This window comes from Aquarana catesbeiana, linkage group LG10 (genome assembly GCF_042186555.1).
Source record: "Aquarana catesbeiana isolate 2022-GZ linkage group LG10, ASM4218655v1, whole genome shotgun sequence".
NCBI classification, from domain to species: Eukaryota; Metazoa; Chordata; class Amphibia; order Anura; family Ranidae; genus Aquarana; species Aquarana catesbeiana.
The window spans coordinates 32,482,735-32,546,380 of record NC_133333.1 but is presented as its reverse complement, the minus strand read 5'-3'; the positions used below and the strand labels follow the sequence as shown (position 1 = coordinate 32,546,380).

The window sequence follows — 63,646 nt, the reverse complement described above, 5'->3', positions numbered from 1 at the left end:
GCATTCTGGATGGATGGAAAGTGGTTAAAATTAACTAAAAGGGCCTTTTCCCGACAACCCTGGGCTGTGGTTGTCAGGGTCTGCGGGCAGGGGGCTTATCAGAATCTGGAAGCCCCCTTTAACAAGGGGCGCCCCAGATCCCTCCCCCTATGTTGATTGAATTTGGGGTACATAGTACCCCTACCCATTCACCAAAAAGTTGTCAAAAAGAAATAAAAGCACACACACAGTTTTTGACAATTCCTTTATTAAAAATTAAAAAAAAAACGATGCCCCCAAATTCCCCACCTCTTATCTATTTAAGAACTGTCAGATGCCAGAGCAGACAGATGGCGATTAGCCTTCATCGTGTACAGATCAGTTTTTCTTTTTTTCGGGCCTGACGCAGCGGCGTCTTGTTTGACGATGGATTACATCGGGGGGGCATCCTATTTTTATTTTTAAAAAAGGAGTTGTCAAAAACTGGGTGTGTTTTTTACATAGGAGGGGCCGGTATCTGGGAGCCCCCTTGTTAAAGGGGGCTTCCAGATTCCAATAAGCCTCCTTCCCGCAGACCACCACAACCACAGTCTAGGGTTGTGGGGAAGAGGCCCTTGTCCCCATCAACATGGGGACAAGGTGCTTTGGGGTGGGGGGGGCAGAGCCCCCCTTGCTCCAGATGACCCCCCCATGTTGAGGGCACATGGCCTGGTATGGTTCAGGAGGGGGGGCACTTGTTTGCCCCCCCTTTTCCTGACCTCTCAGTCTGAATGCTTGGATAAGGACCATGAAGTCCCATAGACTTCAATGGGGTTCACGGTTTGGGTCTGAACGTTTGCGATGTTTGAGAGATCCTGTGCAGGGGTGTTCGACCGATTTCTATTTGGAAGACATTTCTGGCATTCTGGATGAATGGAAAGTGGTTAAAATTAATTAAATGGGCCTCTTCCCGACAACCCTGGGCTGAGGTTGTGGGGGTTTGCAGGCATCGGGCTTATAGGAATCTGGAAAGCCCCCTCAACAAGGAGGCCCCCAGATCCCCCCCATGTGAACGAGTATAGGGTACATAGTGACCCCCTACCCATTCACCAAAAAGGTATCAAAAAGAAATAAAAGCACACACACAGTTTTCGACAATTCCTTTCTTAAAAATAAAAACAAACAATGTCCCCCCGATGTAGATCCATCATCAATCACAATGCCGATGCCACAGCCGGACCCGAAAAAATAAAAAATATTGCCGGCAATTTTAAAGTCTTTTTTTTTTTCTTTATAAGTGTCAGTTTTGCTTCCAGCAGGTTCTTTACATGGTACTGATGCACCACTTTACAGGCAACATATTTAAAGGAATTTTTAATTCTTATTGTTTCACTTTAACCGTTTGCCGACCGTGTCATGCAGATGTACTGCAGCACAATGGCTCTCCCGGGCGAAATCCCGTACGGGTACGTCCATTTTCGGCCACCAGAGGCAGGGACACAAATCCCTGTGCTGTCAGAGGAAAGGAGACATATCGTTTGTTCCTACTAAGTAGGAAAAACTATATGGCTCCTCTCCTAGTCACTCCCATCCCCACACATTTAGAACATGCTGAGGGAACAGACTTTCAACCCCTTAATCGCCCCCTAGTGTTAACCCCTTCCCTGCCAGTGACATTTACACAGTAATCAATGCATTTTTATAGCACTGATCGCTGTATAAATGCCAACGGTCCTAAAAAAGTGTCAAAATTCTCCGATCTGTCCGTCGCAATGTCGCAGTACCACTAAAAATTGCAGATCATGTCATTACTAGTAAAATAAATAAATAAATAATAAAAATGCAATAAAAATGCCATAAATCTTTCCCATAGTTTGCAGACGCTATAACTTTTGCACAAACCAATCAATATACGCTTATTGTGATTTTTTTTACCAAAAATATGTAGAAGAATATATATTGGCCTAAACTGATGAAGAAATTTGTTTTTTATAAAAAAACTTTTGGGGATATTTATTATAGCACAAAGTAAAAAAATTTGTTGTTTTTTTTTTTAAATTGTGGCTCTTTTTTTGTTTATAGCGCAAAAAATAAAAACCGCAGAGGTGATGAAATACCACCAAAAGAAAGCTCTATTTTTGGGAAAAAAAGGACATAAATTTAGTTTGGGTACAACATCGAACGACCGTGCAATTGTCAGTTAAAGAGATGCAGTGCCAAATTGTAAAATGTGCTCTGGTCAGGAAGGGGGTAAAATCTTCCAGGGCTGAAGCAGTTAAGCATTCCGAACATTCCAGTAGATTCTTAAAATCTAGATCAGATCCAAAGGGATTGGTATGTATTGGGGGGACTCCCACACCATTTTTTTTCACATTTTTCTATTGCAATGTTTTTTTTTTTCATTCAGCTGTCAGCGGGGAAGCCGTTGACAGTTGATGACTCATCCATTGTTTGGACGCAGTGGCTGACTTCCCGGCCCGCTCCTTAACAACCAGCTATTCACTATGCCCTGACCGAGCAAAGCTTTGCTCAATCAGGTCTTAGACTGCACTGTGCAGCATGTAATGCATTGTGGGCGCTCAGCAGGTGAACAGCAGATTCGGGTGTTCACTGAACAGGCGATGTTCGGCTGGCACGTTTGCTCTGCCCGAACCATTTGCCCAACACTACTTCCAAATTGATGGGTTTTTTTCACCCACTGTAATCAATTTAATTTCCATCCAATTTCCTTGTATTTGTTGAAAGTGAGACCCGAAGGAGAAAATGGACAAAGTGGCTGCATGACTAAGGGAGGAACAGGGTCAAAGAAGGGTCAGCTAGGTTTGGTTGGGGGGGGTGTAGTCCTTACCTGATTGGAGGAAGTAGGCCAGATGGGGCAGGGTACAGCTACAAGGGTCTGTGCACTGCAGATGGGTAGTTTTATCATTCCAAGAAGTTCAGGAGAAGAAGAAACTTCCCTCCCGCCCGCCCTTGTGTTAGGGGTAACTGTGGTGTACAGGTTTTTTGGGAATGTTTTTTAGTACCTTAGACTTTGATAAAAAAAAAAAAGCGGATACTTATGTTAGTTGTACATTTTGTCACAGCAGTTAGCGGGTCAGGGGGTCTTTGGGGGGTCAGTGAGTAATTACAGTGTTACAAAATTGTGGGGCCCATCTAAGGTATGGCTCTTCCACTTGGTTGGTTAGTGGAGGTTCTCCTAGGAGCTAGGTCCCCTGGAGGAGGAAAATGGAAGTATGTGTGATGTTGTAACGTCTTCGAGCCGGTTGGGGCACGGCTGAGGACATGGAGGATTCCAGTTAAAATTGTGCCTTAAGGACACCCAAAGACCCCCTGTTGTTCCGCATTGTTAGGATTACATTGTTGAATTGTACTTATTGTTATGTTTTAATGTTATTTATTCTTTGTTTAATAAATTGGCTGCCATGGCCATTTTAAACCCATGTCACGCAGTCTGTGTTTTTATCCTATAGTTTTAAGGGCCCAGTTTGACGAATCCTTTAGTCAAGCCTTCAGTCAGTGTTTGATTGCTTTTGTGATTTTGACAAAAATGAAATTGAAAGTCTGAGTTCTATCAAATTGCCATGTGGCCAGCTCAACCTCACGTTTGCTAAACTAACTGTAGAATGTATCTTGCCATATGTATAAGTGCTGCTTTGGCCAGAATGAGGGTAATTCCAAAAAGTTTGTCCCTGTCTTCTTATATGTATTTAATACTCCAACAATGAGATCTCTCTACCATATCTAATTTTTTTCCTTTTCACTTGGGAGTTTTGGATGGTACTTCTCACCTATGTGTGTTCCAACTCCTATTGTTACATTCCCTATAATATAAAAGATCCAGCATGGAAAATGAAAGACCCGCATTTAGGGCAAAGCAGGTGCGCAGACCCAGGGACTTATCCCAAAGATCTCACTAATAGAACAAACACGTGATTTAAAGTGATTCTAAATGTTTTTTTTTTTTTTTCATTAAATAACAAACATATCATACTTACATGCTCTGCGTAGTAGTTTTGCACAAAGCAGCCCCAATCCTCCTTTTCTTGGGTCCACCGCCTGAACTGCTGGCTCCTCCCCCTTGTCATTTCCCCCTATAGCAAGCTTGTACACCATAAGAAACACGCAGAGCATGGCTCAGCCTTGCCCCCTGCTCCCTTTTTACTAGCTATGATTGACAGCAGTGGAAGCCAATGGCTTCCGCTACTGTGTCTGAGCCAATAAGGAGAGAAAGAGCCGAGAGAGCCTCTGCTCTTGTGCACATCGCTGGAATAAGTTTGAGCTCAGGTAAGGCACAGGGTTTTTTAAATGAATAATTAGAATGCATTACGATAAAAAAAAACTCTTCTGCCTTTAGAACCAAGTTAACTCTCTAGGATCTTCCAAACATGGAAATATTGGCCATTTTGAGTTAAGATATTAAGGTTTTCGATTTTCTCATGATATATTGTATACAGCTGATTGTTATGTCACAGGCCATTGCTATGTTATGTCACTAGTCATTTCTTCTCCTTTCATGACTTTTTTTTTACTATGTCATGTACTTACAACTTGTTCTATAAAGTTTTTTTCTGATAAAGAAAAATTAAAATATTGGTTTTGGTGGACTGATATGAAAAAAATTACAGTACTAGAAATAATATAGTAACTTTTTGGTTTTATTTTGTTTAATGGAAAGTACAAAATACACACTGCACCCAAAACAAAACTCAAATGATTAAAAAAGTAATAATTTGTTTCTCAAAATGTTATACAATAAGGCACAACAACCAGTATAAGGCTTACTTCCAGTTTCCATCAAGGCAACCAGGGCAAGTAAAAGTATGGACAAGGCTATAGTCAAACCTTAAACATTGTAATACTTCTAATATAGCTGTGCCCCCGCAAATGTTTTGACCTAAACACCAACTACCTCCCCTTTATCTTACACCTTCATTTTCTTGAAGTTCCAGTACTAGCTATTCATAGACCTCCACATGTCTGTTCACGTTTACTTGAATATTACAGGGTTTCCACACTAAACTAAAGAGTCCCTGTCACCAGACTAGATGTGCCTTTACCATGATTTAAGAATGTTGCATACTTTTAAAAGCCTCCCTTGTGTAGACATCCAAAAGCCCTGAGTTTGTTGATGGGTGCCACCATCTTTGAGGGCCATCAGCAGCTCCAGCAGACTCAGAGTTATCACTCAATTGACACTTTATAGTATCCTACTTTGCGTCTTTCCAAAAGCTACAAAAAAGCTTGCCTGGAATCAAGAAAAATCAATAGGAGAACAGGGAGGACAGTGGTTATAAATGTACCCGATTAAAACGTTTTAAAGGAATTTTCTACATATAATACAATTTTTTGAGCTTAGCAAAGTACTACCTTCCCTAAATATTATTGTCAATACCTTAGGGCTCATTCACAAGGCAGCCGGGGGGCACCGCAACATTTAAACCACATGCAACTCAACCCATTTAAAGAGGGTCCTTTATCCTTGTCTTTGCCATCCCCCTTATTGCACCTTCTGGTGCCACCATCTTTGTATGTCTGACATATGTGCAGACGTGCGGAAGGGCTTTGCCCAGCCTTCAGGTCCCAGCAGAGCCTTTTGGCACATCTGCATCCGCAGGCAAATTACCGTGTATACGCAGGCACAGAGCTGTTTAAGACTCCAATACTCACAATTCTTTACCTACACCAGAAGCACATGTGCAGATCTATCTATCTGGAGCCTAAACCTTTTTCCACATCAGCGAATGTGCAGAATCGGTGAGGGTGAGGTGGTAAATGTCATTCACGCCTAAGCAAGAAAGGCAGAAGTGCTGCATTGCAATATCTAAAGGTAAGAGAGGCAGGGGAACTTCATTTTTTTTAGGGTTAAGGTCCCCTTTAAAGCCCAACTTTGGGGGGGGGGGAGTTTTCCCATGCATTGGGGCTGTGCCTGTACTGCATGGGTTAACTTCTCTTTTTTGTCTAGGGGAGAGGAGAAAGGAGATTCACTCACCTAATCCTCCAATCCTCCCATCACAAGACTGATCCCGCCCCCCTGCACTTTATTGGTTTTGAATTGTGGACTGTTTCTGATGTCATCAAGCCCAGAGCAGGCTCCATAGACCAGGAGCAGTCCACTACTGGACCATGAGGTGGGGGGGTGGGCACCATTTTCTGGCGGAACAAAGGATCACGCGGGTAGGAGCTTTCTCCTCACCCCTAGACAAATCACGCAGTTAACCCATGCAGTGCGGGCACGGCCTTACTGCATGGGAAAACAGATTTTTACCCAGAGTTGGGCTTTAGGTGTATGGGGTCAAGCCTCAACAGCCCTGCAACGTGTGCAATGTAGGCGGTTTCACTGCTGCGGTTAAGCCTTTTAGGGCCAAAGCAGGTGGTAAGGAGGCTACCGCACGTGAGAGTAGGTCCTTCACCATTTACTGAGTCAATAAGCTAAAACAAGCATTTCAGACTTTTCTGGATGCATCCCTGTTCCAAGTAAATTAAGTCAGGTTTTGGATGACAGCCCCCAAGCCTCCAACTTCAAAAAACAAATTAGCAACAGCAACTTCCATAATTCTGTCCTTAAAGGTTCACTTTAAGTCAGGCAGATGTGTCTGATTGGCTCAGTATGTAAAAAGAGATGGGTCGGATACATGCACAAGCATCATGTCCTATAATTCAAAATACTTGTACACAGGGAGTGACTACCACAAACCCCAGCCACCCATCTTTTTTACGTAATTGGAAATACTTGATTGCTCATCTAACCATTTTCTGACTGCTAAAAAACATGCTAATTGATGCATTGGTTTGCAGACAGTTGATTGGCTCCCCAAAAGTGTTCAAATGATTAGGTCACTTTTCCAATAAAAACTGCCTATGCAGATTAGTGGTGCCTGTAGATAAAAACAAACTTTGCAGCCTTGACTAGAGTTGACTAATGTCCTTGCTATAGACGTAGGCCTCTCGAAAATGAAAAATAAATTCTCAGAGATGGTAGTCCCCATCCCGGCTTGTTGCTAGGACATCTCTATGACACTCTCAGACATTACTGCTCGCCGCCACCATCACAAGAGTGAGCTCTTTCTCCAGTTCAAACCACCTCAAAATGCGCTTTCTCTCCCCCTTTGCTGTAGTTCTTAGGTCAGCAATTCTGCGGCAGAGATTAAAGTGGACCACACATGTGTGCTAGTTTGAGAGCTCGCACTTGTGATGGTGGGGGTGAGCAGTAACGGTTAGGAGTGTCTCAGCAACGTCCTATTAACAAGTCAGGATGGGGGGGCTGCCATCTCTGGAAGTTTTTTGGCCAGTCTTTGGGAGGAACTTAGATGGGCTACACCAATAGTAAGGGCATTATCCAACTTTAGTTAAAGCTGAAGGCTCCCCTTACCTATATAGGATGATTTTGATAATGGTGAACTAATACTTTAAGGAGTCCACTTCTATACAGGGGGTGTGTCCATTAAGTGATAACGGAATCATTTCTGAACAGGGGTTCTCACGATAAAGTCTTTCAACCCAGCTTTCGGAGGTATCATTGGATAGGGCAGTAGCGCTTTAGGTGGGAAATTTGCATAATTTAATAAAGCAAAATATATGAATGGTGTAATGCAATGTAAAACAAAAAGTGCGCCAAAGATTTCTTAGAACAACAGAGTCCAGAAAACAGCCACAGTAAGTATGAGGACACTGAGCTTTTGGGTGGAGCCGCTGTCAGTGCATTCCTTTTTTTGGATTTTTAATATGGCACCCGGAGTGACAAGCTCAGACGAACAAAACTCTTGATTTGCACAGCCACGCATAGACCAGTGCTCGTCCACACCACCTGCACATAAAAAAAAAAAATATTTAAGAAAAGGTCTTTTAAAAAAAAAAGATTCATAAGCTAAACAACTAACCTTTTGGTAACATTACATGCCTGCATGGGTGCCTTCCTTGCACATCACAATACCGGTGCCTTTTATTTTTAATAGGTAGTCACTGACTTAGCCTAGACTAAGGCAATGTCATTACTCTGCTACAGGCAGGATTAAGCATTTCCTCGGTTTCCCCTCCCCCCAGTGACCAGATTACAACATTGCAACTTTGTAGCAAAAAACTGAGAACTGCACAGGCATCAGGATTACCATTGTTGCATCACTGTAGAGCAGTGATATTAAAGTGGTTACATCTGAAATGAAAAATGAATAAAGCATATCCTTCTATAATGTGTACTTGCCTCAATCCAAATCACTTAGTGTGAGTTCTTTCTGTTGTCTGCCTGAGTCACTTCTGACACGTTATGCCGACCCCAAGGGGCCCAGGGGGATGGGGGGGGGGGTCTAGGATCCATGCCTTCCCCTAGTAAAAGCACCTCCTCCACAGTTAGAAAACACTGGCTAGGCACACAATTAACCCTTTGATTGCCCCTGATATTAACCTCTTCCCTGCCAGTGCCCTTAGTACAGTGAGAGTGCATAGTTTTAGCAATGATCACCGTATTCGTGGTACTGGTCCCAAAAAAAGTGTAAAAAGTGTCCGTTAGTGCCCAATTTGACCACCGCAATATCGCAGTCCCGCAATAAGTCTACCACCATTACAAGCAAAAAAAAATGAATCAATAAAAATTCCATAAAAATATTCCATAGTCCGTAGATGCTATAACTTTTGCACAAACCAATCAATATATGCTTATTGGGATTTTGTTTTACCAAAAATATGTAGCAGAATACTTATTGGCCTAAACTGTTGAAGAAATTCGATTTTTTTATATGGTTTATAGCAGAAAGTAAAAAAAAATGTTTTTTTTTTTCCAAATTGCCGTTTTTTTATTTATAGTACAAAAAATAAACAATGCAAAGGTGATCAAATACCACCAAAAGAAAGCTCTATTTGTGGTAAAAAAGGACATACATTTTATTTGGGTAGAGCGCCGCACGACCGCGCAATTGTCAGCTAAAGTAACGCAGTGCTGTATCGCAAAAAATGGTCTGGTCATGAAGGAGGGTAAACCTTCCGGAGCTGAAGTGGCTGAGTTTCAAAAACGTTGAGGGTTTAATACTACTTTGACATAAAGAACTATATCTGATGCCAGGTTCTCTTTAAAGGGACAATTTTACATTTATTTTACAGGTTAAATGATTTTTACTTAAAACTTAGTTTGATTAAACACATTGCTTGAAAATCGTACTGTGAAAAAATATGTATTTATTTGGACCATTACCCAGAGAATCAATCAAGATACGGCCACATTTAGTCTCAGTTCCAGAACACTTTATTTCCTCCTTTGACTGACACTGAAAAATTGAGTTGGAATAACACCGGGTGCAGGTTTTGTTATTTGCGATCTTATTAGTTGGAAACAAGTTATCTATAAAAGAAAAAAAAAAACAGAAATGTTCAGATTTTAAAAACGTTTTGTACATAAATTAAAAACAGTAACACTGTTATCCTCCCAAATGAATTCCCCAAAGCAATTCAATATATTAGAAAATATTATACTTACCACTCTGAAGTCTCTATTCGGCTTACCAAACATCCAGGATTGTCAGATGTCTTCGTCCACCACCACGTGCCGTTGTACTTCCACAAATCCCTATGCCATTGCTATGTCCTGATGTGACGTATGGGGCAGTAGGATGTAACCAAAGAGCGTGGTGGGGGACACAGACATCTGGCAATCACAGTAGTGTCGCATGCTAAAGAGTGATGGGATGGAGGAAAGGGAGGAGATATCGGCCACCAGAGAGGTGACTATATTATATCTTCAATCACCATGAATTGCTTTGGATAATTTTTGGAGGAGTTACACTCCTGCCACTTCACATATACTGTATATTCCCCAAAACAATTCAGTATATTAGACGATGTAATATACCATATTCTCTAAGGAGATGTGTCTCCTATCGTCTCTCTGTTCCAGCACTGCAGACTACATCAAACTCTTCAGCTTTTGACATGTCTGAGAATGTCAGATACTGTATCTGCATCCCCAGGTCCCTCACAATGTGCTGTGTTCCTCCTAAAGAGCCCTAAGTCACTGCTATGTCCTGTTGTCATGTGGGGACTGTATGATGAACTACAGTGAATTCCAGGGGATGTATTGAATGCTGAAGAACCTAAAGAAGGTTGCAGTGCTGGAATGGAAGAAAGATAGGAGACATGGGCCACCATGGGCCACCTAGGTGAGTATATTATAGCTTCTATTACCATGCACTGCTTTGGGGAATTATCAGAGGAGTTGAGTGTGGCTTTGAAACTATACCAAAATGTGTTTTTACCTCTTCATGTTATTGAAAGAGAACATGTACTGAAAAAAAAAAAAAAACACGTGGTGCCCAAAAAGTGGATTTATATTCTTTGTGGCTAAATTTAAATGAGACTTTTTATGCTTGGAGTTCAACTTTAAAGTGAGTGACCAAAACAGGAACTAGGTATGGTTATCTTCATCCCACCATGGACTCTACATGGAGATCTATTTTGGATGTATAGACTAGAACAGCCATTTTTCAACCAGGGTTCCTCAAGAGGTGTCTAGGGATTCCTTCAGCTTTGGCTAATTGCTTTTCTATCTAATGGTGCCTGTATAGTTCCAGATCCGACAGCACTTGCCAAAGCCAGCAGCATGACACACAAATGATATTTTTAATTGTTAGGAAGCCACCATTGTAAAGGGAGCATTATTTCCTGGCCACCAACATAACGGGCATTCTTCCCACTGACCCCAAAGTAAAGGGCCTTCTTTCCATTGACACCCAATGTAAAGACCATTCTTTCCACTGACCACCAATGTAAACGGCATTCTTTGTATTGACTGCAATGTAAAGGGCATTCTTCCCATTGACCCCAAAGTAAAGGGCATTCTTCCTACTGACCACCAACATAAAAGGCAGTCATCCCTCTGACCACCAGCATAAAGGGCATTTTTCCTATTGACCCCCAATGTAAAGGGAAATCTTCCTAATGACCACCATAGTGAAGGACATTCTTTCCACTGAACCACAATTAGTTAATTTCAGCAGGAATCCTTTGAGACATGAAAAGGATTTCAAGGGTTTCTCTGGGGTAAAAAGGTTGTAAAAGGCTGGTCTAGACCAGTGTTTCTCAACTCAAGTCCTCAAGGCGCCCCAACAGGTCATGTTTTCAGGCTTACAATTATTTTGCACAGGTGATTTGATCAGTTTTACTGCCTTAGTAATTACGAGAGCCATTTCATCTGAGGAAAATCCTTAAAACATGACCTGTTGGGGGGCCTTGAGGACTGGAGTTGAGAAACACTAGTCTAAACCATTTACTGTATATCATTGCCTTGATGTTTACCAAAGGGACAGTTTTCAAGCTAAACAATAGATCTCTTCTCTGTTGCCAAATAAAATTCTATACACTCGTCTTTGAAGAAAAATAAAAAACAATATGAACAGAACACAATAGGAAATCTATATTTGCAGCTATAACCTCAGTCAAGCAATGGTGAACCTGGAATTATGGAGAATTATCCTCAGCAATATTTTGACTTGGCTTCAATGTGAAAAGTTGAGTATCTTATAATATAACATAGGGTAATGTACCTGGAACAGGACAGGAGTTGCTTTCACAGCATGCCACACCAAATGCAACGGTAACATTAGGATTGCTGATGGTTGCGGGACTTGTGGTGCATTCTTTTGTTTTTTTGCATCCTTTGTAGTTCCAAGAAGTCACTGTCTTCTCTCCTAGATCATATAATGAATTAGAACACAATCTGCATTAAGACAGATGCCATTAACAAGAACTCATTAAAGAAAAATACATCATTATTTTAAGTCTTTTTATGATTTTGTATTTCAAAAGTAATGTATTGCTCTATCAAATATAGTGTTTTTTTTAACACAGTTCTGGTGGAGGAAATTAAAGTATAACTAAGGGCCAAACCTTTTATTTAGTTTTGGATAGAGGGGAGATGGATTAGAACAACTATCAGTTTTTATTGCTGTCTATGTCCCCAATAGGAAGATCCCCCCTCTCTATTTGCTCTGTTTACCATTATCATTGAAAGTAAAAGTAAAAGAAAATCAGAACATTTTGGGTTGTCCCCAGAAAAGTAATGGAGGGGAAATCTTCCAATGGAGACACTGGATCTGGTGACCTTGGGGTTCCCAAGGAATTTCCTTAATTTGCAGGGATTTCCTCTCACTTCCTGTTTGGCTACGGGGCAGGAAGTGAAGGGAAATTTGACAAAGATGGTGAAAAATACATTGACAGGGGGTATAACCCTCCCTAAAAAAAAAAAAAAAAGGTTTTGCTTATAGTTTTACTTGAATAGCTGGAGTTCCGCTTTTTCAATTAAAGGTAAGGAGATAAAGGAAAACATGAAAAGATCTGAAGCTTTAATTCTTGGCTGAGGAGAATACAAAATATGAATGCACAGTATTTCGTATTTACCTGAAAAATATTTTTTTTAATTTAATTTTTGTAGTCTTGACCATAATAAAAACATTTTACAAAATGACATGATCTTTTTTCATTTACTAAAGGAAAATAGATAGCTCCTGACTGCCATACTCAAATCATGTGCAAGCAAGAAAAAAAAAATGCAAGCAAAAAAACAATGTTTTTTGTTTTTTTTTAAAGTTCCTTTGATTGGGTGTTCTTTGCAAAAAGTATTTAACCAAATTCACCAAGGTAAGTCCCTTGCAAAATTACAATTCCCTTGTAAAGTGATTTTTAGTATTTGCCTTTAGTAAATCAACCTCATTGCTTTAATTTCAGCTTGAGCTATGAAGCTTTGTAAACAATAGGTTTCTTTTCAACATAGGAGCTAATTAGATAGAGCTAAAGCTGTTGTACAAAGAGAATACAAAATAAGAATATGCAATATTTCATATTTTCCATATATTTTTACTTTTTTTTTAGTCCTAACTATAGTAAAAATTTGCGGTAAAATAGATCTCATGGAGCCAGCAACAATAGATTCCTGTGCAACAATAGACCCCACCCCAGAAACAATAGATCCCCACACAACAATAAACCCCCACACAACAACAATAGACCACCCACAACAAAAGATCCACCCCAGCAACATTAGACCCCCAGCAGCAACAACAGATCTCCAAGCAGCCAGCATCAATAAACCCTCCAGCAGCAACAACAGATCTCCAAGCAACCAGCAACATTAGACAATCCCTCAACAGTAGATCCCTACCAGCAACATAAGACCCCCCAGCAACAATAAATCCCCCACAAGCAACAATAGACCCTCACACAAAAACAGATCCCTACCAGTGACAGTAGATCCTCCAGCAGCCAGCATGAATAGACCCTCCAGCACACCCCACACCCCTTGCCATTGCATACATGCAGTGCTGGAGATGCCGGAACTGCGTTCCCCCACGTTCCCACTGAATTAAAGCCATGGAACTATGGAAGGGACAATGGGAAGAGACTGGTATATTAAAGAGGGCACCTTGATTCTACTCGATGATAGAAGATGAACGCTGTGGACTAATGCCCCGTACACACGGTCGGATTTTCCGACGGAAAATGTGTGATAGGACCTAGTTGTCGGAAATTCCGACCGTGTGTAGGCTCCATCACACATTTTCCATCGGATTTTCCGACACACAAAGTTTGAGAGCAGGATATAAAATTTTCCGACAACAAAATCCGTTGTCGGAAATTCTAATCGTGTGTACACAAATCCGACGCACAAAGTGCCACGCATGCTCAGAATAAATAAAGAGAAAAAAGCTATTGGCTACGGCCCCGTTTATAGTCCCGACGTACGTGTTTTACGTCACCGCGTTCAGAACGATCGGATTTTCCGACAACTTTGTGTGACCGTGTGTATGCAAGACAAGTTTGAGCCAACATCCGTCGGAAAAAATCCTAGGATTTTGTTGTCGGAATGTCAGAACAAAGTCCGACCGTGTGTACGGGGCATTAGTATACATGGGGGAAGTGGTCCCAACTCTGTGGTGCACCCTAGGAGAGGAGGTCCTAAGGGAAGATGGCTTACAAGTTATGTGCTTGAGTTCTATGCAGAAAGGACGACTACAGAATATCTACTCCTGTGTATGGCAATCCGCGGCAAAGAATTCTGTTGGTATATCAATGTGATGTCAGAAGTCACGAAAATCCTGCAAAGTTACAGTAAATTGTGGAAAATGCATTTTATGTGTGGACATTCCTTATTCTTAAATATTAAGGTCTATGGGCAGAAATGTCCTGAGTGGGTCTATGGGAAGGAGTATGGCACAATATGGTGGAGGGTTCTATCAAACGCAGGTGGGTAGCTGTCCTATCCAAGAAGAAGCAGGCGGGGACTTGCACAGTCTGGCACCAATAATTGTGAGCCCCTTACATGTGTGCCATGGATTTTGTTATCTTATGCAGGACTTTTAAGTCATTGAAATATTACCTTTCTTTTCCACGAAGTAGGAAGTGGCACATTGGTGATCAGAGTCAGGGCAATCCATTATCTTTTCAGTCTTTTCAAGGCAGGTAAGTCCAGTTGAGTTTTCACAATGTGTGCATTGTACATAGCAATCCTTTTCTTTTATTAAGGGTGTGAAGTTCGGAGTGACAACCTTGTGCGAACAAAACTCTGGATTTACACAGCCGCGAATGGACCAGTGGTTTTTAGAACCTGCACATAAAACAAAATATTTAAGGAAATTACTTCCAGTCAGTGACATTGCCTAGATTGATGTCTTCAGTCTGCTGCAGGCAGGAGTAGGCATATCTTCAGTCTTCTCTCCCCCCAGTGATCAGACTGTATATTGTAACTTTGTAGCAAGTCACAAGGTAAAAGACTGCAGCAGAGGGCTGATCTGTGTCTGCAATCTGTGAACACGGCCAAGAGCTGCATAGGCACTGAGATTACCATGATTGTGTCACTGTAGCACTTCCCCCCTTCAATACCGGGCACTTTCACCCCCCTCCTTCCCAGACCAATGTTCAGCTTTCAGCGCTGTCACACTTTGAATGAGAATTGCGCAGTCATGCAACACTGTCCCAATAATTACATTTTTATCATTTTTTTCACACAAATAGAGCTATTTTTTTGGTGGTATTTAGTCACCGTTGGGGTTTTTATTTTTTACGCCACAAATAAAAAAAGACCGAAAATTTTCAAAAAAAGGCATTTTTCTTAGTTTCTGTTAGTACAGTACATATTTAGTACAGTGACAGTGCATATTTTTAGCACTGATCACCATATTCGTGGTACTGGTCACCAAAAAAGTGTCAAAAGTGTCCATTTGTGCCCAATTTGTCTGCCGCAATATCACAGTCCCGATATAAGTCACTGATTACCACCATTGCTAGCAAAAATAAATGAATCAATAAAAATACCATAAATATATCCCATAGTTTGTAGACGCTATAACTTTTGCGCAAACCAATCAATATACGCGTATTGGGATTTTGTTTTACCAAAAATATGTAGCAGAATACATATTGGCCTAAATTGATGAAGAAATTCGATTTTTACATTTTTTTATCGGATATGGTTTTATAGTAGAAATTAAAAAATATTGTTTTTTTTTTTTTCAAAATGTATAGTGCAAAAAATAAATAACGCAAAGGTGATCAAATACCACCAAAAGAAAGCTCTATTTGTGGTAAAAAAAGGACATACATTTTATTTGGGTAGAGCGCCGCACGACTGCGCAATTGTCAGCTAAAGTAATGCAGTGCCGTATCGCAAAAAATGGTCTGGTCATGAAGGGGGGGTCAACCTTCCGGAGCTGAAGTGGTTGAGTTTTAAAAAACACTGAGGGTTTAATACTACTTTGACATAAAGAACTATATCTGATGCCAGGTTCACTTTAAAGGGACAATTCTACATTTATTTTATAGGTTAAATGATTTTTACTTAATACTTAGTTTGATTAAACACATTGCTTGAAAATCGTACTGTGAAAAAATATGTATTTATTTGGACCATTACCCAGAGAATCAATCAAGATACGGCCACATTTAGTCTCAGTTCCAGAACACTTTATTTTCTCCTTTGACTGACACTGATCAATTGAGTTGGAATAACACGAAGTGCAGGTTTGGTTATTTGCGATCTTATTAGTTGGAAACAAGTTATCTGTAAAATAAAAAAAAAACAGAAATGTTCAGATTTTAAAAACGTTTTGTACATAAATTGAAAACAGTAACACTGTCATCCTCCCAAATGAATTCCCCAAAGCAATTCAATATATTAGAAAATACATTGTACTTACCACTCTGAAGTCTCTATTTGGCTTACCAAACATCCAGGATTGTCAGATGTCTTCGTCCCCCACCACGTGTCGTTGTACTTCCACAAATCCCTATTCCATTGCTATGTCCTGGTGTGACGTATGGGGCAGGAGGATGCAACCCAAGAGCGTGGTGGGGGACACAGACATCTGGCAATCCCAGTAGTGTCGCATGCTAAAGAGTGATGGGATGGAGGAAAGGTAGGAGACATCGGCCACCAGAGAGGTGACTATATTATATCTTCAATCACCATTAATTGCTTTGGGGAATTTTTGGAGGAGTCACACTCTTGCCTCTTCACATTTATATTCCCCAAAACAATTCAGTATATTAGAAGATGTAATATACCCTACTCTCTAAGGGGGTGTGTCTCCTATCTTCTCTCTGTTCCAGCACTGGAGACTATGTCAAACTCTTCAGCTTTTGACACGTCTGGGAGTGTCAGATACAACAAAACGTTGGATTGCGAGCATAATTCGTTCCAGAAATATGCTTGTAATCCAAAGCACTTGTATATCAAAGCGGATTTCCCCATAAGAAATAAAGGAAACGCGAATGATTTGTTCCACAACCATTTATTCATAAGTCCTTCAGTTTATAGTCCATATAAAAAGATTATAGCAATGTGACCAGGTTGTGTAACCATAATAGGTCCATCTACAATGGACAGCCTCCACAAGGGGAGCTACAGAATATAAAAGAGAAGAGAAGCACCTCAAAGTGTAGCAATATGGTTACATTTAATGAAGGTACAACATTTAGCAACTTATACGGTTGATGATTAAAACAGGCACATCTAAGTATGCAGGCTAAAGCTGTCCACATAGATCAACCCCCGCACCACTGGCTCTCACCGCTGTCAGTTTGCAATCTTGACCGGGAAGACTACCCTGCAGTAGAGTGATCTGAAAGTGAGGCTTGAACCGCTCATGGAGCGCAGCGTGGAAGAGATGACATCGATGGCAATGTGGAGGACGGTCTATGTGGACAGCTTTAACCCGGATGCCTGCATACTTAGATGTGCCTGTTTTAATCATAAGCCATGTAAGTTGCTAAATGTTGTACCTTCATTAAATGTAACCATAATGCTACACTTAGAGGTGCCCTCTTCTCTTTTATACTCAGTTGTGATATGACGCTACTTGTATATATCAAAACATTGCTTGTATATCAAGTCACATTTTATTAAAAAATGTTGCTTGTCTTGCAAAACGCTCTTAAACCAAGTTATTCTGAAACCAAGTTTTTACTGTATCTGCATCCCCAGGTCCCTCACAATGTGCTGTGTTCCTCCTATAGAGCCCTAAATTACTGCTATATCCTGTTGTCATGTGGGGACTGTATGATGAACTGCAGTGAATTCCAGGGAATGTACTGAATGCTGAAGAACCTAAAGAAGGCTGCAGTGCCGGAATGGAAGAAAGATAGGAGACATGGGCCACCTAGGTGAGTATATTATAGCTTCTATTACCATGCACTGCTTTGGGGAATTATCAGAGGAGTTGAGTGTGGCTTTAAAACTATACCAAAATGTGTTTTTACCTCTTCATGTTATTGAAAGAGAACATGTACTGAAAACAAAAAAAAAAACGTGTTGCCCAAAAGGTGGATTTATATTCTTTGTGGCTAATGAGAAATATATTTAAATGAGACTTTTTATGCTTGGAGTTCAACTTTAAAGCAAGTGACCAAGACAGGAACTAGGTATGGTTATCTTCATCCCACCATGGACTCTACATGGAGATCTATTTTGGATGTATAGACTAGAACAGCCATTTTTCAGCCAGAGTTCCTCAAGAGGTCTCTAGGGGTTCCTTCAGCTTTGGCTAATTGCTTTCCCATCCAATGGTGCCTGTATAGTTCCAGATCCAACAGCACTTGCCAAAGCCAGCAGCATGACACACCAATGATATTTTTAATTGTTAAGAAGCCACCATTGTAAGGGGAGCATTATTTCCTGGCCACCAATGACCAAAAGGGCATTTTTCCCACTGACCCCAAAGTAAAGGGCCTTCTTTCCATTGACATCCACTGTAAAGGCCATTCTTTCCACTGACCACCAATGTAAAGGGCATTTTTTCTATTGACTCCAATGTAAAGGGTATTCTTCCCACTGACCACCAAGGAAAGGCTGGTCTAGAGCAATGTTTCTCAACTCAAATCCTCAAGCCGTCCCAACAGGTCATGTTTTCAGGCTTACAATTATTTTGCACAGGTGATTTGATCAGTTTCACTGCCTTAGTAATTACGAGAGCCATTTCATCGGAGGGAAATCGTTAAAACATGACCTGTTGGGGGGCCTTGAGGACTGCAGTTGAGAAACACTGGTCTAAACCATTTACTGTATATCATTGCCGAAGGGACATTTTGCAAGCTAAACAATATATGTCTTCTCTGCTGCCAGATAAAATTCTATACACTTATCTTTGAAAAAAAAAATCAATATGAACAGAACACAATAGACAATTGATATTTGCAGCTATAACCTCAGTCAAGCAATGGTGAACCTGGAATTATGGAGAATTATCCTCAGCAATATTTTGGCTTGGCTTCAATGTGAAAAGTTCAGTATCTTATAATATAACATAGGGTAATGTACCTGGAACAGGACAGGAGTTGCTTTCACAGCATGCCACACCAAATGCAACGGTAACATTAGGATTGCTGATGGTTGCGGGACTTGTGGTGCATTCATTCGTTTTTTTGCATCCTTTGGAGATCCGAGAAGTCACTGTCTTCTCTCCTAGATCATATAATGAATTAGAACACAATCTGCATTAAGACAGATGCCATTAACAAGAACTCATTAAAGAAAAATACATCATTATTTTAAGTCTTTTATGATTTTGTATTTCAAAAGTAATGTATTGCTCTATCAAATAGAGTGTTTTTTTTTTAACACAGTTCTGGTGGAGGAAATTAAAGTATAACTAAGGGCCAAACCTTTTATTTAGTTTTGGATAGAGGGGAGATGGATTAGAACAACTATCAGTTTTTATTGCTATGTCCCCAATAGGAAGATCCACCCTCTCTATTTGCTCTGTTTACCATTATCATTGAAAGTAAAAGTAAAAGAAAATCAGAACATTTTGGGTTGTCCCCAGAAAAGTAATGGAGGGGAAATCTTCCAATGGAGACACTGGATCTGGTGACCTGGGGGTTCCCAAGGAATTCCCTTAGTTTGCAGGGATTTCCTCTCACTTCCTGTTTGGCTACGGGGCAGGCAGTGAAGGGAAATCTCCACAATTTGACAAAGATGATGAAAAATAAATTGACAGGGGGTATAAAAAAAAGGTTTTGCTTATATACTTGAATGACCGGAGTTCCACTTTTTCAATTAAAGGTAAGGAGATAAAGGAAAACATGAAAAGATCTGAAGCTTTAATTCTTGGCTGAGGAGAATACGAAATATGAATGCACAGTATTTCGTATTTACCTGAAAAATATTTTTTTAATAAAATTTTTGTAGTCTTGACCATAATAAAAACATTTTGCAAAATGGCCCGATCTTTTTTCATTTACTAAAGGAAAATAGATGGTTCCCTTTGCTATGAAATGTTCCTTTAGCTTAGTGAATGAGGCAAAGCTCTCCTAACTGCCATACTCAAACCATGTGCAAGCAAAAAACAATGTTCTTTTTGTTGTTGTTTTTTTTTAAGTTCCTTTGATTGGGTGTTCTTTGCAAAATGAATTTAACCAAATTCATGAAGGTAAGTCCCTTGCAAAGTGAAAATTCCCTTGTAAAGTGAACAACCTATTTGCCTTTAGTGAATCAACCTCATTGCTTTAATTTCAGCTTGAGCTATGTAGCTTTGTAAACAATAGGTTTCTTTTCAACAAAGGAGCTAATTAGATAGAGCTAAAGCTGTTGTATGAGGAGAATACAAAATATGAATATGCAATATTGCATATTTTCCTGAAAACAAAAAATAAAATATATTTGTATTTTTTTTAGTCCTAACTACAATAAAAATGTGCACAAATGACACTTTTTTTTTCTTTAATAATGTGTTGGCAGGTGCAGTTAGCTTGTCTGCCACTAGATGATCCCATTCCCACTAGGTACTGTAAAAGGAATTGTGTAATTGGGTGTTAGGTCCCCTTTTAGAAAAGTCCCTCCTTACTGATGTAATGGGTGGAGTTAGTAGCCATATACAGGGCTTTTTTTTAGCAGGAACGCGGGGGAACGCAGTTCCGGCACCCTAGGAGAGGAGGTCCTAAGCGAAGAATGCTTACAAGTTATGTGCTTGAGTTCTATGCAGAAATGACGACTACAGAATATCTACTCCTGTGTATGGCATTCCGCGGCAAAGAATTCTGTTGGTATGTCAACGTGATGTCAGAAGTCCCGGAAATCCTGCAAATTTACAGTAAATTGTGGAAAATGCATTTTATGTGTGGACATTCCTTATTCTTAAATATTAAGGCCTATGGGCAGAAATGTCCTGAGTGGGTCTATGGGAAGGAGTATGGCACAATATGGTGGAGGGTTCTATCAAAAGCAGGTGGGTAGCTGTCCTATCCAAGAAGAAGCAGGCGGGGACTTGCACAGTCTGGCACCAATAATTGGCCAATGTGAGCCCCTTACATGTGTGCCATGGCTTTTGTTATCTTATGCAGGACTTTTAAGTCATTGAAATATTACCTTTCCTTTCCACGAAGTAGGAAGTGGCACATTGGTGATCAGAGCCAGGGCAATCCATTATAGTTTCAGCCTTTTCAAGGCAGGTAAGTCCAGTTGAGTTTTCACAATGTGTGCATTGTACATAGCAATCCTTTTCTTTTATTAAGGGTGTGAAGTTCGGAGTGACAAGCTTCTGCGAACAAAACTCTGGATTTGCACAACCGCGAATGGACAAGTAGTTTTTTTTAGAACCTGCACATAAAACAAAATATTTAAGAAAATTACCTCCAGTCAGTGACATTGCCTAGGTTGATGTCTTCAGTCTGCTGCAGGCAGGAGTAGGCATGTCCTCAGTCTCCTCTCCCCCAGTGATCAGACTGTATATTGTAACTTTGTAGCAAGTCACAAGGTTAGAGACTGCAGCAGAGGGCTAATCTGTGTATGCAATTCTGGGAACATGGCCAAGAACTGCATAGGCACTAGGATTGCCATGATTGTGTCACTGTAGCACTAAGACCCCTTTCACACTGTGCCGCACCGATGTCAGCGGTAAAGCGGCGCTATTTTTAGTGCCGCTTTACCGACGTTTTAGCGGCGCTATTCGGCCACTAGCATGTCGGTTTTAACCCCCCCCCGTTAGCGGCCGAAAAGTTAAATCCGCCCGCAAAACGCCGCCGGCGCGGCATTTTGCCAGAGGTATGACAGCGCTGCCCTATTGATTTCAATGGGGAGCAGCGGTGGAGGAGCGGTGAGTTCACCGCTCCTTCACCACTCCTTCACCGCTCCAAAGAAGCTGCTGGCAGGACTTTTTCTGACGCCCTGCCGGCGCACCGCTCCAGTGTGGAAGCCCTCGGGCTTTCACACTAGAGTGAATGGAGCAGCTGTTTTAGGGCGGTTTGCAGGCGCTATTTTTAAAGCTATAGCGCCTGCAAAACGCTCCAGTGTGAAAGGGGTCTTAAAGTGACAGTAAAGTGGTTGTAAGACCCCTTTCACACTGGGGCTGCAGCCGTGTCAGCGTTAAAGCACAGCTTGTTTTAGCAGGGATTTAGCGATATTTAAGCGACGCCTTTCGGCTCTTAACGAGCGCTCTTAACCCCAAAGAAGGGGTTCAAAAACTCCCATGTTGTGGTGCTTCTGAAGAGCTTTTTAGGCTGCTCCCCCCTCTACCTCCCCCCCTGCAGTTTCCGGTGCTCTTCTGGTGCTTTGCAGGGGTTAAGGAAGAAATCCAGAGGTGGAGTATCTTACTGCTGTTGTGTGTGGATGGGATGTATACTGTGCTGATCACATGAGATGAATAGGAGAGGAGGGTTGGTGGGAATAGGTGCTCTGCCTCGCACTGTGGCTGATGGCTTGTAGTTCTGAATGAACTGTGGGGGCGCTGATGAGCGCTCTTGTAGTTCATTTACAAGCCCTACAGCCTGTATTGAGGTACAGGCAGAAAGCTGCTGCGATTTTCTGCAGAAGCCTTATGCCGCATACACACGAGTGGAATTTCCGTTGGAAAAATCTTGGATGGTTTTTCCGACGGAATTCCGCTCAAGCTTGCCTTGCATACACACGGCCACACAAAAGCTTGCTGAACTTTCGACCGTCAAGAACGTGGTGACGTACAACAATACTACGAGCCGAGAAAACGAAGTTCGATGCTTCCGAGCATGCGTCGAATTGTTTCCGAGCATGCGTAGGAATTTTGCGCATCGGAATTGATACAGACAATTGGAATTTCAGATCGGAACTTTTTCCAACCGAAAAATTGAGAACCTGCTCAATCTTTTGCTGGCTGGAATTCCGCCAGCAAAAGTCCGATGGAGCATACACACGGTCACATTTTCGGACCAAAAGCTCTCATCGGTCTTTTGCTGACGGAATTTCTGCTCGCGTGTACGGGGCAAATTGCCCTGTACACGCGATCGCACATTCCGACAACAAAATCCATCTGATTTTTTTACACAAAGTTGGTCGGAAATTCCGAACGCGGTGACGTACAACACATTACGGCGAGCCGATAAAAATGAAGTTCAATAGCCAGTGCGGCTCTTCTGCTTGATTCCGAACACGCGTGGTACTTTGTGTCGGAATTGTCTACACACGATCGGAATTTACGCAAACGGATTTTGTTGTCGGAAAATTTTAGAGCCAGCTCTCAAACTTTGTGTATCAGAAATTCCGATGGAAAAAGTCAGATGGAGCCCACACACGGTCGGAATTTCCAACAACAAGCTCCGATCGCACTTTTCAGTCGGAAAGTCCGATCATGTGTACAGGGCATAACACTGTGCCACTGATCATAGGTGCAAGGCTTGCCAGGCTCCTGCAGGTAAAAGTAATACTGCACATAGATTTTTTTTTAGGAAAGGTGGACTTATCATTGAATGATTTTTAGTAAACACTTAGCTGGAATAAACACATCTTATTCTTGCCTGCAAATCATACTGTGTAAAAAAAACTTAATTATTGGGATCATTACCTCCAAAATCAATTACGATAAGACCACACCGAGTCTCATTTCCATAACAGCTCATTTGTTCCGTTGGCTGACACTTTTCATTGGACTCGGAAAAACACGAGGAGCAGGTGTGCTTATTTGGGGTCTTAAAAGAGGTTTTAAGCAAGTTATCTATAAAGGAAAAACAAACAGAGACGTTCACAAATGAAAAAAAACTTTTTGTACAAAAATATAACAAATTAATAGACATGTGCTGAATGAGACTCATTATTTACATAAATTTGTTTAGTTAAATTTGTTTAATTCATTGAATTCGTTTTCAGAATTTGTTTAGGTTATTCTAATTTAAATCGATTTGTTATTTACATAAATTTGTTTTGTTTTTTCGACCTCAATTCGAATGAATTTTGGAAAATTCAGATCAATTTAAATTCCAATTGAAATCCACTCGAAATCAAATTTATTCTATTCGAAATTTGAATTTTGGAAGATGATGATATTTTTCATATTCCATTCTGTTCTATAGTTTTTCTATTATATTCTATTCTTTTCTATTCTATTATTTTATTTTCTATTCTATTCTTTTCTATTTCATGAAAATTCTAATTTATTCTATTTGAAATTTGAATTTCAGAAGAGGGTTATATTGTTATATTCTATTCTGTTGTTTTTTTTCTATCCTATTCTTTTCTATTATTTCATTTTCAAATCTATTCTTTGCTTTTCTATTCAAATTTATTCTATTCGAAATTTTAACTTCGAATTCTGGAAGATGGTTATTTTTTTAAAGTTTATTCTATCCTATTGTATTTTTTTTTATTCTGTTCTATTCTTTTATTTGTTTTTCTCCTCTAATCTATTCTTTTCGATTTTATTCAAAATTCGATTTTCAAAGGTTATATGCTTTCTATTTTATTCTATTCCATTGTTTTTTTCTATTCTATTCTATTTTTTCTATTTGAATTCAAATGTATTCTATTTCAAATTCGAATTTCAGAAGTTTGCGATATTCTTTCTATTTTATTCTATTTTTTTATTCTATTCTATTCCTTTAATTTCTATTCTATTTTATTATGTTCCTTTATTTTCTATTCTATTTTGTTCTGTTGTACTCTATTTTTTTCTTTTCTATTCTATTCTTTTTTCTATTCTATTACTTTGTTTTCTATTCTATTTGTTTTCCATTCTTTTAATTTCTATTCTGTTCTGTTTTACTGTTTTATATCCTATTCTTTTATTTCTATTCTATTCTTTTCTATTTTATGCAAATTCAAATTTATTTTATTTGAAATTTGAATTTCAGAAGAGGGTTATATTGTTATATTCTATTATATTGTTTTTTCTATCCTATTCTTTTCTATTATTTCATTTTCAAATCTATTCTTTTCTATTCTATTCAAATTTATTCTATTTGAAATTTGAATTCTGGAAGATGGCTATAGTTTTTCTATTTTCTATTATTCTGTTGTATTGTTCTTTCTTTTCTGTTATATTCTTTTATTTTCTATTCTCTTTTAATCTATTCTTTTCTATGTTATTCCAAATTCGAATTTCAGAGGTTATATTCTTTCTATTGTATTCTAGTCTATTTTTTTATTCTATTCTATTCTTTTTTTTTTCTATTTTAATTCAAATTTATTCTATTTGAAATTCGAATTTCAGACATTTGTTATATTCTTTCTATGTTATTCTATTCTTTTCTATTATATTCCTTTATTTTCTATTCTATTTTATTCTGTTCTTTTATTTTCTATTCTAATTTGTTCTTTTGTACGCTATACTTTTCTATTCTTTTTTTCTATTCTATTCCTTTATTTTTTTATTCTATCCCTTTGTTTTCTATTTTATTTGTTTTCAATTTTTTTATTTTCTATTCTGTTCTGTTTTACTTTATTATAGCCTATTCTTTTATTTTAAATCTTATTATTTTCTATTATATTCTATTCTATTGTAAAAATATATTCTAAATATATACTCGCGTTAATGGTGTGCAAAATATCATAAATTAAATGAACTAATAATAACCAATGCAGCTGCTATACACAGGGTGGTAATTGAACAAATACAAATATATACAATACAGCGCTAGCTTATATACAATAAAAGTGAAAATAATGAACATAAGAGTCCATATAAAGTGACTGAAGTGCTCCGATCCAAAAGTGCAGAAAGTGCAAAGTGCAAAGTGCTTCAGAAATTTTCAGGTGTACCACAACACCCCCTCCTATGTCCCCACTCACCGGATTCTATTCTATTCTTTTCTATTCTGTTCCTTTATTTTCTATTCTATTTTATTCTCTTCAGAAATTTGAAATTAAATTTGATTAGAAAACAATTCAATTAGATTAACATTTTATATTGAAGTTCAATGAAGCATATTTATGAATTAAATTCATAGTCTGACCTAAAATCTAATTTAAAGCTGAACTCTGGGAAAAGCCAAAATGATCTAAATACAATACAATATGTGTATTCTTCCTTGAATCCTAGCGTGCTTTGTGTATTTTTTCAGATCTGTGCAGTAATCCAGTGTGAGACTTCCTGTAATAAAGACTAATCACTGCTGCTCTCTCTCCTTGTGCAGGGTGACTGGTCTTGTCTCTGCCCCTTCCTGTCATTCCCTACAAGCAGTCTGTAGTGGGCGGGCCTGCTGGGCCCCTCCCACACATCTGCTCTCTGTACAAGCTATGTACAGCACAGTGAGGAAGATGAGCTTGTGCCTCGTCAAAATGTTGAAATAAAATAAGTGCCGCTCTCTCTTTTGGATTATATGTACAGCACATCGATGATGTCACTACTACTTTTACAAGATAATAATCTGGGTTTGCGAAGACATTGGTGCACACAGAGTAGCTTTTTCTTCTTTGTGGATACTGAGAAGCATGTTTAAATTAAAAGACTTTTTTTATACCTGGAGTTTAACTTTAAAGTGAATGACCAAGGCAGGGTTATCTTCATCCCACCATAGTCTCTCCACAACAGATCTATTTTGAATGTATTGACTAGACCAGCCATTCTCAACCAGGGTTCCTCAAGAGGTGTCTAGGGGTTCTTTGAGCTGTGGCTGATTGACCTCCCATCTGACCGTGCCTGTCTAGTTCCAGGTCCAGCTCCACTTGCCAGTGCCAACGGCATGACACCAATGATCTTTTTAGCTGTTAGGAAGGGTGGAATTTTCACCACCACTATAAGGGGAGCATTCATCCATGACCACCAAAATAAAGGATATTTTTGTTACTCACCCCCAATGACATAATTTCTGCTAGGGTTCCATGAGACCTGATAGTTATTCAAAGGGTTCCTCTGGGGGTAAAATCATTGAGAAAGGCTAGCCTAGACCATTTGTATGATTGACTTGATGTCTGCATTAGGGTTGACCATAGGGACATTTTTCAAGCTAAGCAATAGATCTCCTCTCTAATGTCAAATGAATTTCTATACACTTATCCCCAAAGAATGCAAAAGTAAGTCATTATAAACATGATAGGCAATATATTATTGTAGCTATAACCTCAGTAAAGCTTTTCTGAACCTGAAGTTATACAAAAATATCTTCCCTGATGTACCTTGCAGAGTACAGTTTTTGCTTCCACAGCATTCCACACCAAATGCAACTGTAACATTAGAATTGCTGATGACTGCGGGACCTTCGGTGCATTCCTGTTGTTTTTTGCATCCTTGCACGATCCTAACATTCATCTTGCCTCCTATAAAATATAAAGCGTTATAACACAATCTGCATTAAGACAGATGCCATAGACCAGTGATGGAGAACCTTGGCACCCCAGATGTTTTGGAACTACATTTCCTATGATGCTTAACTACACTGCAAAGTCCATGAGCATCATGAGAAATGTAGTTCCAGAACATCTGGGGTGCCAAGGTCTGCCATCACTGCCATAGACCGTAACTCAATAAATAAAAATATATAATTATTTGATAATTTTGTCTTATACAAATAATGGTTGCGCTATCTATCTTCAGGATAAGCAAATGTTTTTCAGATACAAGATAGAATATACCCAGTAGCCCAGGAGTAAGGTTGGGTTCACACTATGTGCGGCTGTGGGGCACAGCAGGGGGTCCAGTGCATCCCTGTTCACTGTTTCAGGTCCAGATTTTTGCCTGTATTCAGACCTGAAATACAGCCAAAGACACACAGGACCCTTCTGCTGTGCGCCCCCCAAGCCGCCCTGGAGATGTGTGGACCAGCTCCATTGAGAGCCGGTTAGACTCTAAGTTTTAAAGCATTGTGTGTCGACACTTATGGACTTTAAACCACTAATTTATAAATATGTTTGTGAGTTTTTTTTTATTACACTGTAGGTGTGATTTCCTATTTCCCTTTTGTCAATTCTGATTGTTATTCACACATGATTTTTTTTTATAATTAAGGGATTAAAGAGAGTGCAACACATTTATTTGTTTCATAAATTAACCTCTTGGCGCCGACGTCTCCCAGCCCTTTGAGAGGTTTATGATGCTGGGAGGTGGGGCGTAGCTTAAGATGACGTGACCGCCGTGATTGGCTGTCATGGCAGTCACGTGGTCCGAAAACTCCAAATCACAAAGAGCGATCGGGGGCTTTCGGTTAGTCGACGGTAACTGTGCTGGGAGCGCGCAGCGGGTGTGTTCTCAGCACAAGTGCATAGGCAGCAATTCACGCAAATATGCAGCCACTCTGCACTAAGGACCAGGCGCCGAGAGGCCGCATATTTGCGCACAGCCGGCGCCAAGGGGTTAAGGGAAAAAATCATTCTACCTTAAGAACCACTTTAATTAATCATAAATAATGATATTTGAAGCGCTTCACAATGTGCATGAAAATGAATATATAAGAATAAATATAAATAGTCAAATAAATCCAGCGGTGAGTAAAAATTCCTATAAAATCCAGCAATCAAAATAGTGTAAAATTATTAAAAATTAGTGACACCAAATCTGTAAAAAATTCACATAAAAAATCCACATAAAAATAAATATATAGGGATGTATTCAGAAGGTTCTATTATACAGGTGTAGAATCCTGATTGGTATAGAGCTTTTGATCACTAGCAAAGCTGTTTAAAAACACTTGCTTAATTAAGGTGCTCATTGATAGTACCAATGTGTTTTTTGCTTCTATTCACAACCAATGTGGGAATCATAAACAGGCAGATAAGAGAAAAAAACCAATCATTGTGCAATAGTTAGGATACCAAGGTACACAGGCAAACTTCAATCCACTCACGTGTGCCTTATAATGATAAGGCATATGCAGGTTTTACTATAGCAGTCAGCCGCCTTAGACAGGAGCAGATTCAGTGCAGTACACTGTGTGAAACTGCTGATCTGCACAGAGCTTCCTTGGCTCCTCCCACGCGTTACATCACAGTCACGTGACTTTTTCCTTGAAAAAGTCACGTGACTGTGATGTAACGCGTGGGAGGAGCCAAGGAAGCTCTGTGCAGATCAGCAGTTTCACACAGTGTACTGCACTGAATCTGCTCCTGTCTAAGGCGGCTGACTGCTATAGTAAAACCTGCATATGCCTTATCATTATAAGGCACACGTGAGTGGATTGAAGTTTGCCTGTGTACCTTGGTATCCTAACTATTGCACAATGATTGGTTTTTTTCTCTTATCTGCCTGTTTATGATTCCCACATTGGTTGTGAATAGAAGCAAAAAACACATTGGTACTATCAATGAGCACCTTAATTAAGCAAGTGTTTTTAAACAGCTTTGCTAGTGATCAAAAGCTCTATACCAATCAGGATTCTACACCTGTATAATTGAACCTTCTGAATACATCCCTATATATTTATTTTTATGTGGATTTTTTATGTGAATTTTTTACAGATTTGGTGTCACTAATTTTTAATAATTTTACACTATTTTGATTGCTGGATTTTATAGGAATTTTTACTCACCGCTGGATTTATTTGACTATTTATATTTATTCTTATATATTCATTTTCATGCACATTGTGAAGCGCTTCAAATATCATTATTTATTCTTTTTAAGTGACTCTGAAAACACTCTCTTTTGATAGCAGCCTCACTTGGTTTTATGTGTAATTATCAGCTATTTAGCATCACAGCGCTTTGTGTTTTATATATATTTAATTAATCATACATGACCTTTAATTACTATTACGTATTTTTTGCTCCATAAGACACACTTTATTACCCCCAAAAAATGGGGAAATGTCTGTGTGTCGTATGCAGCGAATATTGACCAGGCCCCCCCCCGTTGTGGCCGCTGTGGTAGAATACCGGGCCGGTTGCTCGGCTCCTCAGTGGTAGAAGAGAGGAAGAGTCCAAGTCATTGGTGCAACAGTGCCAGGCCAGCCTTTCAGTGAACGAGCACGGCCCAGCTGCACGGCGCACTGTGGGAGGAGCGAGTGCTGGCAGCCACGCTGCTGTGCTGTGTACGTGAGCTGCCTGGGCTGGACTGACATCACTGCATCACACGAGGATTCCAAACCCCAGCAGAGCAAACTCATCACTGTAATCTGTACATCAAGGTTTATTATTTTTAATTTTTCTCTTTATGGTTGACCTGGGTTGAGGGAAGGGGGGTACTTTGGCGGTGTGGCCAGTTGCTTTAGGCCTAATGTACTGACCACTGGCTAAGGTACTGTCCACTGGCTAATGTACTGTCCATTGGCTAATGTATTGACCACTGGCTAACGTATTGACCACTGGCTAGTGTATTGACCACTGGCTAACGTACTGACCACTGGCTAACGTATTGACCACTGACTAACGTACTGACCACTGGCTAACATACTGACCACTGGCTAATGTATTGACCACTGGCTAATGTACTGTCCACTGGCTAATGTACTGTCCACTGGCTAATGTACTGTCCACTGACTAACGTACTGACCACTGGCTAACATACTGACCACTGGCTAATGTATTGACCACTGGCTAATGTACTGTCCACTGGCTAACGTACTGACCACTAGCTAACGTACTGACCACTGGCTATTGTACTGTCCACTGGCTAATGTACTGTCCACTGGCTAATGTATTGATCACTGGCTAACGTATTGACCACTGGCTATTGTATTGACCACTGGCTAACGTACTGACCACTGGCTAACATACTAACCACTGGTTAACGTACTGACCACTAGCTAACGTATTGACCACTGGCTATTGTACTGACCACTGGCTAACGTATTGACCACTGGCTAATGTACTGACCACTGGCTATTGTACTGACCACTGGCTAACGTACTGACCACTGGCTAATGTACAGACCACTGGCTAACGTACATTTTTTTTGTATGAGTCGTATATTGGAGTCCTGCTGTGTGCGCGAGCTGTATATACTGAATACAAACTGCCAATCATTCCCTGGAGGACTACAACACCCATTTTAGTACACCATTTGGATCAGTATATAGTTTTTCTTGTTTTGCTCCACTAAAACCTAGGTCCATCTCATGGTCAGGTGCATCTTATGGAGCGAAAAATACGGTAATTCAAATATTACCTCTCAATTCTGCCAAGTAGGAAATGCCACATTGATAATGAGAGTCAGGACAATCCTGTGTTGTTTTAGACTTTTCAGGGCACGTTGTTCCATTTGAGTTTTCACATTGGATGCATGATAATGAATAAACTATAATGCAAGAAACATGTTATAAGTCTCTGTAAAATCATGTAAAACTATAATATTATGTAGCAAAGGATAATTTGTAATTCATTATCTAGTAATTCTTTTTCACAAAAGATACAATTATTATACAGTACAGTGCTTCCGGAATTTATTCACAGCGCTTCACTTTTTCCACATTTTGTTATGTTGCAGCCTTAATCCAAAATGTATTAATTATTCATTTTTTTCCCTCAAAGTTCTACAAACAATACGCCATAATGACAGTTTGTTTAAAATCTTTGCAAATTTATTAAAAATAAAAAATGAAAAAAAATCCCATGTACATAAGTATTCACAGCCTTTGCCATGACACTCAAAATTGAGCTCAGGTGCCTCCTGCTTCCACTGATCATCCCCTCAGCCTGATGCTGCCACCAACATGCTTTGTTTAAAACAACTTGATTGGAGTCCATCTGTGGTAAATTCAGTTGATTGGACATGATTTGGAAAGGTGCACACCTGTCTATATAAGGTCCCACAGTTAACAGTGCATGTCAGAGCACAAACCAAGCCATGAAGTCCAAGGAATTGTCTAAAAACCTCTGAGACATGATTGAATTGAGGCACAGATCTGGGGAAGGGTACAGAAAAATATCTGCAGCATTGAAGGTCCCAACAGTAGTCTCCATCATACATAAATGGAAGAAGTTTGAAACCGCCAGGACTTTTCCTAGAGTGGGCCGCCCGGGGGAGAAGGGTCTTAGTCAGGGAGGTGACCAAGAACCCAATGGTCACTCTGACAGAGCGCCAGCATTTCTCTGTGGAGAGAGGAGAACCTTCCAGAAGAACAACCGTCTATGCAGCAGTCCACCAATCAGGCCTGTATGGAAGAGTGCCCAGGCGGATACCACTTCTCGGTAAAAGGCACATGACAGCCTGCCCGGAGTTTGCCAAGACACACCTGACTCTCAGACCATGAGAAACAAAATTCTCTGGTCTGATGAAACAAAGATTGAAATCTTTGGCCTGAATGGCAAGCGCCATGTCTGGAGAAACCAGGCACCGCTCATCACCTGGCCAATACCATTCCTACAGTGAAGCATGGTGGTGGCAGCATCAGGCTGAGGGGATGTTTTTCAGTGGCAGGAACTGGGAGACTAGTCAGGATTGAGGGAAAGATGAATGCAGCAATATACAGAGATATCCTTGATGAAAACCTGCTGCAGAGCACTCTGGACCTCAGACTGGGCCGAAGGTTCATCTTCCAACGAGACAACGACCCTAAGGACACAGCCAAGATAACAAAGGAGTGGCTACGGGACAACTCTGTGAACGTCCTTGAGTGGCCCAGCCAGAGCCCAGACTTGAACCCGATTGAATATTTCTTGAAAGATCTGAAAATGGCTGTGCACCGACGCTCCCCATCCAACCTGATGGAGCTTGAGAGGTCCTGCAAAGAAGAATGAGAGAAACTGTCCAAAAATAGGTGTGCCAAACTTGTACTTTCATACTCAAAAAGACTTGAGGCTGTAATTGGTGCCAAAGGAGCTTCATTAAAGTGTTGAGCAAAGGCTGTGAATACTTCTGTACATGGGATTTTTTTATTTTGTATTTTTAATAAATTTGCAAAGATTTCGAACAAACTTCTTTCACATTGTCATTATGGGGTATTGTTTGTAGAATTTTGAGGAAAATATTGAATTTAAAAGTGAACCTCTGTGAATACTTTCCGGATGCACTGTATAATGTGTTTTCATAACCATACCTTGTTTAATTTTTCTAATGATAGAAAAAAAAATCCTGCAATATACCAAATGCTTAATCCTTAATAATCCTTAATTTTCTGTATGCGTATTATTTTATCCCTTTTTTTTATATATATTTTGAGTGTTAAAGAATGTTCACAAAATACAACTACACATGCCATACCTCTTTAGCTCATCAAAAGCGATCTTTCTTAAAACATGCAGGCTGGCTTCTCACTCGGAACATGCTATGAGCCTGGCTGCCATGCTGACCCTCATTCGTCAATACTTTATGCCCCTTACCCATAACTCACATGTATTAAATCCAGAGGGTCAGAATAACAGCAAGGCAACTAGAATTTTGAGAATGTCTGGAAAGGTGTTTTTTAAGAAATACAAGAAAAGGGGTCATTTGATATGGTGACAAATTAACAATTTCAATCAATCAAGGTTTTTGAGTGGAAAATTGCTAATTTAAAATAACAGTACCAAGTCATATTAAAACTTCAGTGATGTTACCATTTTAAATTAAAAAGCAGTGGTGAGATAAAACACCAATCACAGTTAAGATATATATATATATATATATATATATATATATATATATATATATATATATATATATATATATATATATATATATATATATATATATATATATAAATATATTCTATATGCTGTTTTATTTTCTTAAGGCTATTTTAAATTCAAGGTCACTTTTCCATAGTAATAATGACATTCATAGATATCTTAGATAGAACAAAGGTCTGGTGACAAGGCACCAGACCAACAGCAATGTCAAATAATATCAATAGCATTGTGTACATTTTTTTAATTCCTACAATCACTACCACTGCTAAAAATAAGAGAAACAAAATAAACAGTGATTTATAGACTTGAACCTTTTTTTTTTTTTTTTTTTTTACAACGTGCTATTAAATTGTGCGTAAGTTGTCTTAGTTACGTTTGATCACATAAATGATATATTTTAATAAAGTTATTATTTTTATTTATATTTAAAGTGGTTGTAAACCCTTACAGACCACTTTCACCTACAGGTAAGCCTAGATTAAGGCTTACCTGTAGGGGCTTGAAATATCTCCTTAACCTCCCTGGCGGTATGATTATTTCGGATTTTAGGTGCTGAAAGCGGTACAATTTGCATGGAAATTTGGCGTTTTATATTGTAGGTTTGTAATTCTTAACAATAACACACTTAAATCTGTCCAAACAAGAGTCTAGTAGATATCCCGGGTATGATAAAGTTTGAAACACAAAAACATACATTATAATATAATAAATAAAAATAAATAATGAAAAAAAAAAAAAAATAATAATAAAATAAATTTCCCCACGATTCACTATCGTCCAATTCTGCAAGTGTTCTAATTTACTATCGCTGTTTTCTAGCTGGTCTAAAGCCACTTTTGACGTAAAGGGACACTTTTTGGTTGCTATGGACAATCTCCAGTTTCCAGGCAGAAAGAACAGTATATATAATATAAAACTGCATGTAGGGCATGGGCCAAAGCACTGGGGACAAAAGGGATGTGAAATCATTTCCTACAGTACTGTAATCTGTAAGATTACAGTACTGTATGTGTTATGATTTTTACAGTTTTTTGAATTTGTCGCCAGGCTCCACCCCCGTGCGTCGCGACGCTCGCAGGGAACGGAGCCTGGCAAGGAGAGGCTTCGGAGGAGGACGGAGCCCACGGACACAGCGGGGGACATCGCAGGATCCCGGGGACAAGGTAAGTAAAGCCACACCAGTAATCCCGAGTGTGGCTTGGGGTTACCGCTAATGGTCCTGAATTTTAACCCCGAGCCACACTCGGGAAAACCGCCAGGGAGGCTACACCTATACGGTTTAGGAGATATTTACTATTTCCACGTACGATGAGTTCTTCTGTGCATGCGCCAATGTATTTGGCATATGTGCACTCTTAAAAAGGGCACGCTGTGCCGTTTCAAGCTAGGGTCATGCCGTGACTGGCGGCTCCCGCACGCATGCGCAGGAGTGACGTCACGCGACTCCGGCCAGTCACAGAGCCCCGGAAGGAAGAGGGGTGAAGAATGGATGCTCGCTGCCAGTGAGGAATTCGGGGACATCGCAGGCTCAGGTAAGTGACACATAATGGGCTACTATGCGATGCATAGTAGCCCATTATGCTTTACCTTTGCATGGAAACAAAGAGGAAGTAAAACCCATCATGGTTTACTTCCACTTTAAAACAGAAGCAACTAATATATTCAAACAAAAAAACAACTATTATTTATTGTATGCAAATAATCCTTAGGTTTCATTGCACTAGTAATAAATGCAATAAAATAAAATGTAGACGTGAACTTGTTTACAAAGCGCTTTTAAATTATGTGTATGTTTTTTTTTAGTAACGTGTGTTGACAAATTATATATTTTAATAAAGTTATTTTTTTTTGTTATAATAATTGTTAAATATTTGAAACAAAAGCAACTAACATTATATTAAACAAAAACAACTAATATTATGTAAAGTATAGTATGCAAATAATCCTTAGGTTTGATTTTATCAGTAATAAATGCAATAAAATAGAAAATGAGTCATTCACAGTGGAAGTTTATGCAAGAGGAGCAACATTTTTGCTATATGCTGATTAAACAGACTTCTGTTTGCTTACATAAATGTCTTAACATAATTTATTTATTTTTATAAATGTATTAATTTCAGAGCATAGTATCAACAGAAACAATGCGCTCAGAGGGTGACTTGATAAACAGTTCTTTCAAGGCACAGTTTAGGGTTGCAAAGCACATTACAAAGTAGTTTCAAAATATAAAGTAGAATAAAATTAACATATAGCAACCTTAAAGTGGAGTTCCACCCACTTTTACAACTCTTCAGCATCCCTCACTAAACTGTGCACTGTAAACAAATTGGATATTTTTAAATTTTTTTCTCAGCACCTACTGTATATCTGCTGTATTCATTTTTCACTTCCTCCTGCCTGGCCGCGGCCCATCGCATCATTTCCTGTTTGCAATGCCTTCTGGGAAGGGGTGGCAACTTCCTCTGAAACTGCCATTGCTATAGAAACCTGACCTGAAACCTATTACACTGCTTGTGCTGCACTGAGCATGTGCGAGATCTGCAAGGATGAGATCAAGGAAGAAATACTGTCTGGCTTCAGATGCCAACACTTAAGATGGCCACGGCCTGCTGTAAGTTTATAAAATAACAAATTACTGCTATAAACTAACAAAACAGACCTTAGTTTACAGACTAACTTTCCTAGAATACATTAAGTTTGTGTATTATAGGGGGATTTTTATTTAAAAAGTATAATTTCGGCCGGAACACCACTTTAACTAGTTGGTATGTACGAAAGAAAGGGTTACAGTAACTGAGTAAGTGAATGGGTAGGTCACAATCCATAATAATTGGCAATGGTTTATATGGAAGAAGTTGATATCTTGTATCTCAAATATCTGGGTAGAGCCTAAAATAGGTAATGTTTTATGTGAGTTTAGATCTAATATACCAGTTTTCCCATGGTTTCCATGGTTTAGATGCTTTGAAAGTTGCAATTGGCTGGGCAAACAGTAGTTCCTGGGTGGTGTGGGTTTGAATGGTTTGAATGACTTCACCCACTGTAGGATGTTTATGATCTTTCCAGTCTTTCCAACTAGTTATGTCCTCAGCTGACAACGGATAAGTTCTATTCCTAGCGAGCATAGTGCCAATCCTCGAGACAATAGGACATTAATCCCTAACACTTGAAAGATACCTTTTGAAATGCCAGACCAAAACGAGGAAAGGGAAGAGCACATCCATAAAATGTGGACTAGTGAGCCTTCTCTTCCACATTTCCTCCAACATTCAGAAGATGAGTGTGGTGGGAATTTAGATATGTGTTGAGGTGGTATGTACCACCTCAAATTCAATTTCTGGGTTAGTTCCCAGAGGTTAGCACTTTTGGTTGCTGTATAGGTGATAGAGAGGGTCTTTTGCCAAGCAGAGGTTTGGTAAACCACCCCAAAATCCTGTTCCCATTGTTGGAAGGGAGTGGATTTAATAAAGGAGTCTTTTTGGTTAAGCATGGTGTAGAATAGAGATATTCCATTTATTTTGTTGGGAGTCACCTTGTAAAACTGGGCAATGCGCCAAGGTATTGCTGAGGTCTTGTTTGTATTATTTTGTAGGAAGTGTTGGATCTGTAGGTACTTGTAGTAGTCTTGGGTAGTGATTGCGTATTTGATTTGTAGGGATCGAAAGGTTTTTATGGCTGGGCCCACCTGAAGATCCTCCACTGTTAGTAGTCCTCTAGATGACCACTTTTTTTTTTTATAAATGTATTAATGTCATTATCATAGATAAGATACTTTATTTTATGTGTGTTAAAACACAGCAAAACTTTAGTTTATTATTATTTTTATGTCATATTTATTTAATTCTAACAACATATCAAGTGTAATTATGTTAAAGTAGTGCATGAAAATGAGAATACAAAATATTATTAATATTATTATACAGGATTTATATAACGACAACAGTTTGGTTTTTACAACATGGAAGCAGACATTACAGTTACAATACAATTCAATAGAGGAGGGTTATTCATTTTAGGCAAAATCATCATCAATTGGATGCAAAAAACCCCGATACTAAAAAAACTAAACTCAAAAGACAGATCAAATAAGTCCAGAAAAAGATGCTTTATTATACTAGGAAAAATTAAAACACAACTGAAATGTAAAAATAAATAGAGAAATACGAAAGCTACTATTATCCTGAACTATAACCCTTAAATGGATCTCCTAAATGTAAACCTTAACCACAACATAACCCCAAAACCTTACTCTTCCTTTGACCCAACATAAAACATAGAACCAAACTCGTAACCATAACTATTAAATTTAACCTAGCCCTCAATCCTAACCTTATGTTAAACATACCCCACAATTTGTTTAATTGTAACCATCAATCTGAACCCAACACTTAAACTTAAACCTTAACCTTAAGATCACCCAAACCTTATTTTAAAGGCAAATACAAGACCAAAGCTTACCAATTTTTTTTTTTTTTTGGCAAAATACCCTATTTATCATGCCAAAAACTAATAACTCAAAAAAGAAAACAAGTGGAAACTTAAATAGAACAGATGCATCCTTGTTTTCTTTTACAATTATAATAAGCCTAGTTATAGTTACACTACCGATAGATATAAGAATGTTATAAGGGCAGCAATGTAATTGTATGTGCCACGTCATATAAAAGAAGTAAGTATTCTTACCTGAAACAATGCATGTTATTGTGACAAGAAGAGTTCCTACAAAGCTTCTCATGGTTACTGTAGGCTCCAGATTTTCCACTTACAAATAACTGTGTGCAATCCAAGATCTTAGATTTATACTGCCCAGATATGGAGCTTCCTTAAAAGGGATTAATAATTTATAACCAAATTTGATATGCCTATCAGGGTGAGGGAGTGTGAACAAAACCTACGTGGCCCCATCCCTTGATAAGTCCATAGGCAGATGTGGAGGTTGGCAGCCTAGAAATTAAGTGTGTGCTATAGTTAATGAAACATTAACTAATGAAATCCCCTTATCACCAGTCACTTCTTTTGTTTTCAGTACAGTATGCAGCTCACCTTTTGAATTTCTTTTCTGTCCTTTAGGTAGACTGGCAAATTTCGATCGCATTACTAGTTGTTCCAGCTGTCATCTATCACTCCTCCATGCAAAATGATGGCACACAAAATTAGACCAGATAAGAGTCAAAGACCATATTGTCGTAAGCATATTACTGGCTACATGGAAGTTAGACAACAATGTATTCACCAAAAGTCATGCAAATCTTGTGTTTCTAATAAATTTGCCATTTATTAGCCGAGTCTGCACACCTGAAATCATGGTTTCCATTTTTGTGTCATTACCTAGAGTATGATATCTAGTGCAATGATGGTGCGGCGCTGTCAGATAATGATGCAATAAATGTGTAATACAGCATAAATAGTGTTAAAAGATTGTAAAAAGAAATGTGATATATCCAAAAGTGCTTCTCATAAATGTACTTTACAAAAATAATTCTCAATAAGTGTGCAAATGAACAAACAATAATAATAAGTTCACATCATAAGTAGTGCCAAAAAGTACGTGCTAGTCATGCATAAACAACAACCTGACAACTTCATAACAGTACAGCAATTGATGTGGTATTAGATCAGGGGTCTCCAAACTTTCTACACAAAGGGACAGTTTTACTGAGATTTAGACTTCAGGGGGGCCGGACTGTGGCCAGTGGGAGTAAACAATGCCCCATCTTTGGTATTAGGGGGAGAAATAGTTGGTGTTCGTTGGAGGAATAACACCCCTTCGTCAATGTCGGTGGGAGGAAAGACGCCCCATCGTTGATGTCAGTGGGAGGAATAACGCCCCATCATTGATGTCGGTGGGAGGAATACCGCCCCATCGTTGGTGTCGGTGGGAGGAATAATGCCCCATCGTTGGTGTTGTTGGGAGGAATAACGCCCCATCGTTGGTGTCGGTGGAAGGAAAAATGCCCCATTGTTGATGTTGATGGGAGGAATAACGCCCCATTGTTGATGTCAGTGGGAGGAATAAAGCCCCATGGTTGATGTCAGTGGAAGAATAACGCCCCATCATTGGTGTCAGTGGTAGGAATAACGCCCCATCATTGGTGTCAGTGGGAGGAACAGTGTCCCAAAATTGGTGTCAATGGGAGGAATAACGCCCCATCATTGGTGTCAATGGGAGGAACAGTGTCTTATCACTGATGTCAATGGGAGAAACAGTGTCGTTGATGTCGGTGGGAGGAATAATGCTCCATCGTTGATGTTGGTGGGATGAATAATGCGCCATCATTGATGTCGGTGGGAGGAATACCTCTCCATCGTTGGTGTCGGCGGGAGGAATAACGCCCCATCGTTGGTGTTGGTGGAAGGAAAAACGCCCCATCGTTGGTGTCGGTGGTAGGAATAATGCCCCATCATTGGTGTCGGTGGGAGGAATAACGACCCATTGTTGATGTCATGGGAGGAATAATGCCCCATCACTGGTGTCGGTGGGAGGAACAGTGTTCCATAATTGGTGTCAATGGGAGGAATAACGCCCCATCATTGCTGTCAATGGGAGGAACAGTGTCTTATCATTGATGTCAATGGGAGAAACAGTGTCCCATCATTGTTGTAAATGGGAGGAACAGTCTCCATTCCTTGGTGTCAGTGAGAGGAATAATTCCTCAAGGGCCGGATAAAAGCAAGCAAAGGGCCACATTCGGGCCCTGGGCCGGAGTTTGGAGACCACTGTATTAGACCAAGATATAGTGCAAATTGAATAAAAATTAATAATATAGTGACAAGTCCAGAACAACAAAAACTAAGGGTATGATAAATTAAAGTGCAATGTGATGATAAGTGCCTTTCTTAGGTCATCATGGTGAATAAAGTGACTGGTGCCTTTTCTTTCCAGTAGGTGACACCTCTCTGCTCTCAAGTCTCTCACCTTACTGCTCTAAGGTAACAGCATTGAATAGATGATTCTAAATGAGGATCTGTGTGTTTTCACCTGTCTCCAAGGGTCCTGCTAGGATTGGCCCGGCTTGTAGATCTCTATTGTGGATAATGCTTTCAATGACCTCCATAATGATGATGATGTGTGAGAAAAAGAAGTCTCCAATAATGTGATACCATTTAGGATATTTATTTATATTGTCATGATCCCCTGATGAAGTCACGTGGGCAGAAGTGAGGAGGACGAGCATTGTGCATTTATTGCTATCTCTTCTGATAAACTACACACTGCCACCTCATATACCAAAAATGTACTTACCTTACCTACCATAACTTTATACTGATATTAAACAAAACTATAAATGGCTGAAAAATTTACAATTTCTTTTTGTTAACAGTAGCAAATACATTTGATCATAGGGCAGAGAAACTCGTCTACATTTTATGTTGCAGACGAAGTGTCTCTACCTTTATTGACTTTGTGCCTCAGCTGGGAGGATATCGCACATGTCGTCATTTGTTACCATTGTGATAAAAAAGATGTGGAAAACATTAGTTCTATTTGTGTGCTTCTATGGGAACCCTAATGCAGGAAACACAATAATATAAAGGGAGGCAAAATGATATTTAAATAAAACCCTCCACTTACAACAATTAGAAAAGAAAATTGAAAGAAATGACCTAATGCATTAGCACATAAAGTGGAACTTGTTTAGCATCATAACAACAGTGTAATAATATATTAAAATAATTGTTAAGAAAAAAAATATTTAGCGCACTTAGGGGTCTATTTATAAAGGTTTTACACAACATTCACATAACTTTCAGCCATGATTTACACTTTTTTCTTATTGGATTTGATTGAAAAAAACATCCTGGGTGAACATTGTGTGACTCATATATCATTCTCCTTAAAGTGGAACTAAATTGTATTTAAGCAACACAAACTGAAAAAACATTATTTCTTTAATTTTTTGTATTAAAAAAAAAACTCACTGACCCATCCATCCATCCAGGCTTTAATTTGTTGAAAAATTACTTTTTAAAACACCCCCCTAGCATTTCTAGCAGTGGGCCATCTTGAGTAAGGGCAGATGATTCATGTAGCATTCACTTCCTAGAATCCATTTGCCCTTAGCTCAGGTATGCAGGCAGGAGGGTGTGCTTAGCTGAGAAAGCCCCCTCCTGGGATGTATGTCCTAGGCCAGGGGTGTCACACTTGGTGGCCCTCCATCTGTTACTAAACTCCACAAGGCACTACGAGGCTGACAGTTACAAGCATGACTCCCGAAGGCAGAGTTCCACAACAGCTGGAGGGCCACCAGTTTGACATCCCTGTCCTAGGCCAAGAACCAGGAAGCAACTGAAAAAAAATGATAAAACAAGTAAATATCATATGCCATCCTACCTAATTACTAAGGTTAGAAGCCTAAGGATTAAAATAGTTCATGTTGATTGAGAGAGTTTAGTTAGAGTTTAGGGTATATCTAAAGCCAAATATTTTTAAAAACAATTCATATAGAGTATAGAGCATAGATTGTGTGCCAAATGTGCCGTGTTTTGGAGATTCCACCTTGATTTCTGTTCAACAGAGACTACAGCGAGTGAGTAAAGGAGGTGACTCTATTCAAAGTGAGCAAAATCTTTTCTTGACAGTTGTCTGTATACCAATTTATTTTCTGTTATTTATCTATTTCTGTTCTGGTGGCAACTTGAAACTTTGAATTTCCTTTTACTTTAAATCCCAGTAACAAAGGTCACCAAAACTAATAGAGAGTGTGAATCCCCCCCAGTGGGGACATAGACAGCAGTAAAAAAACTCTTATGCCCCGTACACATGATCGGAAATTTCGGCCAGCAAAAGACCGATGAGAGCTTTTGGTCGGAAAATGCAACCGCGTGTATGCTCCATCGGACTTTTGCTGGCCAAATTCCCGCCAGTAAAAAATTGAGAGCAGGTTCTCAATTTTCGGTTGGAAGAAGTTTCGATCTGAAATTCCGATCGTCTGTAGCAATTCTGAAGCGCAAAATTCCTACGCATGCTCGGAAACAATTCAACGCATGCTTGGAAGCATTGAACTTAATTTTCTTGGCTCGTCATAGTGTTGTACGTCACCGCGTTCTTGACGGTCAAAAGTTCAGCGAACTTTTGTGTGACCGTGTGTATTCAAAGCAAGCTTGAGCGGAATTCCGTTGGAAAAACCATCCAAGATTTTTCTGATGGAAAATCCGCTCGTGTGTACGCGGCATAAGTTATAAACCCATTCCCCACCAATACCTCATACTCCTTGGTGGGTGCATGGCCTTCAGTGATGCCAGGCATACTCAGGGCTTTTTTTCTCAAACAATAGGTGCTGGAACTCAACCATGACCCCCCAAAACCCCTCCCCCCACACACACCCTCCAAATCACATCAAATAGTGGGTGTGGTCAGTCAAATTTTAGGAACAGTAGGGGGGTCTTAAAGGGGCATTAAACACCAGGATTGCATTACATACAGAGTGCAGCGTTCAGGGGGTTACAGAGTGCAGAGCTGTCACTTATAAACACAGAAACCAGACTTCTGTGTTTACAAGTGATTGTGGTGAGCAGCCCCCCCCCAGGGTCTGAGCCAGAGGTGGTGGAACCAAGTTCCCCCTGAAAAAAAGCTCTGGGCATACTAAATAACAAAAGATGTTCAGCACTCCAAATGATGTACTCTATTTATCAAACTTTATCAAAGAATCATGTTAGTTGAGAAGAAAGTTAATTTGACACAGATCTTCAGTACATTTTGAGTAATACATCATTTAGAGAGTGTTTTCCCTCTTCTATAATTTGGCAATAAAATTCTTCCAGAGGCTTCAAGTCCTCACCACTCTAACTTGGCTTTAGATACACTTTATGTTGTATGCAAATTTTTTTTTAGCCAGCTGCTGCTTAGTTAAACTAAAAACCCCCCACCTCACAAACAAAGAGAAAAAGCCTCACATAGGCCCCAAGGTGGTCTGTTTTGAAGGCTAAAGGACTCTCCTCCTGCCTCTAAGTTATAGAGCTCAGGAATGGAGCTTGGCTGTCTAATTCTGCATCCTGGCAAGAAGATGAGAGTCACATGCTCCTCATACCCAGATGTATAGGATGTTGCACTTTGCCCATTAATGGCAAACAAAGGGGCAGTAGAACAAAGGAAAAGGTGAAGAGAAGCAGCTAGATGAGAAAGGGCAGTTTAGTGACCCTTTTGAAATAAACTCAGATGGTAAAATACAGTTATGTTGGATCTTTACATAGTGAGCTATTGGGCAAGAAACCAAAATACTTTGACATGTATTCCTGTGACTCCATCATGCTGTACATATACTATATATATATATATATATATATATATATATTTATATGTATATATATATATATATGTATATATATATATATATATATATATATATATATATATATATATATATATATATATATGTATATATATATATATACACACACACACACACACACTATATTACATAAAGTATTGGGACACCTGCCCTTATGCCTTTACACACACATGAACTTTAATGACATCCCAGTCTTAGTCTGTAGGGTTCAATATTGAGTTGGACCACCCTTTGCAGCTGTAACAGCTTCACAACTCTTCTCTTCTGTCCACGAGGACAGGCACTGATGTAGATGAGAAGGCCTGGCTCGCAGTCTAATTAGGTGACTTCTGAAGGCAATCGGTTCCACTAGATGTTAGTTAGAGGTATCAGAGTAAAGGGGCTGAATACAAATGCACCCCACACTTTTCACATATTTATTTGTAAAAAAAATGTGAAAACCATTTATCATTTTCCTTCCACTTCACAATTATGTGCCACTTTGTGTTGGTCTATCATAAAAAATCCTAATAAAATACATTTGCATTTTTGGTTGTAACATAACAAAATGTGGAAAATTTCAAGGGGGTATGAATACTTTTTCAAGACACTGTATATATACAATATATATATATATATATATATATATATATATATATATATATATACCTGTATATATACTGTATATATATAGAAAGAGAGAGGGAGAGAGGGGGCGTAAAACATGCAGACATGAAGCAAATTAAAAACTACACAATAATCCAGCAGTTCTCTCATCAGAAAGAAGGCTTTAATATGGTGGGGTGTGAACGGCATGGAACCTCTTCCAATACAGTTGAAGGATTCTGTGTTCCTCGATATCACATCCTCATGTTATTCACTTATAATTTAAATTTGGCAAAAACTAAGGTTTAATTAAACTTAATTCTCTGCAATTGGTTTTGCTTTAATGCAACCTTCCTCATTTATATGTTGTGTACTGTAGATGTCATGAGCTAAAATTGAGTTGTAGAGACATGCTGAAAAAAAGAATAAAAATAAACAAGGTGTAAGGCATTTGTACTTTGCAAATAAAGTGTTCCAGGATACTATAGTTCATGTATTCAGTTCTGTCCTAAGGACAAAATTAACATTTGCCATTATTTCTATCTTCAGTACTTTGGAGATTGTTTTCAATGGGAAGGGGCGCTTTAGGAGGCGCTTTACAGGCGCTATACAGGCGCTCTATACAGGCGCTATTTTTAGCGCTGTAGCGCCTGTAAAGTGCTTCAGTGTGAAAGTAGCCATGATGAAAGATTGCTGTCCAAAGTTCAGCTTAAAGTGGTTGTAAACCCACATGAAAAAAAAAAAAAAACCTGCAAGACAAAGGCATAATGAGCTAGTATGCACAGCATACTAGCTCATTATGTAATACTCACCTGAGATTTAAACCCCCGCAGCGGTCCCAGTACACAGCACCGTCCGCCAACATTTCTGACCGGAGTTACTTCCAGGCATCGCAGCTCCGGCGCTGTGATTGGCTGGAGCTGCAATGACGTCATTCCCGCGCATGCGAGCGGGAGCCGCCGGTAACGGCATACTGACGGAAGCAAGCGACACGTACGTGCCTTTGCTTCAGTGCGCATGTGCTGATGACGTCTAAACCGTGCAGGTTTAGGAGATACCCTGAGTAGCCATGGGTAAGCCTTATTATAAGTTTACCTGTAGCAAAAAGTGGATTGTAGCAGTTTACAATCATTTTAACCACTTGAGAACCAGCCTGCAATACCCCTTCATTTATTCATTACCAGGACATTGTTCAGTTTTCAGTGCTGTGATAGTTTGACTGACAATTGCTCTGTTATGCAATACTGTACCCACATTTCTACATAATTGTATTATTATACTGAGATTAAATTACACACAGGTGGACTCTATTTACTAATTTGGTGGCTTCTGAAGGCAATTGATTCAACCAGATTTTAGTTAGGGGTATCAGAGTAAAGGGGGCTGAATACAAATGCACACCACACTTTTCAGATATTTATTTGTCAAAAATTTTGAAAACCATTTATCATTTTCCTTTCACTTCACAATTATGTGCCACTTTGTGTTGGTCTATCATATAAAATCCCAATAAAATACATTTACGTATTTGGTTGTAAGATGACAAAATGTGGAAAATGTCAAGGGGTATGAATACTTTTACAAGGCACTGTAGGTCTGTGATTGGTAACAATAATATTTGGAGACACACTGTGATGCTGATTCCTGGTTTTAACTTGTGAGCAATTACAAAAAATATACATCTTTTTGCTGGGAGGATGCGGTGAGTGAGTTCTCAGCACGTAGGCATCGGCCGCCCAGTGATCCATATGTGCGGCATGTGAGCTTTAAGCCCATCTTTTTGCTGTCACACATATGTGTTGGGAGACCATAAAGGGGTTAATGTATCTAGTTCATCATTACCAAGCTCCATTCCTAAATGTGTAACTAAAGACAAAACTTTTTTTTTAGTTTTGGACAGAGCGGAGAGGGATTTTATTGCTGTCTGCGCCCCCATTAGGGCGATTCACCATCTCTATTTGTCCTGTTTACCGTTATCACTGAAAGTGAAAATTTAAAGAAAATTACAAATTGTGGGTTGTCCCCAGAATTATTGGGTGCAGGGGGATCTTCCAATGGGGACACTATTTCTGATGGCCTGGGGGGCCCCAAGAAATTTCCTTAATTTGCAGGAATTTCCTCTTATTTCCTCTTTTGGCTATGGGACAGGAAGTGAAGGTAAATCCCCCCAATGGGACACAGATGGCAAAAATAGACCTTACAGGTTACATATAGCCTCTCCTTTACGCTAGAAAAATGGAAAAAACGAAATTGCCTATATTTCTACTTAAATCAACCCCCCAATACTAGCATGTTTCTTCATTTCCACAAAATGGTGGCAATAAATGAGATTTGGGGTGTCTACATTCCATCAAGTGGTCATTTTGGGGGCTTCCTTACCGTCCTGGCATTTTTATTTTATATATTTTTTAACACAAGGCAAGATAAGCAGTGTTTTTTTTCACAAATGTTGGACTTTTATTCTTTATATAGGATAAAATAAATAAATAAAACCCAGTGGTTATTTAATACCAGCAAAAGAAAGCTCTATATATCTGAACCACTTCAGCCCCGGAAAGGATTTACCCCCTTCCTGACCAGAGCACTTTTTTCAATTCAGCACTGCGTCGCTTTAACTGACAAGTGCGCGGTCATGCGACGTTGCACCCAAACAAAATGGACGTTCTTTTTTTCCCACAAATAGAGCTTTCTTTCGGTGGTATTTGATCATCTCTGCGGTTTTTATTTTTTGCACTATAAACAAATAAAGAGCGACAATTTTGAAAAAAAATATATATTTACTTTTTGCTATAATAAATATCCCCCAAAAATATATAAAAAAACTAATTTTTTACTCAGTTTAGGCCGATATGTATTCTTCTACATATTTTTGGTAAAAAAAATTCGCAATAAGCGTATATTGATTGGTTTGCGCAAAAGTTATAGCGTCTACAAACAAGGGGATAGTTCTATGGTATTTTTATTATTATTTTTTTTATTATTAGTAATGGCGGCGATCTTTTATCATGACTGCGACATTATGGCGGACACATCGGACACTTTTGACACTATTTTGAGACCATTGTCATTTATACAGCAATCAGTGCTATAAAAATGCACTGATTACTGTGTAAATGACACTGGCAGGGAAGGGGTTAAACACTAGGAGGCGATCAAGGGGTTAAGTGTGTCCTAGGGAGTGATTCTAAATGTGGGGGGATGGGCTACCACTCACTTGACAGCGATCACTGCTCCCGATGACAGAGAGCAGTGACCACTGTCATGTCACTAGGCAGAAGGCGGAAATGCCTTGTTTACATAGGGATCTCCCCGTTCTGCCGCTCCGTGACACGATCATGGGCACCCGGCAGACATCAAGTCTGCGGGACCCGCAGTCACGGTCATGCTGCACGCAGCAGGCGCGCACGCACCTGCTAGCCCCGCCAATTAAAGGGGACGTACAGGTGCACCCATTTGTCCGCCGCTGCCATTGTGCTGACGTATATCGGCGTGCAGCGGTCGGCAAGTGGTTAAACAATGATATACAATTTGGGCACAGTGTTGCATGACAGGTTAATTGTCAGTCAAACTAACATAGCACTAAAAACTAAAAAAATATATATTATTCTTCTTATTATAATACAGGATTTATAAAGTGCCAACAGTTTGCACAGCACTTTAAAATATGAGGGCAGATGATACAGTTACAATACATTACAGGAGGGATCAGAGGGCCCTGCTCTTTAGAGATTACAATCTAGAAGAAAGGGTCAAGTGAAACAAAAGGTAATAACTGTGGGGGAAGAACTGATGGAGAAAATGAAAATCCAGTTGTTAGGTGTGGGTAGCAAAGTAGGAGGTGATGAGGGAGCTGGAGAGCAGGAGGTCTTGAGGGGAACGAAGAGAACGAGTAGGTTGGTGCTTTGAGACTAGGCTAGTGATGTAGCTGGGGGCTAAATTGTGGATGGCTTTGTAAGTTGTATTTTGAATCTAATTTGTTGGGTGAGGGGGAGCCAGTGGAGGGATTGACAGAGAGGAGTAGCAGACACAGATTGGTAAGGTGGATGAGTCTGGCAGCAGCATTCATGGTGGATTGAAGGGGGGATAGACTATGTAGCGGTAAGCCAATGAGAAGGGAGTTGCAGTAGTCGAGGCGAGATATGACCAGCAAGTGAATTAAGAGCTTTGTTGTGTCATTGGTTGGAAAGGGGCGTATTTTGGAGATGTTGCGGAGGTTGAGGAGGCAAGATTTGGACAGTGGTGATTGGATGTGGGGCTTAAAGAAAAGTTCAGAGTCCAGGACTACACCTAGGACCTTGGCATGCGGGGATGGGCTGATAGTCGTGCCATCAATTTTTATTTATTTATTTATTTTTATTTATTTCAGGTACTTATATAGCGCCATCAATTTACGCAGCGCTTTACATATACATTGTACATTCACATCAGTCCCTACCCTCAAGGAGCTTACAATCTAAGGTCCCTAACTCACATTCATACATACTAGGGACAATTTAGGCAGGATCCAATTAACCTACCAGCATGTCTTTGGAGTGTGGGAGGAAACCGGAGTACCCGGAGGAAACCCACGCAGGCACAGGGAGAACATGCAAACTCCAGGCAGGTAGTGTCATGGTCGGGATTCGAACCAGTGACCCTTCTTACTGCTAGGCGAGAGTGCTACCACTACACCACTGTGCCGCCCAGCGAGATTTTGACAGCGAGATCAGGGGAAGGGGCACATGGTGGAGGAAAAATGATAAGTTCGGTTTTGGATAGATTGAGTTTGAGGACGTGGTGTGACATCCAGACTGATATGCCTGTTATTAAGTTAGTGAGGTATTACAGGCTGATACTGAGGTGGTTAACATTCTAAAATAAATATAGCACAAGGCAAGGAGCCTGAGTATGATTAGATTAAAAAGTACAGAGTGACGCCATTAACCAGAAAATCAGTGGAGTAAAGTTCATATAACCAAAGCAACACCTTATTGCCTAATATCTAAAACCAAAAATTACAAAGTTACACTATTACTCAGGAGAGAAAACGTGTGCAGATTGGGTTCAACCAAAACAAATCCATACCTGTCGATCAAAGGAAAAAATAATCTTGGCTCAATTTACTTGAACAGTCTTTTTTAATCCCCCCCTTCCCTCCGAACAAGGCGTACCGGTCCTTAGAAGTCGTAGCTGTAATTTTAAAATTTTTTTAGGCATTTTTCCCTTCGTTTTTACTTGGTGATCCTTCCAGTAATGCTGCGTACACACTGTGAGAAAACCGGGTGAACGATCGGCCTGTTTCCCTCGATGTTTCACAGCAAGTCAGAACCGAGGATAGAAATAATGTACGAAAATTTGAAAAAGGCTTTTTTTTTTTTTTGTTATTCGTTGTTGCTGATCATGCACAGTCTTTCGTATCTGATATTTCTCGTACGAAAATGGTACACATTAAATGAAAATAATTTGTTCCACTTGTCCCTTCAGAAATGTTCATTTGGAAGGTCGGAATCGGCTGTACACACTATCAGAAAATCGTACGATTGTTCCTCGAACCAAAATGTTCGCCCGATTTTCTTATAGTGTGTACGGGCCATAACACACTGTCTATCCTAAGGGGACTATGCTCAATCCTTGTACTGTATCTATGTAGGTGGAGCAGTGTTGTCCTGCTCTCCTCATCTACACAATATAAGGGAAGAATTCTGTAGTCCACAAAGAAAGCTCAGGTAGGGTTGTTAATGTTGAGATTTCAATAAAGCACTGTTAGATCTTTACAGAACATTAGGAGTCCACTGAATTTTGACAGGACCAACAGATATTTTTCACTTGTTCAAACACTTTGAATGGTACAGTGCACCTGGAAAGTATTCACAGCGCTTCACTTTTTCCACAGATTGTTATGTTACAGCCTTATTCCAAAATGGATTAAATTTATTATTTTACTTAAAATTCTACAAACAATAGCCCATAATGAAAACGTGAAAGAACTTTATTTGAAATCTTTGAAAATGTATCAAAAATAAAAAACATAAAAATCACATGTACATATGTATGTATTCACAGACTTTGCCATGACACTCAAAATTGAGCTCAGGTGCATGCTGTTTCCACTGATCATCCTTGCGATGTTTCTTCAACTTGATTGGAGTCTACATGCAGTAAATTCAGTTGATTGGACATGATTTGGAAAGTCACACACCTGTCTATATAAGATCCCACAGTTAACAGTGCATGTCAGAGCACAAACCAAGCAATGAAGTCCAAGGAATTGTCTGTAGACCTTTGAGACAGCATCGTGTCGAGGTACAGATCTGGGGAAGGGTACAGAAAAATGTCTGCAGCATTGAAGGTCCCAATGAGCACAGTGGCCTCCATCATCTGTAAATGGAAGAAGTTTGGAACCACCAGGACTCTTCCTAGAGCAGGCCGCCTCGCCAAAGTGAGCGATCGGGGAAGAAGGGCCTTAGTCAGGGAGGTGACCAAGAACCCAATGACCACTCTAACAGAGCTCCAGGGTTTCTCTGTGAAGTGAGGAGAACCTTCCAGAAGAACAACCATCTCTGTAGCACTCCACCAATCAGCCCTGTATGGAAGAGGGGCCAGACGGAAGCCAAGTTTGCCAAAAGGCCCCCGAATGACTCTCAGAGCATGAGAAACAAAATTCTCTGGTCTGATGAAACAAAATTGAACTCTTTGCCCTGAATGGCAGGCATAATGTCTGCAGGAAACCAGGCACCGCTCATCACCTGGCCAATACCCTCACTACAGTGAAGCTTGGTGGTGGCAGCATCATGCTATGGGGAAGTTTTTCAGTGGCAGGAATTGGGAAACGAGTCAGGATCATGGTAGAGATGAATCCAGCAAAGTACAGAGACATCCTTGATGAAAGCCTACTCCAGAGCTCTCTGGCCCTTAGACTGGGGCGAAGGTTCAACTTCCAACAGGACAACGACCCTAAGCACACAGCCAAGATAACAAAGGAGTGGCTACGGGACAACACTGTGAATATCCTTTAGTGGCCCAGCCAGAGCCCAGACTTGAACCCGATTGAACATCTCTGGAGAGATCTGAAAATGGCTGTGCACCGACGATCCCTATCCAAAAGCTGAGGGGAAGAGCCCTACTGGGTACAGAGAGGATAGGAGCAGCGTTAGGGAAAGGTACCTGACGAGGAGGGGAAGAGCAGATTTCCACAGCTGCATCTCTTCTTCTGTTTTCTTGGAGCTGTCTCCCACCACCAGCCAGATAATCCGCAAGAACTTTTAGGAGTCCCAGAGCAAACCAGTTATCTGAATACCTCCTCCAGGGGAAGTGCTCCTCAGGCATTCAGTGGTCTGTGATCTCATATTATTTTTCAGTTAAAAAAAGTGCCATGTTGACAGCCATTACCTTTTTGCCTGAAAAAATGTTACCAGAAATTTGTTTGGTGCTTTTTCTGTAGATTATCTTATTTTTTGTGATCATTTAAGTACTATATAAGCGCTCCCATGTTTTGACTCCTCCAATTTCTTGGGTATTCTAGTTAAGCCACGCCCACAATATTAACTGCAAACTAACAGCTTTTGTTCCATTTACATCATTTCTAAACACAAAGAAGTAATTGGAATTTCCCTTTAGGTTGTATCTCTATGGCTAATTATATGAAACACATGAGAGTAGGGCGTCTTTAACGTGGGGCAAAAGGGACAGCTACCCCGGGCCTAGTTATTGTTTTGGGGCTCAACGCACCTGCCCCTGAAGCCCACAAATAGTTGATAGGTGGATTTGGCTATCACTCAGGAGATGAAGGGAGAACTGAATGTTGGGGGGAGCTGGTGATCGGTTGGGTGTTATGTCTACAGCCTGTGCGGTGATTGGCCAGCTCAGTAAGGTAAACCCTGCCTGGGGAAAGTTTTTGTCAGTCACGGGCACAGTTATACCGACTTCTCTCCCTCACCATGTCCGACAAGTCACAGACCATTGACCTGTGAAGAACTTCTTCGCCGGAGGGTTTGGCGGAGAGTGCCTGGTGTTCACCTGACATTCTCTGGACTCAATCAAGGTGAGGCCACTGGGGGGAAGCAACTCAGGGGTTTGCGGAGGGAGAGGAGGGAGCCCTGTGTAATTATGGGGGTAGTATGGGGGAGGGATTCCTCTGTAACAATGGGGGTTGTATGGGGGAGGGGGTTCTGTGTTATGATGGGGGTAGTATGGGGGGATCCTATGTAATGATGGGGGTAGTATAGGGGGGTCCTGTGTAATTATGTGGGAAGGGTTCTGGAATAATAATGGGGTTAGATTGGGGGGAGGGGTGCTGTATAATGATGGGGGTAGTATGGGGGAGGGGGTCTAGTGTAATGATTGGGTAGTATAGGGCAGGGCTCAAGTGTAATAATGGGGGTAGTATGGGGGAGGGGGACTTGTGTAATGATGAGAATAGTTTGAGGGAGGGGGTCTTGTGTAATGATGAGAGTAGTTTGGGGGAGGGGGTCTTGTGTAATGATGGGAGTAGTATGGGGGAAATGCCCTGTGTAATGATAGGGGTAGTTTGGGGGAGGGGTCTTGTGTAATGATAAGAGTAGTTTGGGGGAGGGGGTCTTGTGTAATGAAGAGAGTAGTATGGGGATGTCCTGTGTAATGATGGGGGGTAGTTTGGGGGAGGGGTCCTGTGTAATAATGGGGGGGATATGTTTGACCAGGGTCCAATCAATATTAAAGACAGTCCTGCATGATAGTGAATTGCTTATAAAGCACAATGTTATTATGCTATATTTATATATAAAGTTTAACTCACACACAAAAACATTCATTTAAGTATATTCCTCAATAGTCACCAAGTATATAGATACACTTTTGTGCACCAAATGTGTTTGCAAACCAAGTTACTACCTTTTAAGGTAGTACTGATATCATCACTTTGCTGTACATAGCCTAAGCAGAGAGCAGGGCTGTGGGAGGGGCCCAGCAGGCTCCACCTATGACAGGCTGCCTGTAGAAAACTACAGGAGGGGGCGGCGACAAGACCAGTTACCCTGCACAAGAAGAGAGAGCAGCCGTTACCAGTCTTTTTTTTTTTTTTTTGCAGAAATTCCTGCGCAGAGGCAAAGTTTCACACCCGATTACTGCACAGAGCTGGAAGAAATACACAATACATATGCTTCTTGTATTTAGAAAACACCTGCTTATCCTGGAGTTCAGCTTTAAACTAATTATGAGTTCATCCTTTAAATGCAAAATGTCAGTCTCCAAGAAATCCGTGCCAGGAAAGTCATATGAAAATAAATTAAATTGTTTTCTGGGTGAGGTTTCTGCCCAAGTGTCATCCCCCACATAAAAGCTACAGCCTGGGGATTGAATGGGCCGAGAGAGTAGAAGCTACTGGACTTGGTGCCACCATGATAAGATATTTCCTGTTCTTTGTTCTCTTCTTTGCCCTCTTGGAGACAGGTTAGATATTTTATATTTTTCTTATAATGCAATGTAAATATCAGTATTTTTAAGGAGCATTTGTGTATTTTATGATGTCTTAAAGCCAAACTACAGCCTATTTGTATTATTATGGATTGAGTGGGGAAGAAGGATTAGAACATCTGTCGAATCTTGAACACTCTCCAGGGTTGATTTATTAAAGGCAAATAGACTGTGCACTTTGAAAGTGCAGTTGCTCCAGAGCTTAGTAAATGAGCAGATGCTCTGCTGTTTTTCATCAACCAATCATGTGCAAGCATAAATGCATTTATTTTTATTTTCCTTGGACATGATTGGGTATTCTTTGTAAAGTGAAGCATTGCCTCATTTACTAAGCTCTGGAGCAACTGCGTAGTCTATTTGCTTTTAGTAAATCAACCCCTTTGTGTCTCCATGGAGGACATTTTCATCTTTTCCTACATTTTCTAACACTAACCACTCGGACAGTGGTTTGGTTAAATAAAAAAAAGCCACAAGTCTTAGAAAACCTCTATTTACAGAACCTTATACTCTCATTTGATCCAGAGGAAGGCAAACAATCCCTCTAAATCATGTCAACAATAGCCATAAAAGCCTACACAGCTCCTATGGCACCTGAGGGTAGAAAGGGCCCCATTAGGGAGACTCTTGAGGCAAACTGAGCAGTAAGGAAAATCAGTTTAGCTCTCATATCAGTGTAGACTAGGGGTAGGCAACCAGCAACCCTCCAGCTGTTGTGGAACTACATTTCCCATGAGGCATTGCAAGGCTGGCAGTTACAATTACTCCCAGAGGCATGATGGGACTTGTAGTTCTGCAACAGCTAGAGGGCCCCAGGTTGCCTACCCCTGGTGTAGAGTAGACTCATTGCCCTCAGAGCTTCTGGTCATCTCGGCCAGCACTGAAATTATCCCTGTATGCCCAATGTAGATTTTTCTCACTTAAAGCTCCTATAGGACCCTGGGGGTGGAAGGAAGCTCCATTCGAGGACTCTTGAAGCAAACTAAACATAGAATATCTGTGTGCATGTGGAGATAACACAAATCCAGTACCTTAATATTAATGATTGCAGAGTTTGCTGTGGAAAATATCCAGTGGCAAAGTTAGACATTCTTTCACCTGGGGCAAAGACTCAATTCAGCCCCCCCACCACCTACCCCCTGAAGAGGACGGTTGCCTGTAGGGCAGAGGTTGGTGTCAGTAGGGCAGCTGACGGTGTCTTTTTTCTTTTTTATTATTTTTTTACATTTTTCTTTATTATTTTTTCCAATTCATTAGCAGCCTTGTTGGGGGGCTTTGGTGACACAACTTTGACGCTGATATTCCTGCATGACTTCATCATGGCTTGCATCGGACTTCTTTAACAGAACTCAATGCAAGTCATGTCAAAGTCACCACAAAGTAGTGCAGGCACCTTTTTCTAAGTTGGTGCAACTTAAGTGAGTGAGTTAGAACGGTTCCATTGCTGTTAATATGCCATTGCATGACAAGTCGCAGCAGTGTGACCTGGGGCTAAAACTCTTGATCTGATCATGTAACCTAAATTGGCAAATCCTGCCACTTAAAAACGACTATCGACAAGTTCATTAACATGGTCTCTCTCAGAATTTAACGTCTTAAAATATATATCTGGAATATATTTTAATAAACACTTGGCAATGTAAGTATTTTCATTTTGTGCCCAATCAAACTGTAAGTTCACATTAAGAACTTTGAAATACTGATTATAACTGATAACATATTTTCATATTTCCAGGCCATGGGCTGACATGTCGGGAGTGTAGTACCTCCAGTGGAGCCTTCTGCAAGGGGCGCTCGCATAAGTGTCCATCAGTGTCAACCAGCTGCATGAAGAGGGTATCAATAACCAAAATCGGTGAGTCAAATTAGGTGACAAAAACAAAACTGGTGAGTCAAATTTTGTAAACATAACAGATAGAAAAATAATTTGAATATGGAGAGGCAGACAACTACACGCTGCCAACCCTTCGTAGCTATTTTCAAGCATCTGAAGCCACCAATCATTTGCTTTGGGTAAAAGTAGAACTCCAGAAAACTTTTTTCTCCAAAGGGGACAGGTTCAGAAGCAAAAACATTGGATTTCCACCACCTTATTTAAAAGTTAAAAAACAATTCTTCATTTTCTTCTAAAAAAAATACTTTTTAAAAATGTTTTATAGAGTAGAGAAGTAGATGGATGGTGCTGGATCCCCAAGGTTTTTTTTTATTCTCCTAATAGTGTGGGGATAGTATTGCTGCACAAGATCTTACCACTAGGCTGGTAACTTCGGCAAATCAAAGAGTTTCCAAGGCCAATACTACCTGATAGCCCTTAGACACGGTGCCCACTAGCCCTTAGATGTGGTGTCTCCTAGCCCATAAATGCGGTGCCTACTAGCCCTTGGATATGGTGCCTACTACCCTTTAGATGTGTTTCCTGATACCCCTAAATGTGGTGCCTACTAGCCCTTAGATATGGTGCCTAATAGCCCTTAGATATGGTGGCAAATAGCCTTTAAATGTGGTGCCTATTAGCCCTTACATGTGGTGTTTACTAGCCCTTAGATGTAGTGCCTGTTAGCCCTTAGATGTGATGTCTACTAGCCCTTCTACACAGTGCCTACTAGCCCTTAAATGTGGTGCCTACTAGCCCTTGAAAGTAGTGCCTGCTATCCCTTAGATGTGGTGTCTACTAGCCCTTAGATGTGGTGTCTACTAGCCCCTTGAAAGTGGTGCCTGCTATTCCTCACATGTGGTGCCTACAAGCCCGTAGATGTGTTGGCTGCATTTGTTTTCTTATATTTTTCCCTTGTATGCTTATTTCCCTTCTCATTCACCTGGTGAGCCTGACAGTAACTCACTTTTTGTCCTAGGGTAACAACGCTCACTCACCATACTTTATCTATAGTGGAGCAGAATTGTCACTCTACGACAGTGCTATGAAATACCTCCATCTACCTCTTCAACATAACATGGAGAGCAGATGGTCTGTGGTCTACAGAGAGAGCTGAGAACAATGCAACTCGAGTGAGCAGAGAGCACAGGATGTTATCAGCTCATAAGATTTCTGTCAGGATCAACAGCTAATTGTACTTATCAAACAGATATACTGTAGCAAATCACATTCAATGGTGTACTTAAAGTAATTGTAAACCCTTACACATACCCACTGAAATGACTAGCCTCAGGTGATACACAAAGATTAAATAAATCCTCTGCATAAGCTGTATCTGTATATCTGCAGCCCTCCCACCTCTACAGCCCCCTAAAGCACATATTTTATGCATATATTTCTGAGCTTCAGAAGGCAGGGGGCAGGGATCTGATGTCACACACTGCACACCATAGAGCAGGGAGCTGAGTGTGATCCGAGATCTGAGTGGAAGGAAAGTACACACACACCCTTTTACACATCTCAAAGGGAAAAATAAACAGCTGATGCTGTCAATACCATTCTGTGTGCTGGAGGGAGGGGGAAGGCCATCTCCCAGGATTGATGTTGACACAGACTGTCAGAAGTGATTTATGCAGATAGCAGAGGGATGGGAAAGGAGGCAGAACTCACACTAGGTGTCTTGGATCAAGGCAAGTACACACTATAGAAGGATATGCTCTGTTCATTTTTCATTTCAGAGGTTTACAACTACTTAATTAAACAAACCACAAGCCAGCAAATAAGAGAATGCCATTGTTGGGTTTGCATACACTTTAGTCGCCATTCTTATTCTTATTCTTATTCTTATTATTATTATGATTATTTTTTCATATAGGTGATAAATTATTTGAAAGCTTTTCCCGTGGCTGTAATGACGACGAGGATTTGTGTAACAAGGACTTTATAATGAACAGTGGAGCAGGCAATGAACAAATACGCGTTGTTACTGAGTGCTGCTACCAGGATAACTGTAATAAGTGCAAGACAAAGAGTAAGTCTATTCTCTTATAACCATAGATGTTGGTATACGTGCAAATAAAAATTGACAAGAAGAGAAATTTACACTAGTGACATTAAAGTTACTAAACCCACAACAGTAAAATCAGTCTGAATATGCATGCTTGTTATACTCACTGTGGAACCTAAGGTGTTAATCCTATGCATTGTGCAAAAAAGGCTGTTTGATCCTGCCTTCTCTGATCCTCCCCTTTTTTTACTGTCTCCAATCAATCTCCTGATAGAACAGAGTTTTTGGAGTCACTCTGCACATGCTCAGTTTGGCGTGTATTGCTAGAGAGTTTTTTTTTTTCTTGGGAGGGTGCATTTGATCAGCACAGGGCCAATCAGCACTTTCCAGACAGAGGGTCAGGGACCCTGCAGCCTCATAGGACAGTCAGAGGAGAATGAAAACTCCTTCTACAAGCTTTAACAAGACACTGATAGAAGTCACAAGACTGTACTGCTGATGAAAAAAACGGATATAGCAGTTTATATTTACTAAAACAATTGCATTTGCATGTTCTGTGTACTGTGGGAGACCAGATATTGTGAATGCAGGGTCCAGGGTTTAGTAACATTTTAAGCAAAAATAAAATAAAATAAATAAGATCAACACAAATTGTATAGTAAAAATAAATGTAATAGTTGTTTAAAATGATATCTTAATCCAAGAACAAAACTGCATTCTGTTGCAGCTTACCAGTTGTTAGATGTGATGGCTGCATTCATTTTCCATTTTCAGGCTAAGCATATTTTCTTCAAGTACAGAAAAAACCTGTTGTTTTTGCTGGAATTCCAGTGTCCTTGCAACTTCCCTGCACTAAGGCTTGATTCACACCTATGCATGTTGCTTTTGGGCGTTTTTGGAGGTTTTTTTTTCATGCTTGCCACGTTTTTGAGCAGCGTTTTTGCCGCGTTTTTGCCGCGATTTTGCCGCGATTTTGCCGCGATTTGCGTTTTTTTTTTTTTTTTTTTACAGTTTTTTTTTTACAGTCTTAAAAAAAAAGACAAAAAAACGGCAAAAACGCACCAAAAACGCACCAAAAACGCTGCAAAAACGGTGCACTTGCGTTTTTGATGCTTGTCCATTGAATTCTATTACATGCAAAACGCTGCATTTTGCATGAAAAAAAGTCCCTGACCCTTTCCAAAAATGCAGAGAAACAAAAAGGCATTGATGTGAACATGTTCCATAGGAACCCATGTTAAAAAATTCCCGTGCATTTCTGCAAAATGCAAAATGCATCAAAAAACGCGCTAGTGTGAATGGAGCCTAAAGGACAATAGATGGAGCTGAGAATCATAGGAAGCAAATACAGCTTAGAGATACAAGGTAACAATTCTAGAGAACATTGAAGGGAATTAGCAGAAAAAAATGTAACCATTGCTAATACGGTGTTCTGTCAACCTTGGATTCATCTAGTTGACATAATGTGGTATTTTCCAGATTCACTTTACTACTACCCAAAATATTTGAATAATATTTGACCAGAAAAGAAAATAGCTTAAGAACATTTGGTTTGACCCATTGTCAAAATTTCAGACAAAATTTGAGTCAAATTTAAATTTCCAAAAAGAATAAAATAGAATAAAAAAAAAGGAATAGAATAGGAAAGAATATGATAGAATAGAAAAAAATAGAACACATAATAAAAGAATAGAATCCAATAGAGTAAAACAGAACATAATACAAAATGAAAGAATAAAAAAAAAGAATAGAAAATAAATTGACAGAATAGAAAAGAATAGAGCAAAATAGAACAAAATAGAATAGAATATAAAAGAACAGGGGCGGAGCTAGCTGGAGACTGCAAAGGACGCTCAGAAGCGGAGCTCCAGTACCAGCGGGAATACCACAGCTAATAACGACCCATCTGGGCCACAATAACTCACCCCAACACAGTGATCCAGCTCCACAGCATCAGGGGAACAGATCATCACCATGCCCAGACGTAAGAAGGAAGGGAACCGGCCTAAGAAACTCACTGAGTTTTTTAACCTTGGGTCTAAACAAAATGGCACCGGCTGATCAGCCACTCTGACATCTGGTGCTCCTAATCGTTCCACACAGAAGGGGAGAACACAAAAAAGGAGCAGTCCTCCTAAATGCTCACAATCTCCACCAGCTACACCATCCTCTGGGAGTCCGGAAAAGGTAAGATTCAGGATGCATGTCAAGGATGCAAACAATGAGGCGAGCTCTCTCCTTGACTCAGGGGATGATACTAGGGAGCTGCCAGACTCCGTAGATCTATTCCCTACCAATAACCAGCTGGTTTTGGACACAGTTTTAAAGGAGATGCTAGTATCCCTGAGAAGCTCTGTCCAGAGACAGTCTCTCACATAGAAAATATAATGGGGGAATATGCATCGACAATCAATGATCTGGTAGATGCTAATGAGAGTAAAGAGGATGACATAGAGGAGATCAAAGATAAAATGGCTGATATAGAAGACAGATCCAGGAGGAATAATGTGAAGATAAGAGGGGTACCAGAAACTGTCAAACAGGATCTGCGTAATTATGTCTCTCAGATTTTTAATACAGTATTATCTGACATGTCTGCTCTAGACTTCACAGTGGACAGGATTCATCGTCTCCCTAAGCCCACCTTTCTATCTGACAACATACCCAGAGATGTTATCCTGAGACTACACTTTTATCATACTAAAGAGAGACTGATGGCAGCGTCAAGACAGAGAGACCAGATCCCATCGCCATACTCTAATTTACAATTCTATGACGACTTGTCTCAATACACTCTCCAAAAACGCAGAAACCTGAACACTATCATGAAAGCCCTCAGGAATCACAAACTAAGCTATAAATGTCGATTCCCGATGAAGTTGATTGTCACCAAGGTGGGTATGGAGTATGTGATGGACTGTTGCCAAAGGCATAGCATTACTGAATACATGGGGGATCATCCCTGAACCTCAAATGCACCCTCGCCAGAGAAACAACAATACAAGCCCTGAGTCTGAATGGCGCACGGTAGATCACAGGAATGCCCGCACTCATAACTAACCTAGATATGGGCACTGCTCACAAACGCAAATACCCGCTTGGGAGGAAATGCCTCCGATCCGAACAGTTTTACAAGTTTTTTTTTCCCCCATCTAAACCTCTGAGTGGCTATAAGTCACACCCAACTACCTTTTCCTGTTGTTTGGCAATTAGCCACTGTTATGTTACGTTACTGTTCAAGTAAACTTTACTTTTCTACCTTATCAGTCAGATGCGAAATTTCACCCCCAAGGAAAACTGGGACCACCACCAAGTTGATACTAAGGACTTCAGAGCTTCACGGGGTACCTCTCCTTACCCCACTAAGGGGTATGACTCCATCAAAAGTAAGTGATACATCTATCATATGTAACCTCCAGCACTTTCACAATCTGCACACATGGCGGTGAACTTTCTAACTATCAACTCCAAAGGACTTAACCATCCGGCCAAGCGAAGGTCTCTATGGAACGAAGCCCTACAACAAAACTGTGACATACTATGTGTCCAGGAGATACACTTCCAGAATCAATCACCTCCAAAGTGCGCACACCCTAAGTTCCCATACATATATTATGCCAATGCAGAAGCAAAAACAAAAGAAGTGATGATAGCAATAAGAGACACAATAGCCTTTCGTCTTCACAAGATTACCATTGACCCACAGGGACGCTTTATAATAATGGTATGTGATATTAATTCCAGCACCTATGCAGTGGTAAATATATATGCCCCTAACAGCAGACAAACCAGATTCCTTCACAGGACCATAAAGAAAGTACGTTCAATTCAATAGGGTATGCTGGTGGTGTGTTGGGACTTTAATATCACCCCAGATCTAACCCTGGACTCCACTTCCATTCCAAATCGCTCCCCACCATCTCTAAAACCGATACGAAGGAAATACGAACAATATGACTCCTGGAGACGCCTTAATGCTAATGAGAGAGACTATTCATTCTTCACACACAGCCACAGGTCTTATAGTAGAATAGACTTATTCTTGGTAGACGAATAGTTATTATTCAAATGCAAATCTGCCAAAATCAATAATATCACTTGGTCGGACCACAAGTTAACAGTGGGGGACCCGTCCACCCACAACCCTACATTTCTATGGAGATCCAATCCCGGCCTCTTCCAGGATGATTCGACCAAGTCTTATATTGAACAACAACTAAAAGAGTTCTTTGAAAATAACCAAGAATCTGTTACAGACCCATTTATTGTGTGGAATGCCCATAAGGCATTTCTAAGAGGTATTCTGATACAACAAGGGGCAAGGGTTAAAAGTAAGAGGCAGTAGCATACTGTGAAAGTAATTTCCCAAATCAAAACATTAGAAAAACAATATATGTCCAATACATCCCAATTGCTGACAGACCAACTAACACAACTCCGTACGGAACTCAGACTGCTCCTTCTGGAGGACTTTATAAAGGCCTCTAGAAGACTCAAGCTGTCCTACTAGATGAGTGGCAACAGAGCAGGGAAACTTCTGTCTAACCGGATTAGAGGACATAGATACAAAACCCAAATTCCATACATCATACAACTCAATACACAAATAAAACAACAGCACCCCCAAGCAATAGCTGACACCTTCAGCCAAAACTATGGCTCACGCTATAATCTCAAAAATGACCCTACTATACCACAACCAACACCAGATATCATAGAAGCATTCCTACACAACATTAATCTTCCCAAAATCACTTTTGAACACCTCCACATCCTAAATTCCCCTATCACTGACTCAGAGGTGTGACAAATCATACAATCTCTCCCACTTAACAAATCCCGGCCCCAGACGGCTTCACAAGGGAGTACTACAAATCCTTTCAAGATATACTGATTCCACATTTGGTCGAAATCTTTGGTTCTGCTGCTGCCTCCTCCTCATTCCCTCCAGAAATGCTTAAAGCTATAATAGTGGCTCTGCCCAAACTGGGTAAAGACCCAGATACCCCACAAAACTTTAGGCCTATCTCATTACTTAACAATGATATTAAAATTTACGCAAAACTTTTAGCTACCAGACTGGTGGACATCCTACCTTCTATTATAGATGTAGATCAGTCTGAGTTTACTAAAGGGAGACAGACGGTGTATGCCACCCGCCTTCTGATAAATGTAATACATCTAGCCAAAAAACACAAAACGGCTTTTCTGCTTCTGGCGTTTGATGCAGAGAAGGCGTTTGATAGGATACACTCGCAGTTTCTAGCACAAGTATTGAGTAAGTTTGGTTTTGGAGGCTCCATCTACTCAGCCATTATGGCACTCTACACCCACCCATCTGCCCAAATATATATTTCAGGTGCGCTTTCTACCATATTTGCAATAACTAACAGAACCCGACAGGGTTGCCCCCTCTCCCCACTAATCTTCAATCTGTTGGAGCCATTAGCCTCCTTTTTAAGAACAGATCCACACATTTCAGGCATAAAAGTGGGCGTGAGACACCAGACCATAAGTCTATTCGCAGATGATATAATACTGATGCTTACGAAAGCATCTGGGTATCACATTGACCTCCATACCAGAAGATCTAATATCAGCCAATTATACACCTTTCTTGAACTCTCTAGAGGTCAAACTACATAAACTTACCCAAACTGAACTATCATGGTTGGGCAGACTTGCAGCTTTTAAGATGCAGGTAATGCCTCAACTATTACATCTCTTTAGAACCCTACCAATCAAATACCAAATTCTTACTTCAACTCCTTACAACCAATACTAAATAGATACCTCTAGCAAGGAAAAAGGGCCAGATGTGCTTTTAGTAGATTAATTAAACATAGGAATGCAGGTGGAGTGGGCCATGTACATTTGCAGGATTATTATTTTGCGACTCTACTGGCACAACTCCAACACTGGATATTACCTGAATCCAAGGCACTTTGGAAGGAAATAGAGCAAACGCAAATTTCAAAGGGGAATCTACGTAACTTTTTAATGACTGCTCATCACAACACATCCCTACACAACAAATTAGCACCCCTATTCTTGCATCAATAAGAGCATGGGTTCATCTCCGAAAATATCAAAAATGGACTGGTAGAGCAACACCTTTAAAACATCCTATCTCAGCAATTAACCATATAATACCAGATATCAACCTAAATAAATGGAAAGAAAAAGGAATCAATTACCTAGAGGACATCCTAGAAGGCACATCACTTAAGCCATTTCACACCTTACAAATAAAACAACAGTTGCCACCCACAGAGCAATATAAACATATGAAAATAGCACAACTATTGAAAAAGAATTCT

At 40.0% G+C, this 63,646-nt stretch overlaps 2 protein-coding genes across 2 annotated transcripts in view; one reads left to right on the top strand and one right to left on the bottom strand.

Moving 5' to 3' along the window:
- Positions 1-4,592: 4,592 nt before the first annotated feature.
- Positions 4,593-23,404, bottom strand: LOC141110550 (uncharacterized). Its single transcript, XM_073601948.1, has 8 exons — positions 23,238-23,404; positions 20,792-21,022; positions 18,746-18,889; positions 15,845-15,991; positions 14,312-14,539; positions 11,484-11,627; positions 9,140-9,286; positions 4,593-7,762 (listed from the first exon to the last, which is right to left on the bottom strand). The coding sequence occupies exons 1-8, from the start codon at positions 23,290-23,292 to the stop codon at positions 7,581-7,583; spliced, it is 1,278 nt and encodes a 425-aa protein (XP_073458049.1). The 5' UTR covers positions 23,293-23,404; the 3' UTR covers positions 4,593-7,580.
- Positions 23,405-53,291: 29,887 nt separating this feature from the next.
- Positions 53,292-63,646, top strand: part of LOC141110549 (protein RoBo-1-like) — a 16,645-nt gene continuing 6,290 nt past the window's right edge. The window contains exons 1-3 of the mRNA XM_073601947.1: positions 53,292-53,424; positions 55,181-55,300; positions 57,195-57,350. Coding sequence (XP_073458048.1) covers positions 53,373-53,424; positions 55,181-55,300; positions 57,195-57,350 — 328 coding nt within the window. The 5' untranslated portion in view covers positions 53,292-53,372. The remainder of the gene's footprint in view (positions 53,425-55,180; positions 55,301-57,194; positions 57,351-63,646) is intronic.

Coding starts and splice junctions, on each gene's coding strand:
- LOC141110550 (XM_073601948.1), bottom strand. CDS start 23,292: ATGAGCTGTTATGGAAATGAGACTCGGTGTGGTCTTATCGTAATTGAT. Junction 15,992..18,745: donor CAACTCCTGTCCTGTTCCAG/GTACATTACCCT, acceptor TTTATTTTACAG/ATAACTTGTTTCCAACTAAT. Junction 14,540..15,844: donor TATCTTGATTGATTCTCTGG/GTAATGGTCCAA, acceptor TTTTATGTGCAG/GTTCTAAAAACCACTGGTCC.